Here is a 71,940-nt window from a genome sequence, read left to right as displayed (position 1 = left end):
CTCTAACACCGGCGATCTCAAAGGGCAGGCCAAATGTTGAGATTTGGGCGTCCCCAACCGTATTATCGAAACAAAAGATGGCCAGCCATCTTGTTTCGATAATACAGTTGGGTACGCCGCTTGACGGGGCCGGCGTTAGAGATGGCCGCCCTTATAGATGGCCGGCCCCGTTCGATTATGGCCCTCTATGTTACTATGTAATATGCAAGTTGTGTGTGACGCCCAGGGGGAGATTGTAGACATGTGTGCCCGATACCCAGGTTCCACCCATGACGCCTATATATTGCAGCACTCAGGAATCTTCCGCAGGTTTGAACGAGGGGAGATCACCGACAGATGGATCTGCCCAAACTATACCTCCTCCACCGGGCAACCCTCCACAACCTACTATTCCCCCCACAACTCCACAAGGTCCCCGCTTCAAACAATACACACTCATCTTTCTCATCCTGCTTCTCCCCAAAGGTGACAGAGGCTACCCATAGTGGAGTTGGCTCATGACCCCCATAGTGCACACACAAACAGGGTCAGAGGAGAACTACAACAGTAGACATCGGACCACCTGTGGCATCATCGAGCACACCTTTGGACAACTTAAGAACAGGTTCCGATGTCTCGACCGTTGGAGGGGAGCTCATGTACAGCCCCCAAAAGATGTTCCTGGCCTGCTGCGTACTGCATAATTTGGCAATGCGCAGAGGACATGCCCTCCCAGAAGAGCCACAGCCACCACAGCAGCAGGCCCCAGATGAACAGGATGAGGAGCCCCCTCCACCTCCTGCCACAGAGCAGAGCAGAGTGCACACCAGTTGGGGGTCAGAGCCAGGCAAAGACTGATCGAGACATGTTTTGTGTGAGAGTAAGTTGGCATTTATTTCTATGACATAGTATTTACACACCACCACCCCCTCCCACCACCATCACCCGCTCTGTGCATATTCCCCTTCCCTGGCCCCGTCCCCTCCTACCCCTCCCACCGTGTTCCTTTGCAGCTGGTGCTGCAGGGTAACTCTGTTTAGAGTCCTCTGATGAGCTCCCAGTCTTCTCCTCTGTGTCCACAAGGCAGCCTGCTGCCTCGGCTGCCCTGTGGAAGTCCGGCCACCTTGCACTCTGTGGCTTGCCCTGCAACCTGGGCACAGGACCTAGAAGGGGAGCTGATGTAGTGGCTGCTGGACCAGTGGCTGGGGAGGCTGAGGATCTCAAGCTTCTCTTCTTAGCGGGTGGTTGCTGTGCAGTGGTGGAAGTAGACTCAAGTTGTTGCTGCATCAGGGCTGTATTAGGTGCTTTCAGGTCACGGTGTAGGCTCTCGATGCTGTGCTCCAGCTGTTGGAGCTGCTGTGCCACATCACGTTGGACCTGTACCGCTTCCCGTTGCAGCTCCAATTTCTGGCGCCGGTAGTCTTCCATCTGCACATTCTGGCCCAACAATTGTGTGGCGATGCACAGTAGCTGCCTCCTTTGGCTGGATGGCCTCTGCTGAGGAGGTGCCCCCCCCCCTTCTGCATCTTCTGCTTCTTCTTCAATGCCACCATCGGCAAAGGCTGCGGGTGGTGGAGGGAGAGCCTCTGCTGCGGGTGGTGGAGAGAGAGCCTCCGCTGCAGGTGGTGGAAGGAGAGCCTCTGCTGCGGGTGGTGGAGGGAGAGTCCGGCGCTGCTCCTGCTGAGTCCTGTGGTTCCACCCCATGGTCCTGTGTGGTTTCTTGTGCAGGCCCACTGGTTTGGTGCTCTGTGTGCTGGGGCTGGTGTCCACTAGGGGCCAGCTTCTTCCTCTGACTGGCTGTCATCACCTGCATAGCAAAAGGGGAGGCAGTGTGTTGGTCAAAATAACCCACTTTTGTTTTTCAGCATTCATATACATAGCCCCACAGGCAAAGACCCAGCAAAGAGATGGTGAGGAATGGGATTGACAGGCAAGCCACAGATGTCATTGTACATGGTACAGAGCTGAAAACAAGGAGCGCAGTGTACTACAGAGACTGATGTGGAAGAGAGCCACACAGGCAGGTGGGTAGACATAGAACTGTGGAAGGAGTGCAGAGGACACAGTGGCTACAGCACAAAGGTGTGGGAAAGAGATATGCAGTTTGGTGATGGGAAAAGAGGAGGGAGTCGGGAAGGCCCCCAAAGCTGTGAAACAGTGGTAACCTACACATACACATTGCTGGAAACCCTCCCCCCTCCCCCTCCCCCCTGTAGGGTGAAAATAAAAAATTAGGACAATAATTATTCCCTGATAATACTTATTACAAGGTTCCTAGCTCAGTCTAGGGGATATTATACAGGAACCTTGGTGCTGGCACCCTGCCAGTGTTTTGTTCCCCGCCAAAGAACCAAAGCCACGTCACAGATAATATTATTATTATTTATTATAGGTAGAAAAATAGAAACACTCTGCAATAGCTTATATGCAATATAATATCTCTTACTGATATGCACACTAACAAAATATATTGTCTAACTACACTCTGATTATCCTGAGACTACGTACAGTAATGATTAGAACAGTACAAATTATATCCTAATGATCCTTATGAAAACTTATCACATCTTATGCAAAATACACATTAGCAGCTTTCCCTGACCAAGAGCTGACATAAACCAGTCGTACTTAGATAAAACCACTGCCTAACCCAAGACTAGGAAATATATCGCTGTGATCTCACCACGCTGTCCTGATGACGGCTTCAGATGAGACTGGAGCAGAATCTCCCCAGACGCTATCTCAGCTGTCTGTGTGGTGCAGGTCTTTCTCAGCAAACAAGCAGGTTTCCGTCTCTCCGTTGGTTTTCAGAGCCAATATCTCTGCCACAGGTATTTGCACCAGTTATGCAGGTCACAAGGTTGGTATCATACAGTCTCTAGCTCACCCCGAGCCTTGCTGGATTTCTCAGGTCCTTCACAGGTACTCTTCCTCCGAGGGTCTCCGACTAACTAACTTCTCCCACTCTTCCCGCTTCTTCCAGACCTCCTGGTCGGGTGATAGCCTGGACCAATTATCCTCTTGTACAGTCCAGTGCATGGGCAAGAAGAGTTCTTTGTTTTGTGACCTTGGAGATAGTAACTTCTGGTGCCATGAGTATGACTCCCTTCCCAGCGTCTCAGAGATAGAAGGGGGATGGTTGGAACACAGAATGTCTTTGGCTTCAGCAAGCCTGTCAGTGATTTTCCACAAGCTGAAGCTGGATCTTGCTGACACAGAGATGTGCAGGTCAGAGGGTTGCAGCAGCCATCTTATTGTACCAAGCTGTCATAGGCTTGTATAGGCCAAGACCAGCTCAGGCTAGATCACAGGGAAATACCCCTACACCCCGGCTACTCCCTGTGTCATGGTTTGTAATGAATAGTGATTTGTATTGCATGTGGTGTTCTCACCCCTTCCTCTACTAAGGAGCACCACACTGTCCCCCACTTGTGTAAAACAGAGTGTAGTGCAGCAGAACAGATACCCCAGCTTCCAAATGGTTAACCTACCTGAGCCCTCAGGCTGTGCTGATGTGTCAAGGGACCCAATACCATGGATCCCCTCCTGGGGCAAAATCCCATGAATGATTCGCTCAAGGGGGGGTGAAGTTAGCGGTGCCCTCTGCTGGGGGTTTGGCACCAGGCTTCCTCCTGACATCACGCCTCAGCCGGCACCACTTTCGTTTGCAGTCTTCCACATCCCTGCCACAGTGGAAGACCACATTGAGCCAGTCCCTTACTGCCTCCCATTCTCTTTGCTTCGTTGTAGCAGCTAGCCTCTGGCCCATGGGAGCAAAGAGATGCATGTGCCTCCTCTGGATTTCTTGAACCAGCAGTTCAATTTGTGCGTCGGTGAAATTACCCTTGTGGGTGGGTGGTTGCTTTGGTGCCATTGTACCAATGCGATGCAAAGAATCGAAAATACAGAGAAGAGCGCTTAAATACTCTCTCAGGGACGCCCATGTGAGAATGAGATGGGTGTCCTAACTTTGATTATCGACAAAATCTCTAAACGTCCCCAGCTGCTTTGCCGATTTGGGCATCCTAATTTCGATTATAGGTAGGGAACTATGGACGTCCCCAGCTGCTCTGTGTTTTGGGCATCCTTATTTCGATTATGGGTGCTAATGATAAACGTCCCCAGTTGCTCTTCCCATTTGGAAGTTTGCATTCCCTTTATTGGCGCCTCTTTAAAATGGCTTTCTCTGTGCTTGCACTGTAGAGGGTTTTTTTTTTAATGTGGTGGTATTTCAAAGCGTTTTAGCTTCAGTTATAGTAAACCTTGTTTTTGCCACTGTATGCTTTTGTACACCTGTTTGGGTTTTTTTTTTGGGGGGGGGGGATTGTCTTATCTACTGGGGGGTTGGCACCAGCCTTCCTCCTGACATCACCGCCACTTCCGTTTGCAGTCTTCCACATCCCTGCCACAGTGGAAGACCAGTTGAGCCAGTCCCTTACTGCCTCCCTTTCTCTCTGCTTCGTTGTAGCAGCCAGCCTCTGGCCCATGGGAGCAAAGAGAAGCATTTGCCTCCTCTGGATTTCCTGAACCAGCAGTTCAATTTCAGGGTCGCTGAAATTACCCTTGCGGGTGGGTGGTTGCTTTGGTGCCATTGTACCAATGCGATGCAAAGAATCTTGTACCACAAGTTCAAGGTAAGCTCATATCTCTCCGCCACCTCTTCCCTTTCTGCTATGTAGGTGCTAAACAAACACTTCTTGCATCTTGCAGGACAGCTGGTCAACTAATACACTGCACTCTGAGAGCCATGATTGTTTCTACCCAATTCATTGTACAGATGTCATGTTCTCTATTGGACACACTCAGTTGTGGCTGCCTGTGGGGTGCGGTGTAGAGTTATTTCCCTGTGATCTCACCTGAGCTAGTCTTGGCTTACTAAAGGCAAGGACATTCTGTGTTCCAACCACCCCCTTCTATCCTTCTATCACCCTGAGAAGCAGAGAAGGGAGTCAGACCCATGGCACCAGAAAGTATCCACTTCAGGGTCACAAAACAAAGAACTCTTCTTGCTCTTGGAATGAGCTGGACAAGATCCGGATTGGTCCCTGCTGTCACCTGACCGAGAGATACAGAGAAAGCGGGAACAGAAGAAGTTTAGTCGGTTGGAGACCATCGGAAGAGGGTAACTGGCAAGAAGACCTGAGAACCCCAGCATGGCTCGGGGAGAGCCAGGGACTGTGTTTGGTACCAACCTTGTGACCTGCATAACTGGTGCAAATACCGTGTGGCAGATATATTGGCTCTGAGAAGCAACACGGAGGGATGGACACCTGCTTTCTGCAGAGAGACCTACACTACATCTAAGAAACAGACTCGCTGGGAAAACAGCTCGAGTCTGAGAAGAAATCTGCTCCTGCCTCATCGGAAGACTGCCTAAAGACAGTGGTGAGATCACTGTGATTTACTTCCTAGTCTGGGATTAGTGAGTGGTATTTATCTAAGAAAGATTGGTTTATGTCATAGCTCGTGGTCAGGGAAATAAGCTGCTAACTTGTATTTTGCATAAGAGGTAGTATCAGTTCTTTTACAAATCAGGATGTGTAATTTACCGCTTGTTCTAATAAGAATCATTTTGTATAGTCTGTATTCAGTAGCAATCTAGTTTTTATGATCAGCAAGTTCTATATATATATATTTTTGTACTTTTGCTAAGCCTTGTTGCAGAGAGTTTCTATATCTGTATATTTTTCTTATCTATATCTATATATTTTCTTACCTATAATAAATCTAATATATATATCAGCTGTGGCTTTAGTTTCACTTCTCTAATGGAACTCCTGGCTAGGTGCCAGAAGCAAGGTTCTTGTATATTATTCCCTAGACTGAGCTAGGAAGTTGGCTTAGGCAGACTTCTGCACATTGCAACCTTGGCATAAGTAATCTGTGGGTACCTGTTCCCATAAGAGTTATTTATTAAGGAGGGGGAGGGGAAGAGGCCCTGAGAATGGATGTCTGCATCCCTCATGGTCAAGGGTTCCCCATTCTCTCTATGTTCTCTGCATTCAAATCTTACCTCTATTTTCAACAGGTTCACGGGTATTGGCAGCAGATAGTTTTTCTTCTGCTTTCTACCTCATGTGTTTCTCCGCAAGGTTCCATCCTTCTTTATTTGATGAACCCCAGTCCCCTTTTATGAAGTGCCCACCCATTCTGAAGGTTGTTGGGGGTGGGGAGGGGGGAGCATATATGCACTGAATGTCTTTTCCACATTATTTAACACAGTCCTACAATCCTCCACAGTTATGGAACAACATTTCTAAATTCTATCCTGCAAACTATTTTCAAGGTGGCCACAGGTGCATGCCTACCACAGCCTTGAGCCCTTAAGTCATGGTGAGGGAGAAGGGTTCTAGTTACAGTTCCTATTCTAAATTACCAGCAGGTGGCTACAGCCTGGTGCCTATATAATTCCCCTAGCCTGTGCCCTACTGTGCCTGATGTATTATATTGCAATTGTGATGAAGTAAACATCCATCTAATGCTTTTACCGTTGTTTTCCCTTTTCTCCTCAGCACTATATACCACTGCTGATACATTTAATGTGAAAAGATGACCCAGCTGTTTGTAGCTCCTTCCTGGCCCTCACTTTGGTTGTGGGTAAGGGTGTCTGGTGATCAGAGAGCAAACATCGTCTATGCGCTACCTATGGTTATCTGCAAGTTTCTACTTGGCAGATCACTAGTGCTAGATAACATACCTATTATTTACACAACTCTGTGCTGTGGGGCTCTATGGTAAAGGGGGGAGAGGCTGGATGGGCATTTCTGTTCCTCAATAGAAATGCCCACCCAGCCTCCCCCCCCTTACCATACAGCCATGCAGTGTGGAAGGAACAGATGACCTTCTGAATGGCCACACTTATCACACATGTACCAAAGTTTCTCTGTCACAGTTCACCTGTCATGCAACCCAGATTGCTGCCTCCTCTCACATCAATCCCAGCATTTGATAATATGTAGTGCACAAAGTACAGACACACACCCTGTTATATCAAAAAATATCAAACGTGTATTTAACAAAAAAAAATATATAACTATTTACAAATATATATATTTTTAAAAGTCTCTCAAAGGAGGCCTTGTCCTCTTCCCTGCCTGGCTCTTTGCAGCAGGCTAACAAGCAGCACCAGGAGCAGCCTCAGTGCCCTGAAGTGCTGCTCGTTAGCCTGCCACATCACTGATACCTCCTGCAGCAACTGTTTTTGGCAATTCACCAGTTGCTGCAGGAGGCACAGGGCTGGGGATGGAGCTGGGGATGGTGTGGAGAGGGCTGGAGGTGTTGGGCCCTCCTCCTCTTCCTCAAGCGGAGGCATATCCTGCCAGAGGTCCTCCTCCTCCTGCTCCACCACCGATTGAGGCAGCCCTGCCTCCTCCTCCAACGGAGTAGACAGTCCTGCCTCCTCCTCCTGCACCACCAGAGCAGAAAGTCCTGTCTCCTCCTCCTCCTGCTGCTGCTGGTGCCCTGTGTATGTAAAAGGATTGTCCTTGAGATCAGCACATTCAACATGGCTTGCATGGTGCAGGAGCTGGCTGGCATAAGGCAGGAATGGGGAAAGGTGGGGTCAGTGGTGAGCCCTGGGCTATACACATGGGGTGTGAGATGCATGAGATGGCATGACAGGGAACCCAGGAAGCTGGTCTGAAAAAGGAGTACACTATAAGATGTGTTGGTAGGGAACACATCTTTACATTACTTTCAAATCATGCTATGACATCCACTAAGAGCAGGACATCAGGCAAGAATACCATGAAACCATATCCACCCCAGAAAGGGGGATACAGAAGTGAGGCATGCATAGGCGGTCGGTGGCCCAACTGTTTGGGGAGGCTAAAGGGGGCGGGATTAGGGGTGGGGCCAGGGGTGAAGCTTAAATCCATAATTGCCTGATAACGCACAGAAAAAATAAATAAATAAAAATAAGTCACAATTAATACCTTTTATTAAATTTAGATATTTGATATGTATCATATGTCAAAGAATAAAGTGGTTGCTCAAAGCATATACTAACCACAATCGCTCAACTGCAAAACACTATGCACATCTTTGTGCAAAAACACACTCAGAACCTTACTGTACCATAAATATTACACTGGGCAGAACCTAATATACCATTAGAGGCTTATAGCCCATTTAGTTATGTTTAAACAAAAGAGATCTGCATTAAAAAAATATTTTTATTTTGACCTATAAAACCACTTGTCCCTGAAACATGCCTAATGTTACGATTGTGACCGTGACCTCCCCCAGACTTACCTCATTCTGGTGGTCAGCTTCTGTTTCTTCTTTCTGTGTTGCTAGAGCTGGCTCTGTCTCTCTGTGCTGGCTGCTTCCAGCAGCATGACTCTAATTGCTTTACTATACTGCAGCTGTGTGTGTTACTCTGATTCTGCCAAGCAGCGGTCCTAAAGAGCCTTGTGGTGACCAGAGCCACTCCTGTTTTCAAGTTCCAGATTTACTTGCTACTTCCTGTCCAGTAGTCCAGGTCTATGTTTTGAGACCCATTGGTAGATTTCATCACAGTTACCCATGGAGACCTGAATTGTCTTTGGAAACCTGGAGCTCCCGTGTGGACACGGGAGCCTTGAGGGGGAGGTGCTGTTACGATTGTGGCTGTGACCTCTCCCAGACTTACCTTATTCTGGTGGTCAGCTTCTGTGCTGGCTTCTGTTTCTTCTTTCTGTGTTGCTAGAGCTGGCTCTGTCTCTTTGTGCTGGCTGCTTCCAGCAGCATGACTCTAATTGCTTTACTATACTGCAGCTGTGTGTGTTACCTGAGCTAGCTGCCTCTGTGTGCTGGTTGCTTCCAGCGTGGCTCTAATTGCTCTGCTATGCTGCAGCTGTGGGGGTTAAGCCTGAGTTAGCTCTAGCTCTGTTTCAGTATGCTGCCTGCCTGTGTCTGATAGTGGTGACATCATCAGGCAGGACCTTGATAAGGAAGTGGTGTTCCTCCCTTCAGGGCCTTTGCAACGTTTGCTTTGGCTACTCTTGCTTTAGGTCCAGGTTAGTTTAGTGCAGTGTGCACTTGTGACTTGTGTGTTTAGCTTTCCTGCTTTTCCCTGGTGGTTCCCCTGCTTTTCCTTCTTGGTGCTTCGGAAGCACTGCTGTGTGTAGGGCTTTAGAAGCTCTGTTGTGTTTGGTGCTTTGGAAGCACTTCTTTTTTTTTTTTTTTTTTTTAGCCTTTTATTTATGCATTTTCCAAAATTTTTACAAAACCAGATTCCAAACATTAAACTTCTCCTGGATACAACATCTTATCGGATATATACATTATCATTTCAAATCAATATCAATAATATACCATCTGGTATTCCTTTCAGTTTCCCCTCCCCCTCCCCTTTTACTCTCCCTCTCTTCCCCCTCTTGCTGGTTGAATGGCATTAGGATTTACAGTAGTTGCTCTCCAGGCTGTGTAAGATTCCCAGGTCTTCTGGTACTGAGTCATGCACCCTTTTCTCAGGGCAGTGAGTTTGGACATTAATTGAATGTATTCCAGTTTTTCTATCACAACGGGAATGTCCGGCAGTCTTGGTTTTTTCCACGCTGCTGCCAATACTAGCTTACCCGCCACAAATACCTGTGTGGCAAATTGATGTATATGCCGTTGTATCTTGGGTGGTCTAAGGTGCAGCAAGCAGTACTCCATTTTTAATTGATATTGTATAGCAGTCACTGAGCAGATGAGGTCTGTGATACTTGCCCAGTATCTTTGTGCATGTACATAGGACCACCAAACATGATGCATATCACCATCATCTCCACATTCCCGCCAACATCTTGCTGAGCCTAATCGAAACATTTTGGCCAGACAGCTGGGGGTGTAATACCAACTATATAAGATCTTATGACCATTGTCAACCATCTTGCTGGACACTGACACCCGGAGCAGGGACTTGAAAATCTGTGCCCATTGTTGAGGGTCATACGTAATTCCCATTGCTAGCTCCCATTTTTGTGTGTAATATTCTACTGGGTACTCTCGGACTAGGAGAGCCCTATAAATTCTAGTAATACACCCTCGGCCTCCTCCTCCCGTTATCCCCCTCTCCAATTGTGTTTCTGATAGTTCAAGTTCCTCTCCCACTTTTCGTTTAATAAAGGTTTGCACCCTATGGTAATGAAAGGCCTGCAGCGGGGAGAGCCCATATTCTTGACATAGCTCCTGATAAGAAGGGTTCGTATCTTCATTACACATTTGTCCCAGTTCACATAGTCCCATTTCTTCCCAGTCCTTATATACGCTATCATATCGTTCAGGGCCAAACTGAGGGGCAAATCTAAGATAAGTGTGTTGGAAGTAAGTACGCTCTGGAAAGAACTGCTCCCTGATCTTAATCCAAACTGCTAATGGCCACACCTTCAGTGTGCGTTTAGGCAACCATGGGATTGCTCTAAGTGGATATGGATCCAGCCAATGTTGTTCTATAACAACCCATATCTTCTCTGTATTTTGGAACCAGTTTGCTAATAGTCTGAGGTGTGCTGCACGATAGTAGTCATAGAATGAGGGAACTCCCATACCTCCTCTGTCTCGTGGTTGATACATCGTGTCTCGCCTTACCCTAGGTGGTTGTTTCCTCCAGATAAAGGAGAAAACTTTGCCTTTTAGGCCCCTAAAGAAGTTATCTGGTATATCTATTGGCAGTGCCATGAACAGATATAACAATTTTGGAAGTATTATCATCTTAATAGCATTGATTCTGCCTACCCAGGATAATGTCAATCCTTCCCATCTCTTAATTTCACAAAATAATTCACGCACCTTACCCGGGAAATTATATTCAAATAAGTCCTCTACCCGACGCGGTATATTCACCCCCAAATACCTAATATATTTAGTAGCCCATTTATAAGGGAATTGTCTTCTTAATGAGGTCAGGGTAGGGTTGGGTATGTTTACATCGAGTGCCTCAGATTTGTCAAAGTTAATTTTAAAGCCCGACAGTTCCCCGTACTTTTGTATCTCTTCTCCCACCACTGGAAGGGCTGCCTGTGGGTCTTTTAAAGTGAGCAAAATATCGTCTGCAAAGAGAAGTATTTTAGTTTCTATGCCCCCTCCCTGGAGGCCTCTGATCTTCCGATTCCTTCGGATCCTAGTAGCCAATGGCTCCATCACCAAAGCGAACAGTAAGGGCAACAATGCACAGCCCTGCCTGGTGCCTCTGTGTAGGGGGAATGGGCGCGTCAGTGACCCGTTAATGCGTACTGCTGCTAATGGGGTCTGGTAGATAAGATGGAGCCAATCCGTAAACCTCCCCTCTATGCCCATCTTTTCGAGCACCGCAAAGAGAAAAGGCCAGCCGACTCTATCGAAGGCCTTTTCAGCGTCTAGAGACAGTATACATAGTGGGGATTTAAGTATATGGGCCCCCTGAATCACCTGTAATGTTCTCCTGATATTATCAAACGTCTGACGTGTGTGGACAAATCCTGCTTGGTCTTCATGTATAAGTTGAGGGAGGTATTTCTGGAGCCATGTGGCCATAATCTTTGTAAATATTTTATAGTCCACCCCTAATAGTGAGATAGGTTGATATGAGCTGCATAATTGAGGGTCTTTGCCTGGTTTAGGCAGGACCGTGATCGTAGCCATGTTCCATGTAGGAGGCAGATTTGTATTCCTATCTAGCGAGTTAAACACTTGTATTAATATTGGAGTGAGCAGCTTTTCAAATGTTTTATAAATTTTGGGAGTGAACCCGTCCGGCCCAGGGGCTTTATCCGGGGATAATGCTCGAATCATCTGCTCTACTTCCTCTAATGTAATGGGTGCTCCTAGGGTCTGCACAACCTGTTCCGATAGCTTCGGGAGGTCTATATCTGCTAGATATGCCTTTATCTCCTCTTCTCCAGCTGCTCCCTCTGTGCTATATAGATTTTGGTAATAGTCTCTAAATGCCGATTCCAGGAACTCAGGCTCCGTATGTACCCCTCCTCCGGTATCTCTAATTCCCCCGATCATGTTTCTGTTGGTGTGCTGTGCTAATTTATGGGCCAGTAGCCTGCTTGGTTTATCACCAAATTCAAAATGTGTTTGATGGACTCGCTGTAGTTTTTCTGCTAATTCAGCTAATTCAGCTAATTCAAGCTCGTGCAACTGAATACGGAGCTCATACGCCTGTCCCCTGAGTTGTAATGGATTTTGGGCTGTTCCCTCCTGCAACTGCTTCTCTATTTGTAATAACCGTAAGCGCATGTCGTTATCTTTCGCACATCTTTCTTTCCACCTCCTAGAGCATAGGGCTATCAAATGACCCCGGATCACTGCTTTAAGTCCCTCCCAAACCATGGCCGGGGAAACCTCCCCATTGTCATTAAATTGTATAGATTTCCTAATATGTTGTTCTATCTGTGGTATGTTTGCTGGGTCCACCAGTAAAGCATTATCTAATCGCCATTGTCGCCGCATTCCGGCCGGGCCCAGCCCCCGGAGCCGCAAGAGCACCGGGGAGTGATCCGACCAGGTCTGCGGTAGGATAGAATGTTCTCCAATTGCACCTAAAAGGGAGGCATCCCCCAACCACATGTCTATTCTAGATGCAGACTGATGAACCGTGGAAAAATATGTATAGGCCCTCTGGGTGGGGTTATCTCTTCGTCAGTAGTCATGAAGTTGCCAGCGTGTGATAAACTCATGGAACTGTCTTCTGTCACTTTTTGCATAGTTTATTCTGCGCACTGTGTTATCTACTTGTGGATTCAATGTAAGGTTAAAGTCCCCTCCAAGCAATAGGGACCCTTCTATGTGTCTAAGAAGTATTTGATCTAAGTCTCTAAAAAAAGTCCCCTTGTTGTGTATTTGGGCCATATATATTCACTAGAGTGTATGTTCGTCCCACCAATACAAAAACGATCAGCAAATACCGCCCCCTTTATCCTTTATGACTTTTTTAATCTCTCAGGGCTTCCCCTTACTGAAAGCTATAAGGACACCTTTGCTTTACGTGTTGGCAGTACTTGAAGCGAAGTGTATAGTAGGGTATGCCCTATGTGTGCAGAGGTGTTCGTGTTTAATTTTTAAATGAGTCTCTTGTATCAATCCTATATCCACCCCCTGCCGTTGCAGTTCCTTGAACATCAGCTGTCTTTTCCTGGGTGTATTTAGCCCCCTAGCATTGAGCAACAAGCACTTAATGTCCCCCATTCCTCTCAGTGTATATGAATCATTCCTGTAGCTTCTCCAGCCTCCTTAATCATTATCCTATATTCAACCTGTATCCTGTACCACTCTAATCTAACTCCCTTCCCCACTCCCTCTCCCCCCTATATTGTTTAGGCATCCCTTGTTACCCGTTAGATTACTAGTCTAGGAGGAAGGAACAACCTGCCCCAGTCCGGCAACCCCACAACAACAACATTTCCCAAACTTCTTGTATTGTCCTGAGCTGAAAAGTAGCTCATCGTAAACAACCTCGTAAACAACTCTTACTTAGTATCTATTAGCTTTACCAACAATAATGTCTTTATTTCTTCAGGTGATTCGTGCTGTGGATTGTTGGCGCTGTAGTCTTCTAGGTCCCTTTCCCACCCGTTGCCACTTCGGTGGAGGTGGGTGAGAGCCAGATTTTGATCCGGGGCTTGTCCCTGGCCGTCCTTCTGGTGTCACCGTCTCCGGAAAAAAGTTCTCTTGCTTCTTCTAGAGATTTAATTTGGTGTTGCTGTCCATCTTTATAGAATACTAGAGCAAAGGGGTGCCTCCATCTATATTGGATCTTGAGATCTCTGAGATGTCGCGTGAATGGCTTTAATTCCCCTCTTCTTTTCAACGTCGCTGCCGCCAGGTCCTGGTATATTTCAATGGTATATGAGTCCCATTTGAGTTCCTGTGTTTGGCGCGCTAATTTCAGCACTTGTTCTTTTTGTTTGTAGCTAGTGAAACAGGCAATAATGTCTTTTGGCTTATTATTGCGCATTGCTCCTAGTGCCCGATGTGCTCTTTCAATCTGTATTGTCTCAAGCTCCACCGTTTCTCCATTCGCTGTGAGCAAATCCCACACTATTTTTTGCACCACCTGTTCACAGTCCTGATAATTTGGGGTTTCAGGGAGGCCCCGGAATCTAAGGTTGTTACGGCGCCCCCTGTTTTCCAAGTCTTCTACCTTATCCAGCAACTGTTGTTGTTCGCTCTGCAGTCCCACGATATGTTGATCCACCGATCCCAGAGCCTCTCCGTGCGCCTCTACTTGGGCCAATGTTTCTTCCAGGCGGGCACCCAGCTCCCGGATCTCACTCCGCAAGTCCACTCCCATGGTCGCCACTTCTGCCCGTAGGGCTTTGAGATCGGAGCTAATATTCTGCAGCCATTGCTGCAGCCTTGGCAGTTCCTCCTCCGTGGGTTCTGCATTCGCTTGCTTTTCCAGCAAGGTATCCTGGGGCTGGGCGCCTCCCGCCTCCGTTGAGCTTTTTGATTTGCGTGCATTCGCCATCTTGTTTTTAAGTTGCAATGCGGCACCCCCGAAGGCAAACCGGGAAAGATCCGCCATCGTCCGGTGCGGTTGCATGTACCAGCGTCACGCTATGCTCAGGGTCAGGTGAATTGTGTTTTTTAGCTCTTCTGCTGTTTACGATCGTGGGTTTTGTTGTTTTCGCCGTGGGATCGCCAGAGCTTGCCTTTCAGGTGTCCATCTAGGTTGGTGACGTCACTTCCTCCCTCCTTTGGAAGCACTTCTGTGTTTGGTGCTTTAGAATCACTTTTGGCTTATGTGTTTAGCTTCCCTGCTTTTCCTTTGTCGCTCCCTGCTTTCCCTTTTGGTGCTTTGGGAGCACATCTGTGTTGGGTGCTTTAGAAGCACTTCTGTGTTTGGTGCTTAGCAGCACCTGTGTTAACTTTTGTGTTTAGGTTCCCTGCTCTTTCCCTGTGGCTCCCCTGCTTTTCCTAGTGGTGCTATTGGTAGCACTTCTGTTAGTAAAGGGCTTAGGAAGTCCTTTTGTTGGTTTATTGTTAGGAACACTTTTGTTGGTTTCTGTTTGGAGTTCTTCTGTTGGTTAGGGCTTGGGAGCACTTATGTCAGTTTAGGATTTAGGAGTACTGCTGTTTCCAGCTTGTTCTAGTCCTGGTCCCTGTGTCATCCAGTAAGTCCTGCCGGCCACTCGAACCCAGGGGCTCAACCCTTGGGGAGCAGAGGCTAAGTGCAGGTGAAGCTGTACAGACCAGTCCAGGGTGCTCCAGTCCAGTGTGTTCCAGTCCTGTATCCTCCAGTCCAGGGGATTCCAGTCCAGTGTTCCAGTCCTGTGTCCTCCAGTCCGGGGGATTCCAGTCCGTGTGTTCCGGCTCGCTGGGCGGTGCCTGCAGTCCCTGCCAGTGCCGGTGTGCTTGCCCAGCGTTGGTTGGTGGGTTTTGCCTGCTGCTGTCGCTCCTCGTCAGCAGCCCAAGGGCTCACGTTTGCTCCAGAGCCTGGCCCCGCAGGCTCTGAACCTGAGAACCTGACAGATTGCAAAGGCCATGAGCCCAGCAAGATCACCCGCCCAGATGGGGTCCAGCTCCATCATTGTTCTTGATCCTTCCATGATGCTTCATAAGTATTGTGGTAAACTTTTGTCTCATCCTGTTTTGAAGAAGACCCCTGAAGCGGCAGCTGAGAGAAAACGTGTCCGGCTGCTCGGGATCATGGAAAACCCCGTTTCAGACATTGACCCTTTTATCACGCTCTCTGAGTATCGCTGCAACCTTGTCTTGAATCCAGCTTTGTGGGATACTCCTGAAGCTGTCACTGAGAGGAGACGTCTTGGGAATTCCACGCTCTGGGCCCAGCAGGGGTCCAGTCCAGTCCCAGCTGCGCGTCCAGTCAAGTCTACAATTCCAGTTCAAGCGGCGCTTCCACTCAAGCCTCGGAGCCTAGTCCAAGGGACGTTCCTAACCGAGTTGCCGACTCCAGTTCAAGTGGCGCTTCCACTCAAGCCTCCGAGTCCCGTCCGAGGGACACTCCTGACCGAGCCTCTGAGTCCAGTTTGAGTGGGGCTGTCAACTGAGCCTCCTAGTACCAGTTTGGATCCTAGTTCCAACCCCATTTTTGATCTGGATCCACTTATGATGCTCCGTGATTACCGTGCCACACTTTTGTCTGATCCAGCCTTGACGGGTACTCCTGAAGTTGCAGCGGAGAGAAAGCGTGTCTTTTGGCTTGGGTTCTTAGAAAACCCAGTTTCTGCTATTGATCCTTCTACCAAGCTCTTCTTTTATCGCTTCCAGTGATACTCCTGTCATGAAGCCCAAGCTGAAAGAAGGTGGCTTCCTGATTTTTCCCGCCAAACTTCTGAGTCCAGCCTGAAGGGCTCTGCCCGCCAAGCTTCTGAGTCCACACTGAGTTCTAGCCCAGTGCCTGAGTCTGTTTTGAGTTCCAGCTGAGGCCCAATTCCAGTCTGGTTTGGAGGCCTGTCCGAGCAGCGCTTCTAACCGAGACTCCAATCCCAGTTCAAGTAGCGCCTCCAGTCAAGCCTCTGAGTCCAGTCTGAGGGACGCTTCTAATTGAGCCTCTGATTCCTGTTCGAGCAGCGCTTCTAACTGAGCCTCCAATCCCAGTTCAAGTAGCGCCTCCAGTCAAGCCTCTGAGTCCAGTCCGAGGGACACTTCTAATTGAGCCTCCGATTCCTGTTCAAGTGGCGCTTCTGGCCGAGCCTCCGGTCCCAGTTCAAGTGGCACGGCCAGTTAAGCCCCTGAGTCCAGTCCAAGGGACGCTTCTGACCGAGCCTCCGATGCCAGTTCGAGTGGCCCTGCTAGCCAAGCCGCTGCCAAGTTCCAGTGCCAGCCAAAATGCTGAGTCCGGAGCAAGTTGCAGCAGTGCCAGCCGAGATCCTGAGTCCACACTGAGTGCTGAGTCTACACCGAGTGCGGAGGCCAGCCGAGATGCCAAATCCACTCCAAGTTCCAGTGCCAGCAATGATGCTGAGTTCACTCCAAGTTCAGAGTTCAGCTGAGATGCTGAGTTTTCTCCGAGTTCCAGTTCCAGCCAAGCTGATGAGTCCAAGTCGAGTTCTAGTTCCAGTCGAGATGCTGAGTCTATGCTGAATACCAAGTCCAACCGAGATGCTGAGTTCACTCTGAGTTCAGTCCAGGCCCGTGCCAACACGGTAAGCGGGGTAAGCACCACAGGGGGGCGCCTGCCTTCAAGGGCGCCGCGCTTACCCTGCTTACCGTGTTGTACTAGACTCCCGACAAACAAGACCTACGCTGAACCTCTGCTGCTGCTGGCGCCGCTTCTTTCCACAGCCAGCATAACAAAAAAAAGAAGCGCGGAGCCGCCTGCAGCAGCCTTCAGACATGCGCTGTCGGCTCTGCCGGTTCTCTGCCCCCTGACGTCAATTTCCCATTCCGGGGGCAGAGGACCGGCAGAGCCGACAGCGCATGTCTGAAGGCTGCTGCAGGTGGCCCCGCGCTTTTTTCTTCTTATATCTGCGCCTTCCTCTGCCAGGTACTGCCACATGACTTCCTGTTTTTTTGGGGGGCAGAATCGGAGACAGCCCGGGTGGAGTGCTGCCACCGCCATTAATCTAAAGCAAGCTTTGAGTGGGGGAAGGAGTGAGATGACTGGATCAGTGCACAGCAGAGAGAGTGAGAGATTATTGGACTGGGGGGGGGGGGCAATGATGCTGGGACCTGCAGGGGACATACTAGACCCACAGAAGGAGGGGAAGTGGGAACAGGAGAGAGAGAAGAGATATGGATATTTATTGGATCCCAGGAGGAAGTGAGGAAAGTCAAATAGTTGCTGAACTTCCAAAGAGAGGGGTGGGAGCTGGGAGGGAAGGAAGAGAGAAGAAGACATGCTGGTCCCAGGGTTGGGATTGGGAAGACAGGGGAAAGCCAGAGAGAGATAGGGAGAGAAAGAGGGGACATGGAAAAGAGCAGGGGAGAGCCAGAAAGAGATGGGGAGAGAAAGAGGGGCCATGGAAAAGAGCAGGGGAGAGCTAGAGAGAGATGGTGAAAGAGGGGACATGGAAAAGAGCAGGGGAGAGCCAGAAAGAGATAAGGAGAGAAAGAGGGGCCATGGAAAAGAACAGGGTAGAGCCAGGGACATGGAAAAGAGCAGGGGACAGCTAGAGAGAGATGGTGAAAGAGGGGACATGGAAAAGAGCAGGGGAGAGCCAGAAAGAGATGGGGAGAGAGAGAGGGGACATGGAAAAGAGCAGGGGACAGCTAGAGAGAGATGGTGAGAGAAAGAGGGGACATGGAAAAGAGCAGGGGACAGCTAGAGAGAGATGGTGAGAGAAAGAGGGGACATGGAAAAGAGCAGGGGAGAGCCAGAAAGAGATGGGGAGAGAAAGAGGGGCCATGGAAAAGAACAGGGGAGAGCCAGGGACATGGAAAAGAGCAGGGGACAGCTAGAGAGAGATGGTGAGAGAAAGAGGAGACATGAAAAAGAGCAGGTGAGAGCCAGAGAGAAGATGCTGGATGGAAGAGGGGTACAGAGAGAGAGAGAGAGAGAGAGAGAGAGAGAGAGAGATGAGTTTAAAGATGGAGAGAGAAAGAGGGGACATGGGCAGGAGAGAGAGCGAAGCTGCTGGGGAGAAACTGGGGGAGAACCTAGCAGCCAGACTGAGAAATGCTGGATGAAAGAAGGGAGAAAGAGGAAAAATGCTGGAAGGAGGGGGCAGAATGAGGGAAGATGCTGGTAGGTAGGGAAAGAGGAAAGACACTGGAAGGATGGGGTGAGAGAGGACATGCTGAATGGAAAAGGGTCGAGATAGAGAGAGACAATGGATGGAATGATTGGGAGAGGGTAATGGGTGGAAGGATGGAGAGAGAAAGAGGGATGACACTGGATGGAAGGGTAGGAGAGAAAGAGGGATGGTGCAGGACATGGATGGAGGGGAGGGAAGTATATGCACATGGATGGAGGGGAGTGAGGAGAAATGCTGGATATGGATGGAGGGGAAACTGCTGCATTTAAGAGCTGGATCGGGACACTGAAGGATAGGGACAGGGCTACAGATGGTAGGCAGTACGCATAAGGACACAGGAGGATGATGGACATGGTGAGAGAAAAAATATCAAATGGAAAGAAGAGACTGCATAAAACAGAAGACACTGGGTTTGTTACAAGAAATGATTTATCTTGGGGAAAAGAGCTCTAGCGAGCACTCGCTACTGTTTATAATTTAAGAGCAGGTGCTGTATTTATAAGTTTTAGGATATTAATTTCTCCACCAATCACCAAAGGTGATAATTGCAATAAGGTTGATTTAATATACAATTGCACACGAGAGGTAGGTTTTAAGAGATCTTTTACAGATAATCTGTGCTTAAGTAAGGTAAAGTAGCAGGTCTAGATCAAAGCAGTCTGTTGCAAAGCATTTTGTGGTCCATTGAAGAGCCATGAGGCAGGTGAACTGCAGATCAGGAGCAAGGCATCTGGATTGGTGCTGAAGAGAGAATCTCCTGGAGGGAGAGTCTTGAAGACAGAGCGTGAGAGCATCTCTTGGGGAAACAGCTTGTCCTTTTATATCTTGCAAACTGCAGGAGGATATGCCATGTGGATCTTTGTCCTGGTTTCCTGGTTTCCACACGACCCTTGGGCATTTGAAAAGCATTGTGGTATCTTGGTCTCATGTCTGCACATGACCCCTGAGTCTTGGTCTCATGTCTTATGACATCACGAGACTTGCTGTCTGGATTTTGCTGGCAAATGGTCTTTTGATGTACAGGGCTTCCTGCTCAGTCTCTGGAGCAGATACACATTACAAGTCCTTCCTTTCTGCACATGTCTGAAAGCTGATGGGAGGGGCAGGTATACCTTTGACAAGCAAATGTCCTGTTTATGGTTTCCCTCTGAGTTCTTTGTTTTCAATGGGGTATTCAGGTGCCCACCTTAGTCAAGCTTTTGTTAGGTGGGAGGGCAGAGGAAGCTCTTTTGTGTTTGTTAAGTGTTTGTAATTAACTATCCCTGCTATCAGAAGTTCCCAGAAAAAGGGATGGGGAGAGAGGGGCTTGAAATGAAACTATTCTCTCTGCTGCAGTGTCAAATATATAAAAGCTGCACAAATATATTGGTGTATATATAATCCAGCAAAATATCATGCTACATATTTTAGTAATAAACTGATACCATTACAGGACCAAAGCGAATAGAAAAACTAAATGATCAGACAACAAAGGTAGAAAAAAGTATTTTATTCAGAATTTATTAACTGGAATATGTCAGCTTTTGGAAATGTGCATTTTGCATGTAAGTTTCAATTTTTCTAGTATTGCTGCATGCTGAGTCTGACTTCTTGAGGTAACTAGCGTGTAGTATTTTCAGCCCTTTTTGGTGTTTTTTTTTTTCACTAGGTTGTGTACTGGTGTTTTAGAGCCCGGTGTAATTACAGTGCTGCCTTTCCATGCATAAGGTTGTAGCTCATTCTGTCCTTGGAATTAGTGCTGTTATGGTTTGGTGAGGTTATGAGTGTGTTTTTGCACAAGTTTGTGTATAGTGTTTTGCAGTTGAGCAATTGTGGTTAGTATATGCTTTGAGCAACCACTTTATTCTTTGACATCCACACGCCTTGGAGCCTCGCTAGCGGATGTGGAGCACATTGCCAGGCAGGTCCGGGGGGGGGGGGGGCGCCAACAGTCTGCAGGGGGGCACCATAGACCCTAGGCACGGCCCTGTCAGAGTCCAGCCGAGATGCAGAGTTCACTCCGAGTTCCAGTTCCAGCCAGGCTGATGAGTCCAAGCCGAGTTCTAGTTCCAGTCAAGATGCTGAGTCCGAATCAAGTTGCAGTCCCAGGCAAGATGCTGAGTCCGGGTCAAGTTGCGGTTCCGGGTCGAGTTGTGGTCCCGGCCAAGATGCTGAGTCTGGGTCAAGTTGCAGTCCCAGGCAAGATGCTGAGTCCGGGTCAAGTTGCAGTTCCGGCCAAGATGCTGAGTGCGGGTCAAGGTGCAGTTCTGGTCAAGATGCTGAGTCCGGACCAAGTCTCAGGCAAGAGGCTGAGGCTGCTCCAAGTCCCCATTTCAGCCAAGATGTTGAATTCCTTCTGAGTTCCAGCTCCAGCCAAGAGGCAAGGTCCAGTCTGAAGTCCAGTTTGAATTCCTGTCCGGCTTCAGATTCCAGGATGGGTGTTGGCTCTAGCCCAGTCCCGGCTGTTACATTGGAGTGGTAAATATAACAGAAACCTTCATGAAAACTTTTAAACAAAAATTATTTCTCTCATTACTCATATTATATATATAATTACTTTTTGTGCAGAATCCAGTAAAATATATAGATATTTATTTGTTGTGCTCAGTTTTTTGGTGTATTGCTGTGGACTGAAAATCCAAGCTTAGCAGGGACACCACCCTTACATCATAGCACATCCTACCTCCATCCTAATAATGCTGTTCAATAGATGGGCAAAGTCCAAGAAAAATATTAAGAATTGATGTTCAAAAAAAAAATGAATAACAGCTACTTAGCTTAAGTAGAGATGTACAGAATCAAAGATCTTCTTCCTGCCAAGTTCTTGTCCACTGCAATACTTTTTTTCAAAAGAATCCTTCCGTGCAAAGTTTAAGAACAAAGAGATTTTTGTTTAAAAGTTTTCATGAAGGTTTCTGTTATATTTACCAATTTTGTAATTTGAAACCGTTTCTTATAGAATACCCAGAATTACGTTTGGTATTGTTACATTGGAGTGCCAGGAGGTCAAGGAAGTTGTGGATTCCTTAAGGAGAGGGTTCCTTTTGAATATGACTCCACTTGTTGCATTCAAGACTCTGATTCTGCCAAGCAGCGGTCCTAAAGAGCCTCGTGGTGACCAGAGCCACTCCTGTTTTCAAGTTCCAGATTTACTTGCTACTTCCTGTCCAGTAGTCCAGGTCTATGTTTTGAGACCCATTGGTAGATTTCATCACAGTTACCCATGGAGACCTGAATTGTCTTTGGAAACCTGGAGCTCCCGTGTGGACACAGGAGCCTTGAGGGGGAGGTGCTGTTACGATTGTGGCTGTGACCTCTCCCAGACTTACCTTATTCTGGTGGTCAGCTTCTGTGCTGGCTTCTGTTTCTTCTTTCTGTGTTGCTAGAGCTGGCTCTGTCTCTTTGTGCTGGCTGCTTCCAGCAGCATGACTCTAATTGCTTTACTATACTGCAGCTGTGTGTGTTACCTGAGCTAGCTGCCTCTGTGTGCTGGTTGCTTCCAGCGTGGCTCTAATTGCTCTGCTATGCTGCAGCTGTGGGGGTTAAGCCTGAGTTAGCTCTAGCTCTGTTTCAGTATGCTGCCTGCCTGTGTCTGATAGTGGTGACATCATCAGGCAGGGCCTTGATAAGGAAGTGGTGTTCCTCCTTTCAGGGCCTTTGCAACGTTTGCTTTGGCTACTCTTGCTTTAGGTCCAGGTTAGTTTAGTGCAGTGTGCACTTGTGACTTGTGTGTTTAGCTTTCCTGCTTTTCCCTGGTGGTTCCCCTGCTTTTCCCTCTTGGTGCTTTGGAAGCACTGCTGTGTGTAGGGCTTTAGAAGCTCTGTTGTGTTTGGTGCTTTGGAAGCACTTCTGTGTTTGGTGCTTTAGAAGCACTTTTGGCTTATGTGTTTAGCTTCCCTGCTTTCCCTTTTGGTGCTTTAGAAGCACTTCTGTGTTTTGTGCTTAGTAGCACCTGTGTTAGCTTTTGTGTTTAGGTTCCCTGCTCTTTCCCTGTGGCTCCCCTGTTTTTCTTAGTGGTGCTATTGGTAGCACTTCTGTTAGTATATGGCTTAGGAAGTCCTTTTGTTGGTTTATTGTTAGGAACACTTTTGTTGGTTTCTGTTTGGAGTTCTTCTGTTGGTTAGGGCTTGGGAGCACTTATGTCAGTTTAGGATTTAGGAGTGCTGCTGTTTCCAGCTTGTTCTAGTCCTGGTCCCTGTGTCATCCAGTAAGTCCTGCCAGCCACTCAAACCCAGGGGCTCAACCCTTGGGGGGCAGTGGCTAAGTGCAGGTGAAGCTGTACGGACCAGTCCAGGGTGCTCCAGTCCAGGGTGTTCCAGTCCTGTGTCCTCCAATCCGGGGGATTCCAGTCCAGTGTTCCAGTCCTGTGTCCTCCAGTCCGGGGGATTCCAGTCCGTGTGTTCCGGCTCGCTGGGCGGTGCCTGCAGTCCCTGCCGGTGCTGGTATGCTTGCCCAGCGTTGGTTGGTGGGTTTTGCCTGCTGCTGTCGCTCCTTGTCAGCAGCCCAAGGGCTCACGTTAGCTCCAGAGTCCGGCCCCGCGGGCTCTGAACCTGAGAACCTGACACCTAAAAACAGAATAATCCAGTTGTGTATCTAAAATGTAAATTCCTACCAATGAGATGACGTTAAAATGTGCATCCATGTGCCCCAATGAAAGGTGAGTTTAATTCTACTTCCATTTAATTTCAATATATTCTATCATCTTTATAACACCAGCTTCCCAAGGCAAAGTACAACAACAGTTAAGATAAACTCATCAGAAAACAGGATATCCTCACTTAAAGCTTGGTCATATGTATTGTATAGAAGAACAGTGAAGAAAAATGAGCACAAACTACAGAGTTTATAATTGCTTTTTCTACCAGCTGCAATAATTTTTAAAGCTGTTTTATTTCCTTTCTCCTCCAGCTTTTAAGGCATTGCCTATTAACAGAAACAGCTTTAGCCTTGTTAAGGATCAACAATAAGGAACGACAATATGGATGCAGTAGCTCACAAGTTTGCTTGTTTTGTTTGGGGAGAAGGCAGTGACGATGTCAGCTACGTGGGGGGAAACACATTAACCAAATTGGCTTCCTTGCTGGGCTAGAAAGGCCCACTCGTCTATTAAACCTCCTTGGGCAGCTCTTCCCCCGGAGTCTTGCATCTTTCTCCCTGTTTCTTCTGCTGCCTGCTGTCTCCCGTCGTCATTTTTACTGCCCTGAAGAGTTCTCCCTCAGCACCGGCGATTCAGAGTCAGCCTTCTGCCAGCATCGGGGCTTCTCCTCAGGCGCGTCCTGGACTCCCGCCTACTCTAACACAACTTCCTCTTTTCCGCAGAGGTAGGACTCAGAGTGAGACGCGCCTGAAGAGAAAGCCCCGAAGCTGGCAGAAGGCTGACTGTGATTGAATCGCCGGTGCCGAGGCAGAACTCTTCAGGGCAGTAAAAATGACGGAGACAGCGGGCAGCAGAAGAAAGACAAGGAGATGGTCACGATTGGGCTGGGGAGGCTAAGTCTCTTATACGGGGTGCCTATGGAGGCATGTCATCTCATTCATCTCAGAGGAGGTTAGTTGGAAGTTGCAGCCACAATCATGGGAGGGTAGCTGCAACCTCAGGCCTTGATCTGGGACAGAGGTGTTATGACTTACTAGTTGCCTATTGGCCACATGGAAACTGATATTGTACAGGACATTTGCATTATTAAATAAATACATTTACAAATGAGTACAGGTGCCCCGTTTATAATACTTACATCGAGCCCTGAGGTGCCGTCACACACTCCTAATTATATCATGGTGGTCTCAACGTATGCACCGGAACTGGCGTCTCAGGGACTCCAGGTCCCTCCTGATGCCAAAATGTCTGTAAGATACAAGTTTGTGTACCAGGAGTCAGGGGATGGCCCTTCTTGCCTTCTCAACATAAAATCATTTGGCAGCCACATTATAGAGACCCACAACACTGATGATGGGTGGGGGGACATGACATTGGTACAGGTGCTTACATTGCTGAGGGAGCTCTATAATGTGGTGCTACAGGAGGGGGACCTGATAGCCCAGGAACAATGGGGGGGGGGGGGGGGTGAAAAAAAACAGTTACTTTCCAGGCTCTGTCGTATCTGTGTCCATGTTCTAATGAACACAGTCCTAGGGTCAGATGGTGGTGGTGCATAAAGAGCCTGCACCAGGAGCAGAGTCTCAGCGATAGTAAAGTTTGGCTCGTGTCTGAGAGCCATGTTTCTCAGTGAATAACCGTTGTAAAACGTGCATCGCCTTATATGGACGCCCATGCGTGATGGACGTCCTTACATGCACAGTTCCATATATGGATGGGTCAGCATGTGGACATCCTGGCATATATAATGGGTCCACGCATGGATGTCCATGGACTGTCGTCACGCGTGCGGGGCCTTATCTGGATGAGTACGTATTCACACGTGTGGAGCCTTCCTTATATGGATCATTATCAAGTGTGCGAACTTCATATATACACAATAAAATATGTATGTTCCTTATATTTCCCATAGCTGCATGTTCCGGAAGTACAGTACATGTAGTTGCAGACATCCAGGTATGGGAAATATAAGGAAAATTCATAAGTGCAAAGTACAGTAACAAGGATGTGTTTCTCACATAACTGCCGAAGGACGTCCATCTTACTAGGCCCACCGAAGGACGGCAGGCCTATAACACCTCCATGCACAGGTATGCAAACACACACAACTCACTCACCCCACAGCCCTCTCTTCAGTCACCCAGAAGACATACACATGCAGGTCATGGAGTCGTAAAATAAGCTTGTCAAAGTTGCCATTTAGTTCTGGACTTGTTTTAATGGTGAATTGTAACGGCAAATATCCCAGCTCTATTGCTGAGGAATACTTTCAGGGGCATTTTCAAAAGAGAAGGGCACCCATCTTCCGATACAAATTGGTAGATGGGCGTCCTTCTCTCAGGGCCACCCAAATCGGCATAATCGAAAGCCAATTTTGGGCGTCCTCAACTGCAGTCCGTCGCGGGAATAACCAAAGTTCACGGGGGCATGTCGGAGGCATAGCGAAGGCGGGACTGGGGCATGCTTAAGAGATGGGCATCCTCAGCCGATAATGGAAAAAAGAAGGGCATCCCTGACGAGCATTTGGTCGACTTTACTTGGTCCATTTGTTTTCACGACCAAGCCTCAAAAATGTGCCCAAACTGACCAGATGACCACCGGAGGGAATGGGGGAGGACCTCCCCTTACAACCCCAGTGGTCACCAACCCCCTCCCACCCTAAAAAAAAATTAAATTTTTTTTTTTTGCCAGGCTCAAATGTCATACCCAGCTCCATGACAGCAGTATGCAGGTCCCCGGAGCAGTTTTAGTGGGTGCAGTGCACTTCAGGCAGGTGGACCCAGGCCCATCCCCCCCTACCTGTTACACTTATAAACGTGAGCCATTCAAAACCGACCCGAAACCCACTGTACCCACATGTAGGTGCCCCCCTTCACCCCTTAGGGCTATAGTAGTGGTGTACAGTTGTGGGGAGTGGGGTTTTTTTTTTGGGGGGGGGGGGGTTAGGGGGCTCAGCACTGAAGGTAAGGGAGCTATGCACCTGGGAGCAATTTCTGAAGTCCACTGCAGTGCCCCCTAGGGTGCCCGGTTGGTGTCCTGGCATGTGAGGGGGACCAGTGCACTACGAATGCTGGCTCCTCCCATGACCAAATGGCTTGGATTTGGTTGTTTTTGAGATGGGCGTCCTCGGTTTCCATTATCGCTGAAAACTGGGGATGACCATCTCTAAGGTCACCCATCTCAATATTTAGGTCGCCCATCTCTAAGGTCGACCTAAATGTTCAGATTTGGGCATCCCCGATCATATTATCAAAACAAAAGATGGACGCCCATCTTGTTTCGATAATAGCGGTTTCCCCGCCCCTTCGCCGGGATGTCCTTAGAGATGGGCACCCTTAGAGATGGTCGTCCCCATTCGATTATGCCCCTCCACGTGACTAGCACAGGTTTATCCTTCGTGCCACTTCTGCTGAGGATCTTCTATACCTGTCTCAGGCTTTATCCCTTGCCTGAGGATCCTCTAGACCTGAAACAAGCTTTACCATTAACGTCCCCATTCTTAAAACCTGGAACAGGCACAAAAATTCCTTAATCCTCACATGATCCTCTGTAGTTATCCTGGGCTTTACCTTTCACTCCTTGCACTGTTGAGGCTTTACTCTTGGTTTCCCCACCACTGAAGTTCCTCACTATAGCTGTCCCAGCCTTTACCCCCTAGTCGCCACCCTCAACATGTTCCAGGCCTCCTTTAAGTGCTCTAGTGGTTGTTCCTATCAATTTTGTTAGCAGACTGCGCCATGCACTCATCACTCTGTACATAAAGATCAGGCTCTACACAAGAGCCCAGACACATCACAATTCCTTCTTATACATGCACCTATTTTTGTTAGTATTTCCTTAAGAATGATCAGAAACATTAGACTTCAAAATTTTATTTTATTTTTTTCAAATTGGAATTATTTTCCAGATGTAGAAAGGAGGCTCATCTTGCTTTCAAAGTTAAATCCTCCCACTGGTGCAACTGTTCTTGGCGGGATCCCTAGGGATGATCTTGCCAGCCAGATACAGTAATGTTGGAGATCCTGCAGCTGCTAGAGCCTGGTAGGCAACTACTGAGGAAAAGTTGTAATAAATGATGTACACAAGTTCTGGCAGTAGGCATGACCTTGTGTGAGATTTCTGAAGTGTCCTTCTCCCCCCCCCCCCCACCCCACCCAATTTACAATCCGAGTTGGAGCAAAGGGCACTTAGTAACTTGATCATGATGGATACAGCATTTGAACTCCAGCTGTTATCACACACCCCCTAAGTAAATTTAATCAGCCACAGTGCCCAATATTTTGTCCTGCTGTTCCCTATGAATCCACAAATATGAGCTCATGTTGGTGAATTATCTGGATATCATCCACAGTGACCTAGTTCTTCTATTGGCTGCAGAGAATCTCCAGTTTGTAAGGCGAAAATCATTAGTAGACAACCCACTGAAGATTAGGTACAGTAGCTTTAGGAGTATGTCCTACAGAAAGAGACATAAGCTAGGAGAAGAAATTTAAAGGGTAACTGAAGGAGTTAGGGGTATAGGACAGAGAAGGAGACTGAAAAACAAGGTATTAAGAAGATAGGATAGCTAAGAAGAGGTAAGAGACAAAGGCAAGAGTGGAGGAAGGCATAAAAACAGAACAGGGCCTACACTGGAGTATTTCATGAGTTCAAACTTGGAGGATTTCTACTTGTTGCCACCAGTTCCGGCCAATAAACAGCAGCTGTCTAGGATTCATAAAGAACAAGAAACTAAAGTAGTGTAAGCCACAGAGGGATAAGAGGAAGCCAAAGCAGTAGCACCAGAAAAACAACAAATAGGTACAGATGGCCTGAAGGAACTTTGGAGTCACTATTTGTGTGTACTGTGTTCCCCTCTTCCTCGGGACAGTCCTCACTTGCTAGTCACAGCAGGCTTGTCCGTGCAAGTGATGGGGATGGTGCGCTCTTCAGGCTTTGCTGCTGGGGTGGTTGGGGCAGTGATGGAGAGGACCCCGTCAGGGGACAGGGCTGAAGTGATGGCAGAGGGGTTCACCACCTTTGGAATCATATAGCGCCGATGGAACTCACGAGAAATAAAGCCATGTTCATCCTATAAAGGTGGGGGAAAAAGATACTGTAAAACAGAGGGGTCCTGTAGAAGGAAGAAGTCCATGAATGAGATTAAAATGAAGATCATACTTAATTCCTAGAGGTTAAAACAGGCTTTGGAACTATTGGCTCATGTACTCATAGTGTATTTCCACTACTGGAGTAGTATATTAGAGTAGGGCAGTAGGCCTTCACATATCTAGTATGTTGCATTAAAGCGCTGCCTACTACCAGGTGGGGAAGGGAAGAACCTTGGAGAAATTCTAGCAAAGAATCCCTTTCTATTCCTTACTTATTGTTGCTGCTGGGAAGTGTCACTGGTGCCAGTATAGGGCAGACATTAGCTCTGGGTGCTAGCTTGAGCTGCTGCTGATATGTGATTTTATGTTCTCACCCAAGTCTCTCCCTTTTTTTTATAGGGGGTTTATGGAAAATCTAATGTCCCTTTCAGGGTACCTATATGTTTTGAGCATTACATTTAAGTGGAGGAGTCAGTAGTTCTGATTCTGTCCCTTATACAGACTCATACATATAAATCCAGTTGAATTTCTTTTCTTTACTGATCTTTCTTTCTTGGTTATTTTGTGTTTGGATGTTAGACTTAGAAGGTGGAAGAGTGACAGAACAATCTGCTGATTTGGTTGTCTAGCGTTACAACGGGTAGAGAATACTTTGGGTGCAGGTCCTGTACACACGCACCTGGTATGTGTGTGTTTTGTTTTTTAAACCCCTTTCAGGGGCTAATTAAACATGCTTCTGCTTTGAAAATGTGGGATTTCTTGAATAAAATAAGAAGTGGTAATAAATAGACATGAGAAGGTGAAAAAAAAAGTGCTGCCTTGAAGCCCTCTCAGTTCCAAAGCTGGTCCTGTTTCCTGGCTGGTAGAAAGGTAAGCAGACTGCAACACCAAAATAGTCCTAAGGAAAATTTTATTAAGTATCACCCCTGGAGGAGTAAAAATCTATGCCCAGACTTGGACAACTTTCACCCTGCCTGAGCTGTGTTAAAAATATAAACATGTAAAATGTTTATTTTTATTTTATTTCTTGCATTTGTATCCCACATTTTCCCACCTTTTTGCAGGCTCAATGTGGCTTACATATTGCCGTTAACGGCGTTAGCCGATTCTGATCTGAACAAATACATGGTACGAATGATTACAAGGTGGTGATGTGGTAGATAAGGTACATGTAAGGTAGGTGTAGTTGGGGGAACATAGAGTGGGGGGGGAGGAAGAGTCAGGTAATGTCCTTTACGTTCTTTGGTTGCATTGTGTCGCAGGTGTTCATGTATTTTTATGTTGGGTCGGTTTACAAAAACTCAATTGTTTTACAAATTGAGATTTATTTTTTTATGTTGTGAAACATTTTACATGTTATTTATATATATTTTTAACACTAGTGGCCCCTGACAGCCTAGGAAGGGCAAAACTTGTCCAAGTCAGGGGCATAGGTTTTTACCCCTCCAGTGGTGTTGCTTAATAAAATTCTAATTTGGACTACGGTACTGTTTGCTTTCCTTTATGCATGTCTAACTTTTGCAGACCAATTGCTGTTTGTTTTCTAGGACTGCCTCTGTTTCTTGGGTGAGCTCAATATGTAGATATGCCTTGTACACCGTTCACAGCTCCTAGAGGGGAAGACTTAGGAGTTTCAGGTATTGGAAACATATGGAGGGCAATTTTATATACATGGGCAGAGGTCCCACTTATGCTGCATGTTATCAACATGCCTAAATGCAGCAGGAATGTGTGTACCAGGTTACACTAGTATTCTATAATGAAACCTAGGGTCTGTTACAGAATAGGATCCTAATACCCATCTTTGGGTGCCTAAACAGAATTGCCCAGTTGTAGAATTGCCTCCCCCTAATGGCGAGCCAAGATAAGAGGGAGCCACAGTCCCTAATGGCTAGAGCCAGATAAGAGGGAGCCACAGTCTGGCCTCTGATTGAGCACTGTCACTATTTTGACTAGGCTGAATTAAGAGGCGTATATAAAAATAAAGCAAAGCCAGATGGCTGTGAATGAAAGCATATGGCCCCATAGTCCAACTGAATCAGTTCTAACAGAGCTGGAAACTACTACTGAACTAAAAAAATAGACTGGCCACAACTGCCATAGAAAAAGAACTTAAGTTCGATGAGCTAAAGGATGTGTGAGAAAATACAACCGTATTAGAATTCAAGCACGCATGGGACAAATACAACAGACAGTGGTGAGGGCAATGACCAGTGCATAATTGACAACGACCCAACAGCCCAGGCCAAAAGCAATCAAGTGGCCCTTATTTTCCAAAAATTACTATGTATATTATGATGTAACTGGCAATGAAACAGCCATAAGCCCCCCACACCTGTCTCTCCTCATGCTTGGCGTGCACATCCACATGGTCTCCCACCACCTTCACACTGATCTCATCTGGGGAGAAGTGTTTCACATCCAGTAATACAGAGAACTTGTCCTTATCCAGCTTTACCTAGGAGACAGAGCAGAACAAAGAATGAGAGGGGGATACAGAGTCAGGGAAGACATGAATGAGAAGGGAAACAGAAAAAGGTGCTGGCACTCAAATGCCAGACCACTCTTCAGGGGTGGGGTGATCTCTGAGGGACTCACCCCACAATAGCCAGGCCCCCTGCAACCAGTCACAGAATCTATGACAAGGCAGATTTGGTGTGTAGAGCCTAAGCTCTTTCATTATAATTTGGGGATCATGGGTCAATTTTAGCAGACAATGGAAAAAGTTCCAGTACTCAGTACCCCCTCAAAAAAGTCCTGCTTATGGCACATGGTGAAGTTTAGTGAGTGTAGCCCCAAATATGACAGCATGTTAAAAGAAAAGTCAGTTTCCACCATCTGTTTATGTAACCTGCTGTATGTGTATCATGGTCACTATCAGCCCCAATTCAGAAAGGTGGTTTGTACTGCCTTTACTGGATATCAATTGACTTTGTTTCCTTACAGCAGTGGGTTTTACCCTAATTTTCAGCATATACTCACTGTTAGAGTTTCATGAGAGATTTGCATATAATGAAGACAGCATATGCAAATCTATATCATGAATATTCATTGATGCCCAGCTAGATGTTTTCATGCTATGTTCCAGGAACTCGGTTTTCAAGATATACACAAGGAATACATCTGAAAAGTCTGCATATACTACATATTCACCATGTGCAAATTTGATTGATCAGGACAGATTTGCATATAGCTTTAATTGAAGATGAAACAAATGACTCTCAGGGGATGCAATTCTGTGCACTTCGAAACAATGTCTACCCTCTCTGTCACCTTCTATCCACATTAGACTAAAGTACATAATAAGTAATGCCACACTGGGAAAAGACCAAGGGTCCATCGAGCCCAGCATCCTGTCCATGACAGCGGCCAATCCAGGCCAAGGGCACCTGACAAGCTTCCCAAATGTACAAACATTCTATAGATGTTATTCCTAGAATTATGGATTTTTCCCAAGTCCATCTAGTAGTGGTTTATGGACTTGTCCTTTAGGAAACCGTCTAACCCTTTTTAAACTCTACCAAGCTGGGAAGCTTGCCAGGTGCCCTTGGCCTGGATTGGCCGCTGTCGTGGACAGGATGCTGGGCTCGATGGACCCTTGGTCTTTTCCCAGTATGGCATTACTTATGTACTTAAGCTAACCGCCTTCACCACGTTCTCCGGCAACAAATTCCAGAGTTTAATTATGCATTGGGTGAAGAAAAATTTTCTCCAATTTGTATTGCCAGGGCAGGATTAAGGTATACAGTGGGGGAAATAAGTATTTGATCCCTTGCTGATTTTGTAAGTGTGCCCACTGACAAAGACATGAGCAGCCCATAATTGAAGGGTAGGTTATTGGTAACAGTGAGAGATAGCACATCACAAATTAAATCCGGAAAATCACATTGTGGAAAGTATATGAATTTATTTGCATTCTGCAGAGGGAAATAAGTATTTGATCCCCCACCAACCAGTAAGAGATCTGGCCCCTACAGACCAGGTAGATGCTCCAAATCAACTCGTTACCTGCATGACAGACAGCTGTCGGCAATGGTCACCTGTATGAAAGACACCTGTCCACAGACTCAGTGAATCAGTCAGACTCTAACCTCTACAAAATGGCCAAGAGCAAGGAGCTGTCTAAGGATGTCAGGGACAAGATCATACACCTGCACAAGGCTGGAATGGGCTACAAAACCATCAGTAAGACGCTGGGCAAGAAGGAGACAACTGTTGGTGCCATAGTAAGAAAATGGAAGAAGTACAAAATGACTGTCAATCGACAAAGATCTGGGGCTCCACGCAAAATCTCACCTCGTGGGGTATCCTTGATCATGAGGAAGGTTAGAAATCAGCCTACAACTACAAGGGGGGAACTTGTCAATGATCTCAAGGCAGCTGGGACCACTGTCACCACGAAAACCATTGGTAACACATTACGACATAACGGATTGCAATCCTGCAGTGCCCGCAAGGTCCCCCTGCTCCGGAAGGCACATGTGACGGCCCGTCTGAAGTTTGCCAGTGAACACCTGGATGATGCCGAGAGTGATTGGGAGAAGGTGCTGTGGTCAGATGAGACAAAAATTGAGCTCTTTGGCATGAACTCAACTCGCCGTGTTTGGAGGAAGAGAAATGCTGCCTATGACCCAAAGAACACCGTCCCCACTGTCAAGCATGGAGGTGGAAATGTTATGTTTTGGGGGTGTTTCTCTGCTAAGGGCACAGGACTACTTCACCGCATCAATGGGAGAATGGATGGGGCCATGTACCATACAATTCTGAGTGACAACCTCCTTCCCTCCGCCAGGGCCTTAAAAATGGGTCGTGGCTGGGTCTTCCAGCACGACAATGACCCAAAACATACAGCCAAGGCAACAAAGGAGTGGCTCAGGAAGAAGCACATTAGGGTCATGGAGTGGCCTAGCCAGTCACCAGACCTTAATCCCATTGAAAACTTATGGAGGGAGCTGAAGCTGCGAGTTGCCAAGCGACAGCCCAGAACTCTTAATGATTTAGAGATGATCTGCAAAGAGGAGTGGACCAAAATTCCTCCTGACATGTGTGCAAACCTCATCATCAACTACAGAAGACGTCTGACCGCTGTGCTTGCCAACAAGGGTTTTGCCACCAAGTATTAGGTCTGTTTGCCAGAGGGATCAAATACTTATTTCCCTCTGCAGAATGCAAATAAATTCATATACTTTCCACAATGTGATTTTCCGGATTTAATTTGTGATGTGCTATCTCTCACTGTTACCAATAACCTACCCTTCAATTATGGGCTGCTCATGTCTTTGTCAGTGGGCACACTTACAAAATCAGCAAGGGATCAAATACTTATTTCCCCCACTGTACATCTAGGATCTGAATGTTTGTGGAGCCCTCTCAAAGGTGTTAATCAATGCCTCCCAAGAGCCACCACGATCAGCAATAATTTGTCTATTCTGCCTATGATTAAGTGGAGGAGTAGCCTAGTGGTTAGTGCAGTGGACTTTGCTCCTGGGGAACTGAGTTTGATTCCCACTGCAGCTCCTTGTGACTCTGGGCAAGTCACTTAATCCTCCATTGCCCCTGGTACAAAATAAGTGCCGTGAATCATCTCTCTCCCTGCCTGCAGCGCTGGTCCTTCCGAGCGTGGTGAGCCAGGGGTCCTGGGCGGCTGCTCCCTCGGCCCTCCTGTTGATCCTCTGGCACGCAAGAGTGGGGAGCGAGGTGACCTGGGGCAGGTACTCCATGGGCCCTGCGTAGATCCCTCTGACGAGAGCGAGTGGGGAGCCAGGTGACCTGTGGCAGCCAATCCCCAGGCCCTCATGTGGATCCTCTCTGACCCACTTCTCTTGTCCCCGCGATCCCTACCTGTTCTGGTTCATGCCTCTGCCCTACCTGTCCGCTCTTATCCCTCGGCTCCAGCCTGCTCCAGCCCGGCTTGTTCTGGTCCGCTGCCCTGCTCTTCTGCTTCTGCATCCGCTCCTGCTTGTCCCTATCCGTCTGTCCCAGCTTGCCCCGGTCTCAGTGCTCCACTACCTAGTCCCAATCCATCTGATCCAACCTGTTCCAGTCTGTTCCTGACCGTCTGTCCAGCCTATTCCAGTTCAGCCTGTTCCAGTCCAGCTGCCTGCGCAGCCGTTTCCAGCACTCTCTAAAGTCTGTTCCAGTCCTGCTCCATCATCGTCTGCTCCAGCCTGTTCCAGTCCATCTGTTCCAGCTCCTGCGCCATCATCGTCTGCTCCAGCCTGTTCCAGTCCACCTGTTCCACCGTGTTCCAGTCCTTCCGCTCCAGCCTGTGCCGGACTGCCTAGTCCAGCTTGCTCCAGTCCAGCTGCTCCAGCTTGTACTACCTGTTCCAACCTGTTCCAGCTTATTCCATCCCAGCCCATCTGTTCCAACTTGCTCCAGTCCATCCATTCCTGCCTGCCCCAGCTTGTTCCAGTCCGCCTGTTCCTGCCTGTCCCAGTCTTTCCGCTCCAGCCTGTGCCGGACAGCCTATGCCAGCTTGCTCCAGTCCAGCTGCTCCAGCTTGTACCAGCCTGTTCCAACCTGTTCCAGCTTATTCCATCCCAGCCCGTCTGTTCCAGCTTGTTCCAGTCCATCCAATCCATCCATCTCAGCGTATCCTGTTGCTCCTGTCCATCCATCCCAGCCTGTTCCTATCCGTCTGTCCCAGCTGCTGCTTGCCTGCCTGTTAACCCATCGAGCAACCTGCCTGCCTGCTTGTGAGCCTTTCCGCCACTGATTTACCGGCCTGCCTGCTGCTAGCTTGTCAACCATTGACCTACCTGCTCGCCTGCCTGCCTGCGAGCCTCTCAACCATTGACTTACCCGCCTGCCTGCTGCTAGCTTGTCAACCATCAACTTACCAGTCCATCAATTCCTAGCCTCCTACCCAGCTCTCCATTCTATCTATCTGCTTAACACCTCAGTCACTACACAGTCATCTGTTACACAACAGTCACTACATATGGCTCCTATCCACATTCTCTTCCTTGCCCTGTCCCTTCCTAATCTCTTTTCCCCCCCACTCCCACTATCTACTACTGGTACTCGCTGCCCTCCCGCCTGGCCCGCTCGCAACAGCAATACCCTATTCACCCCCATCCCTCTCCACCTCACCATCCCTCTTGTCCCCCTCCTCCATCCTAGCTCTCAACCTTCAACACTTTCTTCCTGCTATTAACCCATCCCCATTCCTCCTAAGTCCACCCCGTCTTCGTCGCCCGACCTCCCCCACCCTCCTCCACACTCTCTTGCAGCTCCTCCTGCTATCCGCGGGAGACATTAACCCTAATCCAGGTCCCCGTCCTATCCACGCGAACGATCCCGGGACGTCTCCAACCTCATCTCTATACCCCTCCTCCCCCCCTCTTCCCTCCCCTTCTCATGCGCCTTGTGGAATGCCCACTCAGTCTGCAACAAATTGTCCTTCACTCACGATCTCTTCATCTCCCACTCCCTTCAACTGCTCGCCCTAACCGAAACCTGGATCTCCCCGGATGTCTCTGCATCAGTCGCAGCCCTCTGCCATGGTGGTTATCTCTTCTCACACACTCCCCGCCCAGTTGGCTGCGGTGGAGGCGTTGGGCTACTACTCTCGCCCTCCTGTAGTTTCCAACCCCTCCTCCTACCGCAGTCTCACTGCTTCTCATCCTTTGAGGCCCACTCCATCCGGCTATTCTACCCGCTCCCCTGATAAATCCTTCTCTTCCTTCCTCACCGACTTCGATGCTTGGCTCTCTATTTTCCTTGAACCTTCATCTCCGTCCCTCATTCTCGGAGACTTTAACATTCATGCTGACGACCCATCTGACCCTCACGCTTCTAAGTTCCTCTCCCTAACATCCTCCTTCAACCTCCAGCTGTGCTCTACCACCCCTACTCACTGTGACGGCCATTGTCTTGACCTCGTCCTCTCCTCCTCCGGCTCGCCCTCCAATTTCCAAGCTTCAGCTCTTCCTCTCTCCGACCACCACCTGATCACATTCACACTTCTTCACCCTCCCCTCGGCCCCGTCCAACTTTAACCACCACCTCCAGGAATCTCCAGGCCATTGACCCCCCCTCCCCCACCTTATCCTCTAGCATCTCTAATCTCCTCCCATCCATCATGTCCTCCGACACTGTCGACAAAGCGGTCTCCGCTTACAATGCCGCTCTCTCATCTGCTCTGGACACCCTCGCACCATCCACCTCTCGTCCCACAAAGCGTACTATTCCTCAGCCTTGGCTGACCCCTTGCATCCGCTACCTTCGCTCCTGCACCCGATCTGCTGAACGTCTCTGGAGGAAATCCCGCACCGATTCAGATTTCCTTCACTACAAATTCATGCTATCCTCCTTCCACTCCTCCCTATCCCTTGCAAAACAGGACTATTACACCCAATTGACCAACTCTCTCAGCTCCAACCCTCGTCGTCTCTTCGCCACCCTTAACTCTCTCCTCAAGGTGCCCCCCGCTCCCACTCCCCCCTCACTCTCTCCTCAATCACTGGCTGATTACTTTCGCGATAAGGTGCAAAAGATCAACCTTGAGTTCACTAACAAGCCATCACCTCCTCTTCACCCACTAACCCTCTCCCTCAACCAACCAACCCAGGCCTCCTTCTCCTCCTTTCCTGAGATCACCGAGGATGAAACCTCCCGCCTTCTTTCCTCCTCAAAATGCACCACCTGTTCCTCTGATCCCAGCCCCACCAACCTACTTAGCACCGTCGCCCATACTGTCAACCCCTCCATCTGTCGCATCCTTAACCTCTCTCTCTCCACCGCAACTGTCCCTGACACCTTCAAGCACGCCGTAGTCACACCTCTCCTCAAAAAACCTTCACTTGACCCTACCTGCCCCTCCAACTATTGCCCCATCTCTCTCTTACCCTTCCTCTCCAAAATACTTGAGCGCGCCGTTCACAGCCGCTGCCTCGATTTTCTCTCCTCTCATGCCATCCTCGATCCACTCCAATCCGGCTTTCGCCTTCTCCACTCAACAGAAACAGCACTCTCTAAAGTCTGCAACGACCTGCTCCTGGCCAAATCCAGAGGCCACTACTCCATCCTCATCCTCCTCGATCTTTCCGCCGCTTTTGACACTGTCAATCATGATTTACTTCTTGCCACTCTGGCCTCATTTGGGTTCCAAGGCTCAGTCCTCTCCTGGTTCTCCTCCTATCTCTCCCACCGCACCTTCAGGGTATATTCTCATGGATCTTCCTCCACTCCCATCCCGCTATCTGTTGGAGTTCCCCAGTGATCTGTCCTTGGACCCCTTCTCTTCTCTATCTACACCTCTTCTCTAGGCTCACTAATCTCATCTCATGGTTTCCAGTATCATCTTTATGCTGATGACACCCAGCTCTATCTCTCCACACCAGACATCACAGCAGAGACCCAGACCAAGGTATCGGCCTGCCTATCTGACATTGCTGCCTGGATGTCCAACCGCCACCTGAAGCTGAACATGTCCAAGACTGAGCTCCTCGTCTTTCCACCTAAACCAACTTCTCCTCTTCCTCCACTTTCTATCTCGGTTGATGGCACCCTCATCCTCCCAGTCTCTTCTGCCCGCCTCGGAGTCATCTTCGACTCCTCCCTCTCCTTCTCTGCGCATATCCAGCAGACTGCCAAAACCTGTCGCTTCTTCCTCTTCAACATCAACAAAATTCGCCCTTTCCTCACTGAGCACACCACCCGAACCCTCGTCCACGCCCTCATTACCTCTCGCCTCGACTACTGCAACCTACTCCTCACCGGCCTCCCACTCAGCCATCTATCCCCCCTTCAATCCGTTCAGAACTCTGCCACACGTCTTATATTCCACCAAAACCGTTATTCTCATATCACCCCTCTACTCAGGTTACTTCACTGGCTTCCGATCAGATACAGCATACAATTCAAGCTTCTCCTCCTTACTTACAAATGCACTCACTCTGCTGCTCCTCACTACCTCTCTACCCTCATCTCCCCCTACGTTCCTGCCCGTAACCTCCGCTCAAATGACAAATCCCTCCTCTCAGTACCCTTCTCCACCACTGCCAACTCCAGGCTCCGCCCATTTTACCTTGCCTCACCCTATGCCTGGTACAATCTTCCTGAACCCCTACGCCAAGCCCCCTCCCTATCCATCTTCAAATCCTTGCTTAAAGCTCACCTCTTCAATGCTGCTTTCTGAACCTAACCATTCCAACATACAGACTGCCCCAATCTGCCTGACCTATCAGATTGCTGTGTACATTTGTCTCTTAGATTGTAAGCTCCTTGAGCAGGGACTGTCCTTCCATGTTAAATTGTACAGCGCTGCGTAACCCTAGTAGCGCTTTAGAAATATTAAGTAGTAGTAGTAAACTGCTTTGAATGTAGTTGCAAAAACTTCAGAAAGGCAGTATATCAAGTCCCATTTCCATTTCCTTCTGCGACCCCTAGGCAAACAAGAAGGTTAGGTCCCCCTCCCCCATCATAAGTAAGAGTTTCAAAATTCCCACAAAGGGGACCCCCAGCAGTGGCTCTTAGCTTTGGATCCTGCCTCTTCATTCTTCTTTCTACCAGTAGATATACCAACACAAAAGTTGGCTTTGGGAGTCATGAAATTAGCACATCTGAGATCTCTAACAACTAGGCCCTAAGCAAGTGACTAGTTCGTCTATGCCTTAATCCTGACCTGCCCCTGTGCACTGTCCTTCAAGGAAGTGTGCCAGCAGCACTTCACATCTGTTGCTTCCTCCTCTGCAGTCAGCACACAGGGCTCTGTTCCATGGAAATTTAAAATACTTTTGTTATGATGGGGGCCTCAATACACTTGTTTGCTTAGGACACAAAGGGTTAATCCTGGCCTGTGCATTGGTGGTGGATAGGAGAGGTTGGTGGATCAACTGTTTTAAATATCTGTTCTTTAGAAATGTTCCATCCTCTTTTGTATAATTTCTTCCCAAAGTCTAGCCCTCTGTCTAGAGAATAATTGAATTTAACAGACAGGGACCAATTTGGTGGTGGTGGGGGGGGGGGGGGGGGGGAAGAGAAACAAGTTTGAAAATGGGACCAGATCAGATTTTAGGGTTCAAAGAACTACAGCCTCCCAAAGAATGGCCCAGTTTATATGGGAGAAGCAACATAGAAGCTGCAATAGGTGCAAACTGTTTAAACATAACAGTTAAGAAAATTCCTCTCAAAATGTCTTTCCCTCTTCGCTCTTACACACAAAGGGACTGGAAATAATGTCTCAAGATATACATCACATGCCTTCTGTTCACCCACTCACCCCTACTACACTATCCACACTGAGCTGGCTCTTAGGGATTCTGTTCTGTATTTCATTTTCTGTTAGAAACAATGTGCAAAACTGTGCCTTAACTATATAGTTTTCTAATAGGTGCTATGTATAGTGACACCTAGTGACAGTACTGTGTATGTTTTCTATTGGTTGACATGTATATTGTTAGCTAGTACTGAAAAGCATAACATTATGTTGCTTTGGGACAATGGCACCCTTTGGTGGTTAAATTGTGAAATACCTCCTTTAAAATATGTTTACAGGAACATGTGATTGTTGATATAGTAGATATCTTTATAATATCTGCTTGTTTTAAACTTTTACCATGTCACTCAAAATCTCTATGTAACAATAAGTGATTAGGTACTAATCTACTACCACCAAGAATGATACACTGTAAGCCACATTGAGTCTGCAAAAAGGTGGGAAAATGTGGGATACAAATGCAATAAATAAATAACACTAACCACTAGGAGTAGCCTAGTGGTTAGTGCAGTGGACTTTGCCCCTGGTACAAAATGAGTACCTGAATATATGTAAACCGTTTTGAATGTAGTTGCAAAAACCTCAGAAAGGCGGTATATCAAGTCCCGTTTCCCTTTCCCTTTATTCTTTCCAAACCAATAGACTGGATACAGCTCCATTTAAACCACCTCTCCCTCCAAGAGGGAGATACAGAGACCAATATCCATACACAGTGGCATAGCTATAGGGGGCCTGGGCCCCCTCACCTTCAGCTCAGCTTCCCCCCCCCCAACCCCCGTGTTCATGGCTGGTGGGGATGTCAAGCCCCGCCAGCTTTAGATGTCTCCTGCACAGTCCTGCTTCTGTTAACTAGCAGCAAGCACTTCATTCAGCAGGCCCGCTTCGGCTGCTAATGCCAGCTCTCCTCCACATGCTCAGTACAGTCATAAGTCAATTTCAAAATAGTAGATGTGATCTCATTGTCTAAAAAAAAAAAAAAAAGGGCCAAACACTAATGCAAATTTTCTTCTTAATTCTTTATTAGAAATTAACTCTTAAATGTAACAGACCGACTTTTATATGGATCAGCGACAACATTGGACCAATGTGATCTAAACAGTGAACTGTGGCTTGACGCGAGTACCCTGAAAGTGTTGAATTGAATTTTATGTATTTGGGAATTGAAAGTTTATAATGTTGAAAATTTAAATTTTTGTATTGTTTTAGGACTATCTGACTTCTAATAAAGAACTAAGAAGAAAATTTGCATTAGCCAGGTCCAGTTATAAGAACATAACTGAAGAATAGCCATATTAGGTGAGTCCAATGGTCCACCTAGGCCAGTATTCTGTTTCCAGCAGTGGCCAAGTACCTGACAGAAACCCAAATAATAGCAACATTCCATGCTACCAATCCCAGGGCAAACAGTGGCTTCCCCATGTCTATCTCAATAGCAGACTATGGACTTTTCCTCCAGGAACTTGTGCTAACTGATTGTATCTGGGTTTAAAAAGGTTTTTTACATCCTCTGGCAATGTGTTCTAGAGCTTAACTACTTGAGTGAAAAATATTTCCTCATGTTTGTTTTAAAAGTATTTTCATGTAACTTCGAGTGTCCCCTAGTCTTTGTACTTTTTGAGTATATAAAAAAAAAAAAAAGATTCACCTCTACTTGTGCTACACCACTCAGAATTTTGTAGACCTCAATCATATCTCCCCTTAGCCATCTCTGAGCACAGGTGAGCCTGTGCAGGAGACATCGTTGGCTGGCAGGGCTTAGCATCTCCACCAGCAAAGGTAATATTTATTGTGGTGGTGATTGTTGTGATAGCAGCAGGGGTTGCGGGAGAGAATGCCAGGTCCCCTCAGTCCACCATTGGGAACCCCCAAAAATGGCCTTCTAGCTACACCCCTGCCTATACATGCAAAGCATAGCTAATGCAGTTCTTCCCGAACTCTGTATGCTGCCCCAGCCCCACTGTACCGTTTTGCCATGATTTGACAGGCCCTCCCACTAGTAACATTCTATAAACTTTCCAAAGTCTTATAAAGCAATGACTTCACAGTTCTTTAAGATGCTCCCTTTAGGCCATATTAGTAAACTGCTACTAATCACCTCTCACACAGTGAATCCCAGCCAGCCCAGGGCTCAAATCCAGGTCCTTCATATGGCAGCACACTGCACTGTTACCACGCACTTTAGAAATACTGCACTGTGAAGACCAGCTTATGCAGACACACTGTACCGTCCGTGTCTGACAGGGGCAAATGGTGTACAAGTGTCAGCAGCTCTCTGTATCTGGGGTATGCAGAAATACATACCAGGATTGGATACTAGTGTGTATAGTGGTGTGGCAGCCGTGTTACCAAATGTAAAGGTAAATATTGGTGTGTAAACACCTTGCCTCTGGAGTAGTGTGGAACCGAGAGAAGCTAGCTGCCTCTGGGGTATGCGAACTCATTACTCCTGGAATGGTATGCAAGTAAGACGAGCTCCTTGCTTCTAGGGTGTGCAAACACACTGTCTCAGGCTCTAATGGGGGGTGAGGAGAACGGTGGGTGTGTGAAGAGCTGCCTGCCTCTGGGTGTGCAAAAACCCTTTCTGCACCACACTTCTGGGGGAGGGGGACAGCGTGCAACAGTTTGGGAAGGCTCCCTGCCTCTTGCCCGTGCAGAAACCGTGCTAGCTCCTTGGGAGCGGAGCACCCCCAATATTAAGCAACTTTATTCATTTTGCTTAGAGAGAGAGGTAATTGGTGGTGTGTTTACTAAACATTGCTCAGCTCGGCCGAGGGGACTATCCGTCTTTTACCTTAGGAAGAATTACAAATGGATTTATTATTACCGATCTGGAGGGAATTTGCTCTTTGGCTCCCAGATCCCTTCCCAGAAGATAAATATTGCCATTATTTCACAAATATGGGGGTAGGAGGGCGATGCTAGACAAAATATCTAGATCAAATGCAATGCAAGTTTTGCCTCACTTCTGGGAGCGATCTGAAAATTGAGACTTGGGGTCCACTGACAAACAGAAAACCCTTACCTCCGAGAGGCCGGATTCCGCTGGGAATTGCATACTGGGCGTCCTGAGATAATACGGAGACAGGCTGTTAGAAAAGTTAGGAGCCAGGTCTGTCTCCAGGAGCCCCTCTCCAAACCGCTGGTCAAACAGCCGCTGGGGAAAGAAAGGCAAGGGGCTCATCATGGGGCGCCTCATCCAGGGGTGATGAACGGTGATGTCCATGCTTTACGTCTCGGAGCACACTGTTTTTTTGTTTTTTTTTTTCTTTCTCTCTCTCTCAGGCTTCTGATCTACTTCTGCCTCCTGCTCCTTTATATACCCAGCCGCTGCCCTGCAATGGAACACACCAGAAGCTTACAGAACAGCTGACAGCCCGGGGTGGGGGTGGGGGGGTGGCCATTTGCCGAGATTTTAAACAACCACGGCACAGAGGACTGAGCCGAATGGATAGCAGATGTGCAAGGGAAGAAAAAGATGGAATGGGTCACACAAGACAGACACGAAAGGAGCTAGCAGGAATTAAACTAAAAGGAGAGAGGGAAAATAGCCCCCCCCTCCAAAATAAAAAAGAGAAAACAATTTATGAGGTAAGGACAGGAAAAGAAGAGTTGTTGCAGTGGACCTGTGCTGGTATTATGTGATCTCCAGGTAATCCCTGCTAGGAAGGACACTTACTAGGGTCAGGATTAGGGGTGCAAGGACAGCAGAGCTGCCCCAACTGAGGACTAAGAGATAGGAGCTTCTGAATGAACAGAATGGAGAAACGTTCCCAAACGAATAAATAACCCTCAAACAAGTGCCTCAGGGACCGATCATTTATTGCTTATTCTTTTGCTATACTGCCTCATTTCATGCCCTAGTCGAGGCGGTTTACTTTATAAAATCGATGCTCAAAGCTGCAAGCAGATGAGCCCACAACAAAACAGCAACGAAAAAAAATAATAATAATGCCACGATGCTTGAAGCAAATCATGTTTACATTTTATGCATGGTTAAATTTAACTATTAAATGGAAAACTTGCAGCTAATAGGGGGAGGAAAGTGCCTGATACATACATAGGGTTACCATATTTGCAGAGACAAAAAAAAGACAATACAAAAAATTAAATACCACCCCACCCCAGCCTGCACCCTGCCCCTAGCCCTGTCCCAGCCACACAGTCACCTTGATCCCACAAGGAAGCAAGATTTATTTATTTATTTGCATTTGTATCCCACATTTTCCCACCTATTTGCGGGCTCAATGTGGCTTACAATACATTGTGAATGATGGAAGTGCAATTGGTTGCAGTACAATTCTGAGTTACATTGTGAAGAGTTATCGAAAACAAAGTAAATACAGGGTATCATTTGGGGATGGAACAGCGGAGTATGTGGGAGTACAGTTGGTTGCAGTGCGCTTATAGGTTACATTAGGAAGAATTGTAAAAGACAGAGTAATTCGGGATATCATTCGGGAATAGAACAGCGGAATATAACAGTGGCGAGTTGAAAGGGGGACAAAACAGTATCGGGGGACATTAAGGTCTAATAATGTTATCTGTGGGTGGGGTTTTAGGATTGGTTGGAGTGCGGGAGAGGAGACTTCAAGAGAGAGTGTGTAGGTGCGTATTTATTAAATTGTATAGGTTTCATGTGTTTTGATCCTTGCCGTAGATTTTCTCGAAGAGATAAGTCTTCAGTGATTTGCGGAAGTCAGTCAGTTCGTGGATCGTTTTCAAGTTGCGTGGTAGTGTATTCCAGAGTTGTGTGCTCCTGTATGCGAAGGTCGATCCGTGCAGTGCTTTGTATTTTATGCCTTTGCACTTAGGGAAATGGAGATTGAGGAAGGTTCGGGACGATCTTTTAGCGTTTCTGGGTGGCAGGTCTATTAAATCAGACATGTATGCAGGGGCTTCGCCGTGAATGATTTTGTGGACTAAAGTGCATACTTTAAAAGTGATGCGTTCCTTGAGTGGTAGCCAGTGTAGTTTCTCCCGTAAGGGTTTTGCACTTTCGTATTTTGGTTTTCCGAAGATGAGTCTGGCTGCTGTATTCTGGGCTGTTTGAAGTTTCCTCAGTATTTGATCTTTGCATCCTGCGTATATTGAGTTGCAATAGTCCAGGTGACTGAGTATGAGTGACTGCACTAGACTGCGGAAGACAGATCTTGGAAAGAATGATCTAATTCTCTTCAGTTTCCACATGGAGTAGAACATTTTTTTTGTTGTGTTGTTCGCATGAGTTTCGAGTGTTAGGTGGCGGTCAATAGTGACTCCAAGGATTTTTAAAGTTTCTGAGATTGGCAAAGTTAGTTTAGGTGTGTTAATGGCGGTAAATTTCTTCGTGTTGTATTGGGAGGTTAGTATGAGGCATTGAGTTTTTTCTGCGTTCAGTTTTAGTCGGAATGCATCTGCCCAGGTGTTCATGATGTGTAGACTTTGGCTGATTTCATTAGAGATTTCATTGATGTCTTTTTTGAATGGAATATATACCGTTACATCATCGGCATATATATATGGATTAAGGTTATGAATTGATAGAAGTTTTGCCAGGGGGGTCATCAGTAGATTGAAAATGGTTGGTGAGAGGGGGGATCCTTGCGGTACTCCACTGTCAGGTGTCTATGCAGCAGACGTATTTGAGTTTGATGTGACTTGATATGAGCGTGAGGTTAAGAACCCCTTGAACCAGTTTAGAACATTGCCTCCGATTCCAAAGTATTCGAGGATGTGTAATAGGATTTCGTGGTCTACCATATCAAAGGCACTTGATATGTCAAATTGTAAGATGAGTATATTGGTGCCGGTTGCAATAATTTGTTTAAATTTGGTCATTAGGGTAATTAACACTGTTTCTGTGCTATGATTTGACCGGAATCCTGATTGGGAATCATGTAGTATGGAGAACTTGTTGAGGTAGTTTGTAAGTTGTTTGGTAACCACCCCTTCGGTTATTTTGGTTGTTAATGGTATTGATGCTACTGGTCTGTAGTTAGTTATTTCGCTTGCGTTTTTCTTTGTATCTTTGGGTATTGGGGTGAGTAAAATGTTTCCTTTTTCTTTTGGGAAAAGTCCATTTTGTAGCATGAAGTTCATATGGTTAGTGAGGTCTATTATGAATTGTTGAGGGGCTGATTTCATGAGGTTGTTTGGGCAGACATCTAGTTTGCATTGGGATTTGGCAAATCCTTTGAGCGTTTTAGAGATGAGGTCTTCTGATAGTGGTTCGAATTCGGTCCAGATCCTGTCTGCTGGGTATATTCCGTCTTCTGGGTCTAGACAATTTAGGAGTGTTGTATATTCAGTAGAGCTGGTGGGTATTTTGAGTCGTAGTTGTATGATTTTTTCCTTGAAGTATTTTGCGAGGTCGTCGACTCCTGGTGTATCTTTGCTATTGTTTGTTACTGGTGTGGTGTCTAGCAGTTTGTTTACAAGGTAGAAGAGTTTGTGTGTGTCTTTGTAGTTTGGTCCAATCATTGTTTTATAGTGTAGTCTTTTAGCTTGTTTGATGGTATATTTGTATTTCCTCCTGAGTGATTTCCAGGCATTCAGCGTGTGTTCGTCTTTCTTTTTATTCCATGCGCGTTCTAGTTTTCTGACTTGTGTTTTGAGTTTTTTCAGTTCTTCGGTGAACCATGGATTTGTTTTTTTCCTGTGTGATGTTCTAGTTTGGATTGGGGCGATTGTGTCTAATGTTGTCCTGCATATGTCATCCCATGTTTGGAGGAATTGAATGGTATCTGTATTTGTTGACCATTCGTTTTGGTAGACCTGTTGCCAGAATGTTGTGGGGTCTATTTTTCCTCTCGTGGTGTATGTTGTTCTTTCATGTTTGTTAATTGTGTTTCTGTGTATTTTTCGCCAGTGGAGGGAGACCATCGCTTTGTGGTGGTCTGTCCATGGTGTGGGTGTCCATCTTGTGTCTGTAAGTAGGAGAGTTGAGTCTGAGTCAAATTTGTGTGTAATGATGTCCAGTGTGTGTCCTTTTTCGTGTGTTGGTTGATTATTAGGTGCGTGTAGATCCCAGAGGTTTAGGAAGTCTTTGCATTCTTGTGTGCCTGTTGAGGTATCGTCCTCAAGGTGTAGGTTGATATCTCCTATTATGAGGATATTAGAGGCAGAGACACATGTATTGGAGATGAAGTCCATAAGTTGCTTATGGGAGTCTTTCCATTTTCCTGGTGGCCTGTAGAGTAGTATCGTGTTGAGGTGTCCTTGTAGGTTTGGATGAGTGATTCTTGTTGAGGCAATCTCGAGTTGTGGTGTGGTTGATTCGCCAGTGGTTGTTATGGTAAACTCAGATTTGTAAATTATGGCTATTCCGCCACCTCTTTTTCCTTTTCTTGCCCAGTGGGTGATTTTGTATTCTGGTGGGCATGTCTCTATGATGGGGTCTGTAGGGCCATGGAACCATGTTTCCGTGATAAACAGAAGGTCTAATTTCTCTGTTGTAATCCAGTCTAGTATGTCTGTTGAGTTGCTTACTGCTGATCTTGCATTGATGTATCCTATTCGGATGAAGCGGTATGATATTGTAGGGAGGTTAGATGTATTTATTTTTATTAGTTGTCTGTTTTCTCGGTGGTTGAATTTGTCGTTGTTGTTTTTCCTTTTTTCTTTCTGTTGGTGAGGTTCGTATGTGGAGTTTTTTCCTTTAGGTTGGTTATTGTGTTTTTGGTCTGGTGTGTTGTTGATGGTTTGTACATAGAGTTGGTGGATTGTGGTTGGGTTGTTATTGATGTTAGGGGTGGTCCATGCGTGGTAGATTATGGGGGTGAGGTAGATTATTATCAGTAGCTTATTGGTATTCATGTTGGGTTTTGTGGATGGTGTTTGTAGGAGTGTTGGGTGTTGTTGGTGATGTCAGTTTTGTGGGCAGTGCTTGTGGGTGTGTTGGGTGTTGGTGATGTCTGTATTGCTTCGACTGTCTTAACGATTGGTCCAGGACAATAATTATAGTCTCTGCTGGTATTGCTGTGCTTAATACAGGTAGTTCATAGCAGTTATTAAATTTCAACAAGGTATAGTAGTGCTTATTACTATTGTGTTTAACCTTACCATGTGTTTGAGGGTGTTGGTGCAATTAGACGTTTAAGCTATCAATTAAGTAGCAAGGGTAGCATTCAATTGTAGTACAGGTGCATACAATATACAGGGTGGGCAGATAGAGTCAAAGCGTAGACGCAGAACAATATAAGAGGCATTTGGTGTGTGTTTGAAGGCAGTGCTGCAGAGTTGTAGAAGCAGAGCAAAACCTTTTGCGAAACCAAAATCAAGGCGATAAAGCAAAATCAAGGCAAGCAGGCAAAGCAGGCGGGATCATATGTGTCCTAGCAACAGTGGTAGCAGTTCTTATCGGTCTTTTTCCAAATCAAAGGTAACTTAGCAAAGTCAGCGGGCTATAAAGCAAAGTCAAAGTAGGCAGAGTTATATGCGTCTTAGCAACAGTGGTAGCAGTCATAGGAGCCAACTTTTCAAAATTATTGGGGGTGCTAAGCCCAATGAAAATAACCCCTCCCTGGATACATACAAGGAATTTTCTCAATATTGGGTGCTCAAGCATCCACAGAGTCGGCTCCAATAGTAGCAGTTCTTATCTGGTCTTTGCCAGTCAGAGGGTAAATTAGCACATTCAAGCAGGCTATGAAGCAAGATTAAAAGCAGACAAGAAAAATCAAAAGGCAGTTTTGCAATTTGCAGAATCAGGCAAGGCTGCAATGCAAAATGAAGATCAAAGCAGAAGGCAATTTGCAATTTACAGCATCAGGCAAGGCTACCATGCAAAATGAAAATCACAGCAGTAGGCAGCAGTCTTTTGCTAAGTCAATAGGTAAATTAGCACAGTCAAGCAGGCTATAATGTAAAATTAAATGCAAACAGGCAAAATCAAGAGGCAATTTTGCAAATTCAGGCATGCTACAATGCAAAATGGAGAAAGAGGGAAAGAAAGAGAAAAAAAATGAGAATCAAAAGTAAAAGCAAGCAGGCAGAGGACCCGTATCTCCTTGTATCGCGGCCGCTCTCCGGTGCATAACCTGGATGTTCAACGCAATTCGGGATCGTTTCGGCGCTCCAGGGCTTCTATTCGTCGTTCATCGGGTCCGTTCCAATTCTCCCGTGGGTTGGTCACAGGAATTGGCAAATTGATCCCCGCATGGTTGCCCGGTCCTCGGATTTCGTCGATGAGTTTCGGTCGGCGCGGTGTTGCTGTCCCGTGGTCGGCAGGGAGCAGCGGTCGGCCTCCAGCCCACCTGATCATACCGGTAGTTCACCCGGCTCCAGCTCTGGTCGGTTACCTCCGGCGCACTCTGGGTTTGTCAAGACAAGAGTGGTGTGAGTCTGTCTAGTCCATTGTAATCTATGAAGCCAGTCTAGTCAGACCCTCTTTCTACTTCCTTAGCGAGCCGTCATCTAGTTCATTCAAGGTAGTAATTGTAAACCTATGAGCTACTGCATGGGTTTAATTGACTGGAGTGGAAGTGAGCTTATCTACCCAATTATAAGTAAGGAAGTTATTTATTTACTTAGTCTCTGGTTTCTTCTGTCCGGTGCGATCGTCATCGATGTTTCCACGAGGCAGAGCAAATGGGTCCGAAGGTCTGTGGGTCAGCTCTTCCCCTCGTCTCCTCATCCAGCTGTCTCGCGTTTTTAGGGCGGCTCGTGCAGCCCTGGGATTCTATAAGCAGTGAAAATATTGGTAAAAGTAACAGAAATGCATTTTCTTCCACAGTCTAAATACATTAGAAAAGATGTACATTTCTAAAAAAAAACAAACATTCATGAGCAGCATGTCCCCACTCCTTTCCCTCCCATCCATATGCAGCATGTCCTCCTCTTCTCTCCCTCCCATCCACAAACAACTTGCTCCCTTCTCTCCCAGGCCTAACTTGCAGCCCTGGTGGTCTAGTGGCCTCTTCGGGGCAGGAAAGAACCCCACTCTTTCCTGCCCGCTACTGCTAACCTCCCCGCTGCTGCCACATTTAAACGGCTGCCGATACTTCAAGCAATGGCCTCGCAAGACTTCCACTTGACATCTCGGCAGCCATTTCAAGAAGTGGTGGTAGCGGGAAGCTCAGTGACAATGGGTAGGAAAGAATGGAGTTCTTCCCTCTTTCCTGCTCCAAAGAGGCCACCAGACCACCAGGGTGTGCTATGGTAGGCAAGGGGAGGGGGAGAAGGCAAGCCCAGCCGCCTGCCAAACAACCTACCAGCCAGCCCACCAGCCCAGAAACCAGGACTAATGGGCTGTCTAGAAAAAAAAAGTCCGGATACCTAACAGTGCCCTGAAAAGGAGGACATGTCCGTGGAAATCTGGACATACGGTAAAACCTACATGTGCACAAAGGTTTTGCGGTAAACGTGGCTCTTGTGCACATGCCCAAACAAAAACTGAAGTGTCAGTACACATCAGTGTTTATTCTTCAGCACCTAAATATGAGCTTCACAAATATTATTAGCACATGGAACTTTTGCAAAGTTCACATTTAGGCGCAGAAGACCAGGCACTGATGTGTGCTTTTACTTTTGGTTGTGCTTCGACATGCGCACGTTTGTTACTTCCTGTCTGTCTCCTTCCACATGTAAAAAAAGACAAAACCAGCAGTTCAATGTGAAAAATTGACAAAAAATCCTCTCCCAAAAACCTTCTATTCTTCCCCTGACTTAGCAAAAGCTTTTCGGCATTATAGGCCATCATTTCCATCTATACATTGCAATGCTTCTGTCTGTGCATTGTGAAAGAATACTTACTGGCCTCCATAACATCCATTTTAATACAATCTGTGGCTATCTGTACAGTGCACATTAGTACCATGCTCCAGCCCTCTGACCATGTAAAACACAATAATGTGTACACATACCCGGCATTAACCACACGCTTATGCTCATGGTAGCTTTGAGCATCGGGGCCTCTGTGTTGTAAATATTTAACCATATAGATGATGTCAGCAGCCTATGCTTTTAATTGGCAGGGCTGGTGTTAGAGATGGAGGGGCCCAGGGAAGAAACTGGTGAGAAGGTGACAAGCCCACCATAAGGCTTATGCTTTTTTCAGCTTCAGGCAGGCTGGGGGCCCAGCGTAGATGCCCTGATTGCCATCCCCTAACGCCAGCCCTGCCCCTGGATATTATCAGGATATTTTTGGTTACTTCTTGATAGAGGACTTGAACTAGATAATATAGAGAGCCTTAGATTCAGGTTTTGCCCCTCTGTTTCTGTAACAGTGAGAGGAACTGGAAGTGTCCCCCATCTCCAAGACATCTCATCCATAACATTCAGACAAAGGGTTGGAAAAAGATCCCACCCCAGGAGGGAAGGGAGCCATATTGCTTGTTTACAGCTTTTTTTTTTTTTTTTTTTGAATATTGTTTATTTGCACAACTTCATACAATGCAAGATATTATAACCACAACATTAAGAAAACAAAAACCCTTTCACAGAGAGACTGTTTACAGCTTTTAATAAACGGCAGAGTAGGTTAAAGCAGCAGGAAAAGACAGGAGACAGTCGCTTCCCTTTTACAGGGCTGTGAGAGTTCTGGAAGAGGATTAGAAGAAGCCTCACCTCCCGCGTCAAAGGCTAATTTATAGCTAGTGATTCAGAGCTGGAGAGAGACCAGTGATGCATTGGCAGAACTGTATGTGGAGTGGTTTCAGCAGTGGAATAACACAGGAGCCAATGCAGAAAGCTAGCGCAGGTGGAAGCATACATTTCTGGCCGCACAATGCAGAAGTTAATCTGCACAATAGACATCAATGCACAACATATAATAAATGGTAATGAGACTCTCACTTATTTCACCACAATGCAGAGAAGTATACAGAAGATTTTAATGCCAGATCTAAGGAAGTGTAGAGGACTTAATGCTAGTTTTGGAAATGTTATGCCAGGCTTTTCTTATCTTTTTCTTTTCCCTGCAAGCATAGCAAGTGCTTGCAAGTTTAGACAGAACAGGAGGTAACAGCTCTGCAAAGAAATATGCGCAAAGAAAATGTTTTCTGCTCAGAAATATCAGCCTCATAATAATTTTATATGCAATACATTTTTGTGAGGCTGATATTCCAGCACCTGTGTATATGTATGCTGACACTTTCACTGTGCTTGCATATGCGCACAATTCTAGCTGCCCTCGCTGCAGAGCTTTATGCACAAGCATCCAGCAGGCTTTTCGCGATTACCACACAATGTTTGCGTGCTTAGAATTTACATATTTATTTATTTATTGATTGATTGATTGATTACATGCTTTATGTACCGCAAGGACCAAAACAAAGTATAGCTTCTATGTGATTAACAATAAACAAACAAACAAACAAGTTTACTGCATCAGCATGGAATATTTTTTCAGCAAGTGAGCTCAGTCATCGGCATGTGGCTCTACCGCATGGCTTTCTGCATTGGCCCAAAATGCTGCAGGACAGGACATGTATGCTGGCAGAGCTGTATATATGTGTGTGGTTCAGAAATGGAATAGCATGCATTCTAGGGCAGGACTGAGGTGTACTGGAAAAACTGTATATGTAGATGTCTGAATAGTAGAACAACAGAGAGCACTGTAGGGCAGGGGCGTAGCCAGACACCCACATTTGGGTGGGCCTGGGCCCAAGACGGGTGGGCAGAAGAACTCTGCCCATATTGGCCCCAGAGTCTTCCCTCTGATGCAACTTCCTGTTTCCGCATAGGCGGGAATACATCAGAGGGAAGGCTGGTATGCAGGAGGGACAGTTGTTGGGAGTTTTCGGCTGGTGGGGCTTGGGGATTCCTGCCAGGCACATCATAGGTGTGCTGCTACTGGGTGGGCCTGAGCCCAAAGTGGGTGGGCCTAGGCCCATCCAGGCCCACCCTTGGCTACGCGACTGCTGTAGGGCAGGACTGAGGTTCACTGGCAGAGCTTTGTATAGGCAAATCTTAGTATAGGAATAATGAGGAATGTTCCACACAGCAGGACTGAGGTGCACTGATATAGGTGTATGTGGGAGGAGGATATCTCAGTAGTGGAATAACAGGATGCTGTTTAGCAGGACTAAGGTATATAATGTACCATCTTTTATTTATTGGGATTTATTAACCACCCTTATGAAGAGAATCACTCAAAGTGGTGTACAGCAGGTACAGTTTAACATAAAACTTACAATTTTGATAACAGCATAACAATAGTAAAATGATCAAATATAGGTATAGATAAAATCAATGAGGTTAATTTGGAAATGGTGAATTAAAACCTAGTAACAAGCCTAACTTGAAACAGTATCAGAAATATACACATTTAACGGCACTGTAGAACAATCATGTAACAGAAAAATGATAAATGTCAGTACAATATAAACAATAACATAATAGCATGGATGAACATTCAAATAACAGATATAATACAATGTCAGCATACTACCGATGGAACACCTAATAAGCACACATTAGAACATTCAAATAACATAGATATGATGCTAATGCTGCTGTTCCTACAATACATAAGTACATAAGTAATGCCATACTGGGAAAAGACTAAGGGTCCATCGAGCCCAGCATCTTGTCCACGACAGCGGCCAATCCAGGCCAAGGGCACCTGGCAAGCTTCCCAAACGTACAAACATTCTATACATGTTATTCCTGGGATTTGGGATTTTTCCAAGTCCGTTTAGTAGCGGTTTATGGACTTGTCCTTTAGGAAACCGTCCAACCCCTTTATAAACTCTGCTAAGCTAACCGCCTTCACCACATTTTCCGGCAATGAATTCCAGAGTTTAATTACACGTTGGGTGAAGAAATATTTTCTCCGATTTGTTTTAAATTTACTACACTGTAGTTTAATCGCATGCCCCCTAGTCCTAGTATTTTTGGAAAGCGTGAACAGACGCTTCACATCCACCTGTTCCACTCCACTCATTATTTTATATACCTCTATCATGTCTCCCCTCAGCCGTCTCTTCTCCAAGCTGAATAGCCCTAGCCTCCTTAGTCTTTCTTCATAGGGAAGTTGTCCCATCCCCGCTATCATTTTAGTCACCCTTCGCTGCACCTTTTCCAATTCTACTATATCTTTCTTGAAATGCGGCGACCAGAATTGAACACAATACTCAAGGTGCGGTCGCACCATGGAGCGATACAACGGCATTATAACATCCTCACACCTGTTTTCCATACCTTTCCTAATAATACCCAACATTCTATTCGCTTTCCTAGCCGCAGCAGCACACTGAGCAGAAGGTTTCAGTGTGTTATCGACGACGACACCCAGATCCCTTTCTTGGTCCGTAACTCCTAATGTGGAACCTTGCATGATGTAGCTATAATTCGGGTTCTTTTTTCCCACATGCATCACCTTGCACTTGCTCAATGCAATGAAACATCTTACTATGTAGCCAGGGACCAAGTGCAGAATATATAGACAGGGATATGATAGGTAGTACAAAGTCAATTGGGGTTTGTAGATGGTAGCTAAACTCAAGGCATGTTTTATGTACAGTCAAACAAGATATTAGGAACTGGTCTAAGTTTGAGTTCTCTGAACATTCTGGTCCCCTGTTCTCATTCTCCCTTCCCTGGCACTAGATCAGGTGGCAGCATGCCCCTTCTGCTCTCCAGAGGTGCTGGGTACTGATATCTAACTCTGGAGTGATTCAGCTCTGAGCTATTTATCCTGGATAATTAATCCCAAAATAGAATTTCTACAGTTCATGTGGAAAAGTGAGCTTGGAGCAACTCTGCCACTCTGGGGATCAGGCACATATATTTTGTGGATCATGTGAAGCTACTGCCTTTTACTACAAGGCTCAGGAAGAATTTTTCATAATGTCTCTTTGGATAGATAAGAGATGTAGTTATATGATTTACCCTACCCCCCCTGTTTACTAAGCCATGGCTTAGTAAACAGGAGGGGTAGTCTTTTTATTAGGAACCCCTCCCCCAAAGGAGGGGTTTTGAGAAACCGAAGAAAAATTAAATCTCTGGTTAATGTGATTTTGGGAAAGCAGACCTATTCTCTCTGGCTGAGGTAAACTGAAAGACAAATAACTGACATATTCTGCTCTGGCAGCAGCCCTGTAAAAAGTAACCAATTTTGAAGATTGTTACGTCAGTGAGTTAGGTTTAAATGTCTTTATTAATTTTATATAAAAACAAAGTACAAAATATATGTATGAAAAGGTTGATGCTAACAGTTGATGCTAATAATAACTAACAATAATAATATTTAACTAATATTAAATAATAATATTTAATCATCTCTCTGATCTCATGTGCAGCTTTCTTTAAATTAGTCACCTTATTTTCTAACTCCTCTTACTCTCTTACCTATCTATTGTTCCATCTTTGCTTATTCCCTACACTGTCAATTAAAATGTTCTATTACATATTTTGTTGACATTGTAAGTAGTATACTATCCTGCTTATAATCGAACGAGAAAAACGCCCAAGTTCCGACCTAAATCGGGAGATGGACGTTTATCTCACAAAACAAATAACGCGGTATAATCGAAAGCCGAACTTGGACGTTTTCAACTGCACTCCATCGTGGAAGCGTACAAAGTTGACGGGGGCGTGTTGGAGGCGTGACAAAGGTGGGACTGGGGCATGGTTATCACCTGAACAGAGATGGGCGCCTTTCGCCAATAATGGAAAAAAAGTATGCGTTTGTAGCTAGAATTTAGGCCACTTTTCCTGGACCCTGTTTTTTCACGAATAAGGCCCTAAAAAGTGCCCTAAATGACCAGATTACCCCTAGAGGGAATCGGGGATGACCTCCCCTGACTCCCCCAGTGGTCACTAACCCCCTCCCACCACAAAAAAATGATGTTTCACAACTTTTTATTTTCACCCTCAAATGTCATACCCACCTCCCTGGCAGCAGTATGCAGGTCCCTGGAGCAGTTGTTAGGGGGTGCAGTGGACTTCAGGCAGGTGGCCCCAGGCCCATCCCCCCCTACCTGTTACAATTGTGGTGCTTAATGCTTAGTCGCCCAACCCCCCCAAACCCACTGTACCCACATGTAGGTGCCCTCCTTCACCCCTTAGGGCTATAGTAATGGTGTAGACTTGTGGGCAGTGGGTTTTGAGGGGGATTTGGGGGGTTCAACACACAAGGGAAGGGTGCTATGCACCTGGGAGCTCTTTTACCTTTTTTTTTGTTTTTGTAAAAGTGCCCCCTAGGGTGCCCGGTTGGTGTCCTGGCATGTGAGGGGGACCAGTGCACTACGAATCCTGGCCCCTCCCACGAACAAATGCCTTGGATTTATTCGTTTTTGAGCTGGGCGCTTTCATTTTCCATTATCACTGAAAAACAAAAACTCCCAGCTCACAAATTGTCAAATAAAACATGGACGTCTATTTTTTGCGAAAATACGGTTCGGTCCGCACCTTCACGGACCCGTTCTCGGAGATAAACGCCCATGGAGATAGACGTTTTCGTTTGATTATGCCCCTCCACGTATTTTATTTATTTATTAGGATTTATTTACCACCATTTTGAAGGAATTAACTCAAGGCAGTGTACAGTAAGAACAGATCAAACATGAGCAATAGGCAATTACATCAGTAAAAATATTCAAATAACAATACAAAGTATGGCATAGTATACTACTTACAATGTCAACATAATACGTAATAGAACATTTTAATTTATTTATTTGTTACATTTGTACCCCACATTTTCCCACCTATTTGCAAGCTCAATGTGGCTTACATAGTGCCGTCAAGGTGATTGCCAAGTTGGTTGATAACAAATACAAGGTTATAATGTGGTCGGATGAGGTAGATATGTATCAGGCATCATGAGGGTCGAAGGGAATGGAGGTTGTATGTTGTCCATTATGATCATTGGTTGTGTTGTGTTGCTGGGTTTGGGGATTTACGGTGGGTCGGTGAGGTAAGCCTTTTTGAAGAGGTTGGTTTTTAGTGATTTCCTGAAGTTTAGGTGGTCATGGATTGATTTTAATTGATAGTGAAGGGCAAAGCAAGGATAGAACATGTAGATAGGTAAGAGAGTAAGAAGTGTTAGAAAGTAAGGTGATGAATTTAAAGAAAGTTGCCCCATGAGGTCAGAGAGATGGACAAATATTATCTCAGACAGGGTAGGAGTGAATAAGCATGTCCTACTGCAGTATGTGCAGCCTGAGTCACTCCTTGTGTGTGTGAGTGAGACTAAAAAGTTAGTTACTTCTTCCATTAAAGGCTTGGTTGACGAGCCAAGCTTTCACCTACTTCCTGAAGTACAGGTAGTCTTGTGTTAAGTGGAGCCTTTCAGGCAGTGCATTCCAGAGTGTGGGGGCTACTCCGGAAAAGGCTCGCTTGCAGGTATCACATCATGTAATGTCTTTTGGAGAGGGTGTGGTTTATGAGAGTCCTTGAGAGGACCTTAGTGTCGTTGGCGGTGTGTAGAGGATCATCCTGCTCTTCAGGTACTCAGGGCCATTTCCTTTAAGGGCCTTGAAGATCAGACATAGAACTGTGTTTTGAACCTATGCCAAGTGATTTAATCCTATCGATTTAGTTACACAGAATTTGGTGACTCTGGTGTCTGTCTTAAAGGTGTGTCTATTAAAATTGTGTTTTGAACCTTCAGTGCCAGAGACTTAATTCAATCAATTTGGTTTCATAGTATCTGGTGACTCATAGACTGCATACCTCTGGAGGAGGGGCAATTTGTATTATAAGTACATAAGTATTGCCATACTGGGAAAGACCAAAGGTCCATCGAGCCCAGCATCCTGTTTCCAACAGTGGCCAATCCAGGTCACAAATACCCGGCAAGATCCCCAAAATGTACAAAACATTTTATACTGCTTATCCCAGAAATAGTGGATTTTCCCCAAGTCCATTTAAAAGTCTATGGATTTTTCCTTTAGGAAGCCATCCAAACCTTTTTAAAATTCCGCTAACTGCCTTTACCACATTCTCTGGCAACGAATTCCAGAGTTTAATTACACGTTGAGTGAAGAAAAATTTTCTCCGATTCGTTTTAAATGTACTACATTGTAGCTTCATCGCATGCCCTCCAGTATTTTTGAAAAGCGTGAACAGACGCTTCACATCTACCCGTTCAACTCCACTCATTATTTTATAGACCTCTATCATATCTCCCCTCAGCCGCCTTTTCTCCAAGCTGAAGAGCCCTAGCCGCTTTAGCCTTTCCTCATAGGGAAGTCGTCCCATCCCCTTTATCATTTTCGTCGCCCTTCTCTGCACCTTTTCTAATTCCACTATATCTTTTTTGAGATGCAGCGACCAGAATTGAACATAATATTTGAGGTGTGGTCGCACCATGGAGCGATACAAAGGCATTATAACATCCTCATTTTTGTTTTCCATGCCTTTCCTAATAATACCTAACATTCTATTTACTTTCCTAGCCACAGCAGCACACTGAGCAGAAGGTTTCAACGTATCATCAACTACGACACCTAGATCCCTTTCTTGGTCCGTGACTCCTAACATGGAACCTTGCATGATGTGGCTATAATTCAGGTTCCTCTTTTCCACATGCATCACTTTGCACTTGCTCACATTAAACATCATCTGCCATTTAGACGCCCAGTCTCTCAGTCTCGTAAGGTCCTCTTGTAATTTTTCACAATCCTGTCGCGATTTAACAACTTTGAATAACTTTGTGTCATCAGCAAATTTATTTACCTCACTAGTTACTCCTATCTCTAGGTCATTTATAAATATATTAAAAAGCAGCAGTCCCAGCACAGAGCCCTGGGGAACCCCACTAACTACCCTTCTCCATTGAGAATACTGACCATTTAACCCTACTCTCTGTTTTCTATCTTTTAACCAGTTTTTAATCCACAATAGAACACTACCTCCTATCCCATGACTCTCCAATTTCCTCTGGAGTCTTTCATGAGGTACTTTGTCAAACGCCTTGTGAAAATCCAGATACACAATATCAACCAGCTCCCCTTTATCCACATGTTTGTTCACCCCTTCAAAGAAATGTAGTAGATTGGTGAGGCATGATTTCCCTTCACTAAATCCATGTTGACTTTGTCTCATTAATCCATGCTTTTGAATATGCTGTGTAATTTTGTTCTTAATAATAGTCTCTACCATTTTGCCCGGCACCGACGTCAGACTCACTGTGTGGTAAAAGAAAAATACAGAGCTTAAGTTTACCTTGTGAGCTGTCTGAGCTACGCTGGGCATTTTCAGACTTGGTTTGATTGTAAACTGATGTCTTAGTTTCTTCCTGATAATCTGCTGACTCTACCTACTTCTATTCTTCTTATTTAAAAAACAAACAAAAAAACAGTCTTTTCACTTGCAGAGGGTATGGCTTTATAGTCCCACTCACCCACCCCTAGGTGAACTCCCTTTATATAGGGCAATAAAGGGACAATTATCTTCATTACACCATAATTGGTCAATCCTACTCCTTGTTATCCCCTATCTACTACTACTACTTAACATTTCTAAAGCGCTACTAGGGTTATGCAGCGCTGTACAATTTACATAGAGGGACAGTCCCTGTTCAAAGAGCTTACAATCTAGAAGACAAGTGAACGGTCAAATTGGGGCAGTCTGGATTTACTGAACGTTAAGAGTTAGGTGCCGACGCAGCAATGAAGAGGTGGGTTTTAAGCAGAGACTTGAAGATGGGCAGGGAGGGGGCTTGGCGTATGGGCTCAGGAAGGTTGTTCCAAGCATAGGGTGAGGCGAGGCAGAATGAGCGGAGCCTGGAGTTGGCGGTGGTGGAGAAGGGTACAGAGAGGAGGGATTTGTCCTGTGAACGGAGGTTTCGGGCGGGAACGTAAGGGGAGATGAGGGTAGAAAGGTAGTGAGGGGCAGCAGACTGAGTGCATTTGTAGGTAAGAAGTAGAACCTTGAATTGAATGCGGTATCTGATTGGAAGCCAGTGAAGTGACCTGAGGGGTGATATGAGTATATCGGTTCTGGCAGAATATAAGACGTGCGGCAGAGTTCTGAACAGATTGAAGGGGGGATAGATGGCTAAGTGGGAGGCTGGTGAGGAGTAAGTTGCAGTGGTCAAGGCGAGAGGTAATGAGAGCATGGACGAGAGTTCGGGTGGTGTGTTCAGAGAGGAAAGGGCGAATTATGCTGATGTTAAAGAGGGAGAAGTGATAGGTCTTGGCTATCTGCTGGATATGCGCAGAGAAGGAGAGGGAGGAGTCAACGATGACTCCGAGGTTGCGGACAGATGAGACGGGGAGGATGAGGGTGTTATCAACTGAGATAGAAAGTGGAGGAAGAGGAGAAGTGGGTTTTGGTGGAAAGACGATGAGCTCGGACTTGGACATGTTCAGTTTCAGGTGGCGGTTGGACATCCAGGCAGCAATGTCGGATAAGCAGGCTGATACCTTTGCCTGGGTCTCCGCGGTGATGTCTGGTGTGGAGAGATACAGCTGGGTGTCATCAGCATAGACATGATACTGGAAACCATGAGATGAGATCAGGGAGCCCAGGGAGGAGGTGTAGATTGAGAAGAGAAGGGGTCCAAGGACAGATCCTTGGGGAACACCAACAGATAGGGGGATGGGGGTGGAGGAAGATCCATGAGACTGAACTCTGAGGTGCGGTGGGAGAGATAGGAGGAGAAACAGGAGAGGACAGAGCCCTGGAACCCAAATGAGTACAGTGTGGCAAGAAGTAAGTCATGATTGACAGTGTCAAAAGCGGCGGATAGATCGAGGAGGATGAGGATGTGTTACAAGAAATGATTCCAATAAAAAATGTTACCGGAAATAATTTATCTTGGGGGAAAGAGCTCTAGAGCGCTCGCTACTGTTTATAATTTAAGAGCAGGCGCTGTATTTATAAGTTTTAGGATATTAATTTCTCCACCAATCACCAAAGGTGATAATTGCAATATTGCAATAAATTAAATAAATTAAGTATATATCTCTGTTGAAATGCAGTATTCTGTACTGCAAGATTTGAAAGCATGTACTCAGAGCATGGCACTAAGTTTAAAGGTGTCCATGCACTTTAAAACTTTAAAAGATACCATATACTCAGAACACAAAGAGACCGTATTTTTAGCTTCAAAAAGGTTGATTTAATATACAAATCATGTAAATAATATTGCAAACCAAACGAGAGGTAAGGGTCTTACAGAGAATCTGCACTTAAAGCCAGGTAGCAGGTCTAGATAAAAAAAAGTTATAACTCACAGAACAGTCTTTTTGTTACAGAGCATGCTGTGGTCCATTGAAGATTGATGAGCCATAAGGCAGAGGCAGGTGGACTGCAGGTCAGGTCCCAAGAGTGAGCATCAGGTTCCAAGAGAGAGCAGCAGGTCCCAAGCGAGCTTCCCAAGAGAGAGAGCTGGGCTGTTTCCAGGCTTTTTATAATGTTCCCTGAGTTGTAGTTTGCAGGGGATCTTGGGTATTGTAGTTTGCAGGGGAGCACGGTCACATGTTTCCTGGATATCTGCTGGCAAATGGCTTTTCTATAGCTTGAGGGTTTCAGTCTGCTGTGATAGGTGGAGTTTCTTTTGTAATTTGAGTCATAGAAGTCTCTGTCTGCTTCAGTTTTTTGTTCTCTAGAGATGTCTTGGTGACCCTCCCAGCCAGCTTTTGTCTCTGTTAAGTGTTTGTAATTGACTAGCCCTGCTACCAGAAATTCCCAAGGAAAAGGGGAAAGAAGGTATTGAAATGCAGTTTCAATACATCTTTTAAAAGCTGCATTTTTATATTGATAAAATCTATAACTCTGCTACATATTTAATTCTGACAATTGGCTTATACCATAACAGATGGAGTAGTGGCCTCTGGATTTGGCAAGGAACAGGTCATTACAGACTTTAGAGAGTGCTGTTTCTGTTGAGTGTAAAGGGTGAAAACCGGATTGAAGTGGATCGAGGATGGCATAAGAGGAGAGAAAATCAAGGTAGCGGCTGTGAACGGCATGCTCAAGTATTTTGGAGAGGAAGGGTAGGAGGGAGATGGGGCGGTAGTTGGAGGGACAGGTAGGGTCAAGTGATGGTTTTTTGAGGAGAGGTGTGACTACGGCGTGCTTGAAGGTGTCAGGGATAGTTGCAGTAGAGAGAGAGAGGTTGAGGATATGACAGATGGAGGGGGTGACAGTATGAGAGATGATGTTAAGTAAGTTGGTGGGGATGGGATCAGAGGAGCAGGTGGTGCATTTTGAGGAGGAAAGAAGGCCTGGGTTGGTTGGTTGAGGGCGAGGGTTGAAGGGTGAAGAGGAGGAGATGACTTGGTAGTGAACTCAAGGTTGATCTTTTGCACCTTGTCGCGGAAGTAATCAGCCAGTGATTGAGGAGAGAGCGAGGGGGGGGTGGGAGCGGAGGGCACTTTGAGGAGGGAGTTAAGGGTGGCGAAGAGACGACAGGGGTTGGAGCTGAAAGAGTTGGTCAATTGGGTGTAATAGTCCTGTTTGGCAAGGAATAGGGAGGAGTGGAAGGATACGGGTAGCATGAATTTGTAGTGAAGGAAGTCTGAATGGGTGCGAGATTTCCTCCAGAAGCGTTCCGCAGATCGGGCGCAGGAGCGAAGGTAGCGGATGCAAGGGGTCAGCCAGGGCTGGGGATTAGCATGCTTTGTGGGACAGGAGGTGGATGGTGCGAGAGTGTCCAGAGCAGAGGAGAGAGTGGCATTGTAAGCGGAGACAGCCTTGTCGACAGACTCGGAGGACATGATGGAGGGGAGGAGATTAGAAATACTAGAGGATAGGGTGGGAGGGTCAATAGCCTGGAGATTCCTGGAGGTAGTGGTTAAAATTGGACGGGGCTGAGGGGGGGGTGAAGAAGTGTGAAGGTGATTAGGTGATGATTGGAGAGAGGAAGAGCTGAGGCATGGAAATTAGAGGGAGAGCCGGAGGAGGAGAGGACGAGGTCGAGACAGTGGTCGTCTCGGTGAGTAGGGGAGGTGGAGCATAGCTGGAGGTTGAAGGAGGATGTTAGAGTGAGGAACTGAGAAGCATGAGGGTCGGATTGGTCATCAACGTGTATGTTAAAGTCTCCGAGAATGAGGGACAGAGATGAGGGTTCTAGAAAAACGGAAAGCCAGGCATCGAAGTCGGTGAGGAAGGAAGAGAGGGATTTATTAGGGGGGCGGTAAATGACTGCCACTCTGAGTGGCAATGGGTAGAATAGTCGGATGGAGTGTGCTTCAAAGGATGAGAAGCAGTGAGACTGCGGTAGGAGGAGGGGTTGGAAACTATAGGAGGGCAAGAGTAGTAGCCCGACGCCTCCACCATGGCCAGCTGGGCGGGGAGTGTGGGAGAAGAGATAACCACCTCCATGACAAAGGGCTGCGACTGAGGCAGAGTCGTCAGGGGAGAGCCAGGTTTCAGTTAGGGCAAGCAGTTGAAGGGAACGAGAGATGAAGAGATCGTGGGTGAAGGGCAGTTTGTTGCAGACCAAGTGGGCATTCCACAAGGCACATGAGAAGGGGAGGGAAGAGGGGAATAGAAATGAGGTTGGAGACATCACGGAATCGTTTGCATGGATAGGAGGAGGACAGGTGAGGGGGGCCTGGATTAGGATTAATGTCTCCCACGGATAGCAGGAGGAGGAGCAAGAGAGTGCGGAGGAGGGTGGGGGAGGTCGGGCAACGAAGGCGACGAAGACGGGGTGCACTTAGGAGGAATGGTGATGGGTTAATGGCAGGAAGGAAGTGTTGAAGGTTAAGAGCTAGGAAGGAGGAGGGGGACAAGAGAGATGGTGAAGTGGTGAGGGACGGGGGTGAATAGGGTATTGCTGTAGCGAGCAGGACGGGAGGGGACATAGGTGAGCAATGAGTTCCAGCGGTAGACAGCAGTAGGGGGAGGGGAAAAAGATTAGGAAGGGACAGGGCAAGGAAGAGAATGTGGACAGGGGCCATAAGTAGTGATTGCGGTGTGACAGGTGTATGTGTAGTGACTGAGGTGAGAAGCAGATAGATAGAGCGGAAAAGCTGAATTGGAGGCTTGGAATTGGGGGGATTGATGGACTGGAGAGCAGGTAAGTCAATGGCTGACAAGTTAGCAAGCAGGCAAGTGAGGCAGTGGCTGCCAAGCTAGCAGGCGGGCTGGAGCATACTGGTGCAGATGGACAGGAACGAGCAGGGAGAAGCTGGAGAGCAGGTAAGTCAAGGGCTGACAAGTTAGCAGGCAGGCAAGTAAGTCAATGGCTGACAGCTAGTAGGCGGGCTGGAGCATACTGGTGCAGATGGACAGCAGGTAAGTCGATGGCTGACAAGTTAGCAGGCAGGCAAGTAAGTCAGTGGCTGACAAGCTAGCAGGTGGGCTGGAACAAGCTGGTGCAGATGGACAGGAACGAGCAGGGAGAAGCTGGAGAGCAGGTAAGTCAAGGGCTGACAAGTTAGCAGGCAGGCAAGTAAGTCAATGGCTGACAGCTAGTAGGCGGGCTGGAGCATACTGGTGCAGATGGACAGCAGGTAAGTCGATGGCTGACAAGTTAGCAGGCAGGCAAGTAAGTCAGTGGCTGACAAGCTAGCAGGTGGGCTGGAACAAGCTGGTGCAGATGGACAGGAACGAGTAGGGAGAAGCTGGAGCAAGCAGGCTGGAGCAGATGGACTGGAACAAGCAGGGAGAAGCTGGTCAAGGCGGACTGGAACACGCTGGAGCAGATGTACTGGAGCAAGGTGTACTGGAGGTGTACTGGAGCAAGCAGGCTGGAGCAGATGGACTGGAACAAGGAGGGAGAAGCTGGAACAGGCGGACTGGAACAAGCAGGGAGAAGCTGGAACAGGCGGACTGGACACTGGAGCAAGCAGGGGAAGCTGGATCGGCGGACTGGAACAAGCTGGGATCATGCAGACTGGACCGAGCTCGGAGCAGGCGGACTGGAACACACTAGAGCATTTGGACTGGAACAAGCAGGCTGGAGCAGACGGACAGGAATGAGCAAGGGGGAAGTTGGATCGGTGGACTGGAACAAGCTGGGATCAGGCGGACTGGAACAAGCTGGGGTCAGGTGGACTGGAACAAGCTGGGATCAGGCAGACTGGAACGAGCTCGGATCAGGCGGACTGGAACGAGCTCGGATCAGGCGGACTGGAACATGCTGGGGCAGTTGGACTGGAACAGGCAGGCTGGAGCAGATGAACTGGAACCAGCAGGGAAGCTGGGTCGGCGGACTGGAACAAGCTGGAGCCATTGGACTGGAGCAGGCAAGCAGAGAGACGCTGGCTCAGGTGGTCTGGGGCAAGCTGGAGCAGCTGGGCTGCTTTCAGAGCAACCAGGCTGGGCTGCTTTCAAAGCAACAGAGCAGCCAGAGCTCCCTGAGGCACCTCATTCTCTCCCCGAGTGCCTGGTCAGCAGCACCCGGGCAGACTCGATGGTCAGATGGTCGCTCAGGGTGGGTGTCTGCAGGTGAACGGTTGTCTGCACCGGTGGAGTCTCTCGATGATCCGTGGATGGCAGCATCAGGCGTCCACGTGCGGGTGGTCCGCGACAGGGCTGGAGGTGGCCGTGGGCAGACGGTCCACCAGCGGCGCTGGAGGCGATTCAAGACCAGAGCCTGTCTCCATGTGCTCATGGGCGATCTCGTCCGGTTCGTGAGGAGCTCCACTCCTTCAACAACTTTCCGCGAGGTCGTCGGTCAACGGGTCGGCCGCTCTCGTCCCGGTCTGATTAGTCAGACCTGGGGCGCAGCAGGCCGACAACTCCGATCAGTCCCCGGCCTCCCGCTCGCCGACAACTCCGATCAGTCCCGGGCCTCCCGCTCGTCCGCTCGCTGCAGAGCGCTGCAGCGCCGTCTCAGCACGGGAGTCGATTCCACTCTGCCTCGACTCCGGTCCGGTCTCTGCTCAGTCCGGTTGATCCGGCCGGCTCTGTTAGGCCCAGATGGGCCTGTCCGGCCAGGGATGTGTAGCGGATGTGTCGAGACCACGAGGCCAGCCATGGACAGGCCGTCTCGGCCAGACCCAGGCTCGCTCCCTCGTGCTGGATTCTAGCAAGGCCGTCGTGATCCTGCAACTCCCGGCTAACTGTGGGTCAGCTCGACTTCAGTTCCGGTCCATTCCAGTCCGGTCAGAGGCTGCGTTAGGTGGTCCAGGTGGGTTTTATTTCTTCTGGACCTTAGGAGCTCCTTACCTGAGCTCCTTACCTTTCGACCATCTTGCCATCTAGTTGGTTGCCATGGAGACCTCTTTTGCAGACCTCAGAAGGGAGGGAGTGGCCGCGTGAACTATCATAGTTCACCTTTTCACACTTGTGAATCACATCAATATGACCTTCATTCAGTGCAATACATGTCCTGCTTTAATCCTAAGGCAAACTATCTGGAACCTTAGAGCTTGTCCTATCTGTCTCCAAATATCATCTCTGAAGGATGAGATCAACAAACTCAAGAAGGAATTAGCTATAACTAAAAGGGCATCCAGGATTACTCAATTCCCAGCCAATTTACCACCACCACTGCCACAGAGAATGAAACAACACAGGAATAGATGGGTCACAGTAGGCTCTGGTAGATTAAGATCTGTGACACAGAAGCACTCACCCTCCCAACCTTTGCCCCTGTCAAATTCTTTTTCAGCGTTGCATCATTATGATGCTGAAAAAAGTACTGTAGTGGAACCAAAGGCACTGACAGTAGCACAACCTAGGGAACGTCCCTCAAATAATGGCAGAATGGTGAAAAGCAGAAAAATCTTACTACTTGGAGACTCCATTATCAGAGGCTTTAACTTAGAAACACAGTTCAAGGGTTCCAACCTAATGAAATGCCTTTCAGGATCTTCAGCCAGTGGCGTTCCTAGGGGTGCTGACACCTGGGGCGGATCGCCGATGCACCCCGCCCCCGGGTGCAGCGTCCCCCCCCCGTACAGTGTGACCCCCCCCCGGTGAAAGGACACCCCCCACCCCGGCAAAAGAACCCCTCCCCCCTGGGTGCACGCCGCTGGGGCTGTGCCGCGCACCGGTCAGCGTCGTTCGTTTCCATGCTCCCTCTGCCCCGGAACAGGTTCCTGTTCCGGGGCAGAGGGAGCATGGAAACGAACGACGCTGACCGGCGTGTGGCACCCCCCCAGCAGCGTGCACCCAGGGCGTACCGCCCCCACCGCCCCCCCCCCTTGGTACGCCACTGTCTTCAGCTACCAGATGTACCGACCAAATACTGAAAGTGATCCGAGAAGAGAGCAAGGCTTTAAATACTGATGTTGTAATTCACCTGGGGACAAATGACCTGGCCAACAATAGCAAGTTTACACCACAGAGAGCATTCCAGAAGCTTGGGGCGGGAACTGAAATCTTTGGTTCATACTGTGGCTTTCTCTGAAGTAATTCCCACATGGGGGAAGGGAGAGTAAAGACTACGCAAAACAGTGGATTTCAATAAGTGGCTTGAGTCTTGTTATAAACAAGAAGGTTTTAGATACATAGGAGCATGGGGTAATACGTGGGAAAATAACAGGCTGTACTGTAATGATGGGCTACATCTTTCTGTGACGGGAAAAAGGATCCTTGGGGAAAAATTCAGACAGTAGGTTTCTAGACATTTAAACTAGAAGGCAGAGGTGACAGAAGGAAACAAGGAAATTCAGAAAGTCATCCCCAGAATAAACATGATGGCAGAGGGAAAGGTCATCTAAATATAGAAAACCACCTAAACTCACTAAGCACATGGAAAGCAATGAGCACAAATGCTCGTAGTCTAGGTAAAAAGGTTCAAGACTTGCAAGCCGTGATGTTTCAAGAAAACTTGGATATTGTTGCTATTACAGAGACGTGGTTCAATGATTTCCATGAATGGGATATAATTATGCCGGGCTATAATCTTTTTAGGAAGGACAGAGAGGGCCGAAGAGGTGGAGGAGTGGCACTGTGAGAGACAATATCAGAGCGGCTGAAATGCGGGAAACCTGGGGAAAGGAAGAAAGTTTATAGATCATTCTGAAAAGAGAAGATGGAACCTGTATCCACACGGGAGTTATCTACAGACCTCCAGCACAAACGGAGAAGCTAGACAAAGATCTGATAGAAGATATTCAGAAGATTGGTATGAAAGGGAAGGTGCTACTGTTGGGAGATTTCAACTTGGCTGATGTGGATTGGAACGTCCTGTCTGCAGAATCGGAAAGAAAGACTGGAAGCGGTGCAAGGAAAAGCTACAAAAATAGCATGGGATTTGTGTTGCAAACCGTACGAGGACAGACTTGCCGACCTGAACATGTATACCCTGGAGGAAAGGAGAAACAGGGGTGACATGATACAGATGTTCAAATATTTGGAAGGTATTAATCCGCAAACAAACCTTTTCCGGAGATGGGAAGGTGGTAGAACTAGAGGACATGAATTGAGGTTGAAGGGGAGCAGACTCCGGAGTAATGTCAGGAAGTATTTTTTCACAGAAAGAGTGGTAGATATGTGGAATGCCCTTCCGCAGGAGGTGGTGGAGATGAAAATGGTAATGGAATTCAAACACGTGTGGAATAAACACAAAGGAATCCTGTTTAGAAGGAATGGATCTATGAAATCTTAGCAGAGATTGGGTGGCAACACTGGTAATTGGGAAGCAAAACCAGTGCTAGGCAGATTTCTACGGTCTATGCCCTGATTGTAACTGAATAGATAGGGATGTGCTGGAGTGTACATTTTAAGGGGCTTGGATGTTAGCTTCAGAACTTTTAGTACCAGAACAGTGCTGGGCAGACTTCTACAGTCTGTGCTCTGAGAATTGCAAGGACAAATCAAACTCGGGTATACATATAAAGTATCACATACCATGTGAAATTAGTTTATCTTGTTGGGTAGACTGGATGGACCATTCAGGTCTTTATCTATCGTCATTTACTATGTTACTATTGTATTGGTAGTCAATGAAGTTTAAAAAAAATGGTGTGATGTGGTCACGTTGCTTGCAACCTTCTATGAGTCTTGCTGCTACATTCTGAATCAACTGGAGCTGGTGCAGACTCTTTGTAAACAGACCATTGTATAGTGCATTGCAGTAATCCAGTCTTGATGTTACCATGGCATGCACAACTGGGATAAGATTTACCTTCTCGATGTAAGAAGAGAGGTAGTGTAGCTTTCGCAAATAGTAGAAGCAGCTCTTGAAGGTTGCTTGGATTTGGAGAATCAGAGTAAGTGTTGAATCTAACTGTATTCCAATGTTCCTGACTTGTGATTTGAGGGGGAGTTCATACTTCCCATAAGAGATTTTGATGTCAGGTATGTATCCACTTGTATTAGGGACCCAGAGAAGCTCAGTTTTACTTGGGTTCAGGCAAAGCTTGTTGTGTTTAGCCCATTCTTGAATTGATGTTAGACAGGTAATCAGTTTATTCAAGGCTGTAGGTAAGTCAGGTTCAATGGTTATGAGTAGCTGCACATCATCCGCATAGATGTAGAACTCAGTGTCCATTGACCGAATCAGCTCAGCTAGTGGCTTGAAGTAGATATTGAACAGAATAGGTGACAGTATCGATCCTTGTGGTACCCCGCAGGTCAGTGTCCATGGTGGTGATGAGTTGCTGCCAAACATTATGGATTGTTGCCTGTCTAATAGATAGGATCTGAATCAGGCAAGTACTGTGCCATTGATACCTGTTTCTGTTAGTCATGCTAGCATGATCCACAGTGTCAAAATATGCTGAGAAATCTAGCAGTACTAACACCGAGGCAAATCCCCATCTCGGTTTCTGTGAAGATCATCTAGTAGGGATACGAGGACCGTTCTGTTCCATAACCGGATTTGAATCCAGATTGACATGGATCTAGCCAGTTTCTCTCTTCCAGCCAATCATTAAGTTGAACACAGACTGTTTGTTCTATAAGTTTCCCTAGAAATGGGATGTTGGATATTGGCTGGTAACTTTCAAGTTTGTCCTGGCCAAGGTTGTTTTTCTTTAGCAAAGAGTGAACCACTGCCTTTTTTAATGATGTTGGTAGTTGCCCATTAGAAAAAAAGGTGTTCACAATTTTTGTGACAGCTTCTATGAGGCCCATACTTGCCTGCTGCAAGTATCTTTAATGGGCAGGGGTTGAGGGAGCAGGTATTTGGTCGAAGGTCTCTTAGGATTTTGTCAAGGCTCTCCTCTGTTATTGGGTTGAAAGTATCATTATTTTAATATTTTTACTGCTGTAATTGTCTACTGCTCATGTTTGATTTATTCTTACTGTACACCACCTTGAGTGAATTCCTTCAAAAAGGTAGTAAATAAATCCTAATAAATAAACAAACAAACAAACAAAAAAGTGACAGCAAGGAAGTCAAGTAGTATGTTCCATATATTAATAAAGTGACCATTTGGACTGAAATTTGTGCAAAATATTACATTTTCTGGTAATATATGCTTCATATCTATAGGTAAGGCAAACAGATTTCCACCAGGAAGAATAATTAAGCTGTGTCAATTCTTTCCAGGAATTAAAGATAGTCTTAATTACAATTTAATATGTTTATATGGAAGAGGTTCTTGACTAGAAAAAAACTTTACATATCGTGGACCAAATAGAATTTCAATAATTTTGAGAGTAATTGTAATTAAATAATATATGTTGCAAGGTACCCTTTTCTTTACCACAAGATCGGCAATTTGGAGAAATATTTGGATCAATATGGTGTGATTTAAAAGGTGTCCAATAGGATCTATGAGCTAGAAAGAACATGGACTGCAGTATAGTCGCAGATCTAGAAGAAGGAAAAACTATAGACCAGAATATCTCCCAATCTTTATCTTGAAAAGTGAAATTTAAATCTTGCCATGAGCTTTGCAACCCAGATAAATGTTTGTGTTTTATATGTTTGAGCGATTTGTAGAAATGTGAAGCAGTGTGGCCCAATGCACGAAAATTGTTGCAATGGGTTAACAGAGAGGAAGACATAGAAGAGTGAGTGCATTGAACTCCTGATTTTTTAATAGAGTGAAAGAGTTAGAGCCTTTGATTAAAAAAAGAAGAAGTAGGGAATATCAAAGCTTGTGTTCAGCTCAGTAAATGTTTTCCAAGGTAAAGAAGCACTTAAACTATTGTTACTATTAGTGGGATGGGAAGGGGGAGTATGTTCAGTTGCGGCTTGGTGCAGGAGCATAAGTCTCTAATGTCCTATATCCCTAGAGCCTGCCATTGGGCCCATGACAATTTTTTTTTTTACCAATTAAAATCTTTGGGTTGTGCCATATGGAGGTAACTTTGGAATTAGACCAGGGTATATCCACAGAAAGTTACATCAGTGAGCTAGGTGAAAGGTGAACAGCAGAGTGGGTTGGACATTTAAGTTGCTCACTGTAAGGAAAACAGTGGCGTCTCTAGACAGAAATATTTCGGGTGGCAACAGGGGGGCAAGCCAATATGACATTTCCACATATCATACTCCTCTTTCCCCCACTCCAATATGACATTTCCACACATCATACCCCTCTTTCCCCCACTCCAATATGACATGTCTACACATCATACTCCTCTTTCCCCCACTCCAATATGACATTTCCACGCATCATATCCCTCTTTCCCCCCACTCCAATATGACATTTCCACACATCATAGTCCTTTTTCCCCCACTCCAATATGACATTTCCACACATCATACTCCTCTTCCCCCACTCCAAGATGACATTTCCACACATCATAGTCCTTTTTCCCCCACTCCAATATGACATTTCCACACATCATACACCTCTTTCCCCCCACTCCAATATGACATTTCCACACATCATAGTCCTTTTCCCCCCCACTCCAATATGACATTTCCACACATCATACTCCTCTTTCCCCCACTCCAATATGACATTTCCACACATCATACTCCTCTTTCCCCCACTCCACTATGACATTTCCACACATCATACTCCTTTTCCCCCCCACTCCAATATGACATTTCCACACATCATACTCCTCTTTCCCCCACTCCAATATGACATTTCCACACATCATACTCCTCTTTCCCCCACTCCACTATGACATTTCCACACATCATACTCCTCTTTCCCCCACTCCACTATGACATTTCCACACATCATACCCCTATTTCCCCCCACTCCACTATGACATTTCCACACATCATACTCCTCTTTCCCCCACTCCACTATGACATTTCCACACATCATACCCCTCTTTCCCCCCCACTCCAATATGACATTTCCACACATCATAGTCCTTTTCCCCCCACTCCAATATGACATTTCCACCCATCATACTTCTCTTTCCCCCACTCCAATATGACATTTCCACACATCATACCCCTCTTTCCCCCACTCCAATATGACATTTCCACACATCATACCCCTCTTCCCCCCACTCCAATATGACATTTCCACACATCATACTTCTCTATCCTCCACTCCAATATGACATTTCCACACAACATACCCCTCTTCCCCCCCACTCCAATATGACATTTCCACACATCATACCCCTCTTTCCCCCACTCCAATGACATTTCTACACATCATACCCCTCTTTCCCCCACTCCAATATGACATTTCCACACATCATACCCCTCTTTTCCCCATTTTTTAATTAGTAATATAAGACACCAGGACCTTCTATGCATAAAGAAACCCTCCCCCTCCAACTAGTTTCAGCTACTCAGTAAAACTGCCATTATAATTC

At 46.6% G+C, this 71,940-nt stretch overlaps 1 protein-coding gene across 1 annotated transcript; it reads right to left on the bottom strand.

Annotated features, from left to right (window-relative positions):
* Positions 1-27,025: 27,025 nt before the first annotated feature.
* On the bottom strand, positions 27,026-42,793 carry HSPB6 (heat shock protein family B (small) member 6). The gene is made up of 3 exons (XM_030212760.1): positions 42,506-42,793; positions 30,595-30,717; positions 27,026-28,240 (listed from the first exon to the last, which is right to left on the bottom strand). Exons 1-3 carry the CDS (start codon positions 42,704-42,706, stop codon positions 28,043-28,045), a joined length of 522 nt encoding a protein of 173 aa, XP_030068620.1. The 5' UTR covers positions 42,707-42,793; the 3' UTR covers positions 27,026-28,042.
* Between the last annotated feature and the right edge of the window lie 29,147 nt (positions 42,794-71,940).

The sequence above is a fragment of the Microcaecilia unicolor genome, chromosome 8 (genome assembly GCF_901765095.1).
Source record: "Microcaecilia unicolor chromosome 8, aMicUni1.1, whole genome shotgun sequence".
NCBI lineage: Eukaryota > Metazoa > Chordata > Amphibia > Gymnophiona > Siphonopidae > Microcaecilia > Microcaecilia unicolor.
Note: the sequence above shows the minus strand (reverse complement) of the source record. Positions and strands in the feature narration are given on the sequence as shown.

Coding starts and splice junctions, on each gene's coding strand:
- HSPB6 (XM_030212760.1), bottom strand. CDS start 42,706: ATGGACATCACCGTTCATCACCCCTGGATGAGGCGCCCCATGATGAGC. Junction 30,718..42,505: donor CGGAATCCGGCCTCTCGGAG/GTAAGGGTTTTC, acceptor TCTGTCTCCTAG/GTAAAGCTGGATAAGGACAA. Junction 28,241..30,594: donor CCAAGCATGAGGAGAGACAG/GTGTGGGGGGCT, acceptor CCACCTTTATAG/GATGAACATGGCTTTATTTC.